Source organism: Oncorhynchus tshawytscha, unplaced genomic scaffold (genome assembly GCF_018296145.1).
Source record: "Oncorhynchus tshawytscha isolate Ot180627B unplaced genomic scaffold, Otsh_v2.0 Un_contig_8328_pilon_pilon, whole genome shotgun sequence".
NCBI classification, from domain to species: domain Eukaryota; kingdom Metazoa; phylum Chordata; class Actinopteri; order Salmoniformes; family Salmonidae; genus Oncorhynchus; species Oncorhynchus tshawytscha.
The window spans coordinates 84,410-156,498 of NW_024609459.1; the positions used below are offsets into that span (position 1 = coordinate 84,410).

Genomic DNA, 72,089 nt, shown 5'->3' on the forward strand with positions numbered 1-72,089 from the left:
GCGTTCTAGAGCTTTCTCCTTTAGTTAACACTATCAGCATTCTAGAGCTTTCTCCTTTAGTTAACACTCAGCATTCTAGAGCTTTCTCCTCTAACACTATCAGCGTTCTAGAGCTTTCTCCTTTAGTTAACACTATCAGCTTTCTCCTTTAGTTAACACATCAGCGTTCTAGAGCTTTCTCCTTTAGTTAACACTATCAGCTTTCTCCTTTAGTTAACACTATCAGCGTTCTAGAGCTTTCTCCTTTAGTTAACAATATCAGCGTTCTAGAGCTTTCTCCTTTAGTTAACAATATCAGCGTTCTAGAGCTTTCTCCTTTAGTTAACACTATCAGCTTGCTCCTTTAGTTAACACTATCAGCTTGCTCCTTTAGTTAACACTATCAGCTTGCTCCTTTAGTTAACACTATCAGCTTGCTCCTTTAGTTAACACTATCAGCTTGCTCCTTTAGTTAACACTATCAGCGTTGCCCTCTACTATGAGAATTGTGATCGAATATTCTGCACAGACCGGTGCAACAACCAATCAGAGCTGCAGTAGGCCTATATGCAAATAGCCATTGCCATATATGGATCTGTGCCATTAACTGAACAAATAACCACAGTAGCCTACTTGGCCACTGTTAAAACTGGAACTTAAAGCAGGTAGAGCCTTCACAGTAAACGGGTAGGACCTTCACAGTAAACGGGTAAGGACCTTCACAGTAAACGGGTAAGGGCCCTTCACAGTAAACGGGTAAGGGCCCTTCACAGTAAACGGGTAAGGGCCCTTCACAGTAAACGGGTAAGGGCCCTTCACAGTAAACGGGTAAGGGCCCTTCACAGTAAACGGGTAAGGGCCCTTCACAGTAAACGGGTAAGGGCCCTTCACAGTAAACGGGTAAGGGCCCTTCACAGTAAACGGGTAAGGGCCCTTCACAGTAAACGGGTAAGGGCCCTTCACAGTAAACGGGTAAGGGCCCTTCACAGTAAACGGGTAAGGGCCCTTCACAGTAAACGGGTAAGGGCCCTTCACAGTAAACGGGTAAGGGCCCTTCACAGTAAACGGGTAAGGGCCCTTCACAGTAAACGGGTAAGGGCCCTTCACAGTAAACGGGTAAGGGCCCTTCACAGTAAACGGGTAAGGGCCCTTCACAGCCGCCGTAAGTTGCACAGTATTTTCACAACATTGAAGTTTGAGCTCAGCTGACCTGAAATTTCTCAGTCCCGAAACAAATGAGGGAACATTGGTTAGAATGGTCCTAGATCTGTGTATATAACATGGGTATAATGGTTCCTAACCCCTGATCCTAGATCTGTGTATATAACATGGGTATAATGGTTCCTAACCCCTGATCCTAGATCTGTGTATATAACATGGGTATAATGGTTCCTAACCCCTGATCCTAGATCTGTGTATATAACATGGGTATAATGGTTCCTAACCCCTGATCCTAGATCTGTGTATATAACATGGGTATAATGGTTCCCAACCCCTGATCCTAGATCTGTGTATATAACATGGGTATAATGGTTCCTAACCCCTGATCCTAGATCTGTGTATATAACATGGGTATAATGGTTCCTAACCCCTGGTCCTAGATCTGTGTATATAACATGGGTATAATGGTTCCTAACCCCTGGTCCTAGATCTGTGTATATAACATGGGTATAATGGTTCCCAACCCCTGATCCTAGATCTGTGTATATAACATGGGTATAATGGTTCCTAACCCCTGATCCTAGATCTGTGTATATAACATGGGTATAATGGTTCCTAACCCCTGATCCTAGATCTGTGTATATAACATGGGTATAATGGTTCCTAACCCCTGATCCTAGATCTGTGTATATAACATGGGTATAATGGTTCCTAACCCCTGATCCTAGATCTGTGTATATAACATGGGTATAATGGTTCCTAACCCCTGATCCTAGATCTGTGTATATAACATGGGTATAATGGTTCCTAACCCCTGATCCTAGATCTGTTTAATAACATGGTATAATGGTTCCTAACCCCTGATCCTAGATCTGTGTATATAACATGGGTATAATGGTTCCCAACCCCTGATCCTAGATCTGTGTATATAACATGGGTATAATGGTTCCTAACCCCTGGTCCTAGATCTGTGTATATAACATGGGTATAATGGTTCCTAACCCCTGATCCTAGATCTGTGTATATAACATGGGTATAATGGTTCTTAGTTGATGTTCTCTCTAACCCCTGATCCTAGATCTGTGTATATAACATGGGTATAATGGTTCCTAGTTGATGTTCTCTCTAACCCCTGATCCTAGATCTGTGTATATAACATGGGTATAATGGTTCCTAACCCCTGATCCTAGATCTGTTTAATAACATGGTATAATGGTTTCTAACCCCTGATCCTAGATCTGTGTATATAACATGGGTATAATGGTTCCTAGTTGATGTTCTCTCTAACCCCTGATCTTGGATCTGTGTGTTCCAGCAGCAGCAGGTCTGAGCCGAGCCAGAGCCAGGGTGCTGTGTCAAAACCCCGGGACCTCCAGACCCAGAGGAGACCCAGTCCCGTCCAGTTCCCCAGCCCAGGCAGGGAGAGGAGGGACCGTGGGACCGGAGGAGTCCTCATCCAGCCTCCACCCCGGTCCAAGTGGGAGAGAGAGGAGGAGGAGGAGGAAGAGGAGCAGCACTCAGCGTCCAGGGAGAATGGGGCGTTGGCGGTTTCCTCCTCCGTGCCCAGAGACGCTCTGAGGAGAGAAGTCTCACCAGCACCGCCTAGTGGCCAAGGCAGGGACGTGCAGGGTAGTGTCTCTAAAACAGCCAACACAGAGGGGAGGAGAGGGAGGGAGGAGGGGACTAGAAGGAGGGAGGAAGGCAGAGGGCTTAAAAAGGGGCAGATGAACTTTAGAAAACCAGCTAAGACCGAATCCAGAGGAGTAAAGGAGGAAGGAAGAGGAGGGGTAGGGAGGGAGGAGAGTCGAGGGGCGGGGCCAGAGCCAAGGCGACAGCGTCTATGTTCTGACCTGGGTAGAGAGACGGACGAGGCAGCCTTCGTCCCCGACTACAGCGAAGGGGAGGGGTCAGACGGGGAGCGGGGCAGTGGCCTGAGCCACAGCCCCTCTCACAACACCCAGAGCCCCGCCTCCCAGAGCCCCGGCGGCTCCCCTAGCAACCACAGCGGCTCCACGGCGACGGACAAGAAGAAGAAGAAGAAACACAAGAAACATAAAAAACACAAGAAGCACAAGAAGCATTCTGCCGACGTTGAGCCTCCCGTCGAAGGAAGGAAGGAACACAAACACAAGAACAAGAAGAAGAAGCACAGGAAGAATAAAGAGGAAGAGGAAGGAGGGGAGGCAGAGGAGAAGACTGGGCAGGAGTCAGCCACCATCTGAGACCCTGCTAGCTCCGTTAGCATCTAGCTCATGGTTACAACCTGAGTTTTTCTAGTTCATGCTAGCTCTTTTAGCATCTAGCTAAAGACTACAACTGAGACTGCTAGCTCATGCTAGCTCCGTTAGCATCTAGCTAATGGTTACAACCAGAGTTTGCTAGTTTATGCTAACTCCGTTAGCATCTAGCTAATGGTTACAACCAGAGTTTGCTAGTTTATGCTAGCTCCGTTAGCATCTAGCTAATGGTTACAACCCGAGTTTGCTAGTTTATGCTAGCTCCGTTAGCATTTAGCTAAAGGTTAAAACTGGACAAAACCTTATTGGGGGATACTTTTGTCAAATTCTTTTAAATACTTAAGCTGAGCTGGATATAGTTTGTTTATCTATAATGGAACCACTGGAATAAGTGGAGCTCACCTCAGACATTTGTAAGTATTTTGTGTTTTCTGTTACTGTGATGCTGTCTCTCTGATGCAGGTTCTCTGTGAATGTGTTTTTGTACAAAGATGATTATATTCAATTACCCTGATCTATGACTATAAGGTGTCTGAAACTCTGAAGTGTCCCAAATTTAACCCTGTTCACTATATAGTACACTACGTTTGACCAGAGTCGTATGGGCCCTAGTCATTTAGAGCCCTAGTCCAATGGGCCCTAGTTTTGCAGGACTCTGGTCGAATGTTGTTCACTTTAAAGGGATTAGAGGTTAATTTGGGACACCTCCCTGATGTATAGTAGGTTATATCATCATGTTCATATGAACTGATCTGAAGCCGGGGCTAACTGATCTGAAGCCGGGGCTAACTGATCTGAAGCCGGGGCTAACTGATCTGAAGCCGGGGCTAACTGATCTGAAGCCGGGGCTAACTGATCTGAAGCCGGGGCTAACTGATCTGAAGCCGGGGCTAACTGATCTGAAGCCGGGGCTAACTGATCTGAAGCCGGGGCTAACTGATCTGAAGCCGGGGCTAACTGATCTGAAGCCGGGGCTAACTGAATGGTGACTAGTGGAAGTTACTGTTATTAAACTTTCTGACTGTTGTCTTTTCATTTATTGTTTGGTGAATAAAACCTGTCTAATGTTTATTATCAGAATGCCACAGTTCTTGTGTTTTATTGACTTTGACACATTTTTCACATGTTTAAATGGTTTATTTTCTAAACTCATAACACTTGTAAAACCTGCTATCTTATGTCCAGAACCCTTTTGATCAGCCATTCATTGGAGTTCAACACTTCTCTCATTAACGCAAAATCAATGTTCTGTGAAACACCATATGCACATTTAGCTGAGTCACCAGTCTGTAATGATAAGATGGTTAGTCACCCGTCCATAATGATAAGATGGTTAGTCACCAGTCTGTAATGATAAGCTGGTTAGTCACCAGTCCGTAATGATAAGATGGTTAGTCACCAATCTGTAATGATAAGATGGTTAGTCACCAGTCTGTAATGATAAGATGGTTAGTCACCAGTCTGTAATGATAAGATGGTTAGTCACCAGTCCGTAATGATAAGATGGTTAGTCACCAGTCTGTAATGATAAGCTGGTTAGTCACCAGTCCGTAATGATAAGATGGTTAGTCACCAGTCTGTAATGATAAGATGGTTAGTCACCAGTCCGTAATGATAAGATGGTTAGTCACCAATCCATAATGATAAGATGGTTAGTCACCAGTCTGTAATGATAAGATGGTTAGTCACCAGTCTGTAATGATAAGATGGTTAGTCACCAATCCATAATGATAAGATGGTTAGTCACCAGTCCGTAATGATAAGATGGTTAGTCACCAATCCATAATGATAAGATGGTTAGTCACCAGTCTGTAATGATAAGATGGTTAGTCACCAGTCTGTAATGATAAGCTGGTTAGTCACCAATCCATAATGATAAGATGGTTAGTCACCAATCCGTAATGATAAGCTGGTTAGTCACCAGTCCATAATGATAAGCTGGTTAGTCACCAGTCCATAATGATAAGCTGGTTAGTCACCAATCCGTAATGATAAACTAGTTAGTCACAATCCATAATGATAAGCTGGTTAGTCACCAGTCCATAATGATAAGCTGGTTAGTCACCAATCCATAATGATAAGATGGTTAGTCACCAATCCATAATGATAAGCTGGTTAGTCACCAATCCATAATGATAAGATGGTTAGTCACCAATCCATAATGATAAGATGGTTAGTCACCAATCCATAATGATAAGATGGTTAGTCACCAATCCGTAATGATAAACTGGTTAGTCACCAATCCATAATGATAAGATTGTTAGTCACCAATCTGTAATGATAAACTGGTTAGTCACCTATCCATAATGATAAGATTGTTAGTCACCAATTGATAAAGGAATTTATATGTTTAAGGTAATGACTAATGTATTCCAGCCTGAAACCGTACAACAGAGTGAAATGTATTAGAATTATAAGAGTATAATTCTCTAATGTGTGTGTATAGGAAGACTAAGACAGTATGTTACTATTTGACAATAAGCAGAAGTATAGTTGAGACATTCAAGGAGAAGAGGAACTGTCAACAGACGACTTGTGAAACTGATAACAGGAAGGAAGTCTCCCTTCCCAGGGAGGGGAGAAACCGTTAGGCTTGCGGTAGATTATGGAACATGTGGCAGAATAAGATAAGCAATATATGGGTAGAACATTGGGATAGAGTTAGAGAAGAGGGGCATTTATAAAGTGTATGTTATAACCAAATGTGAGGTATAAAAGACTATGTGCAATGTATTATTTTCAGAACTCAGAACCTTTTGCAGAATTCTGAGACTTTGTCTAATTCTTCTATTAGCCAGGGCCTTACAACCTCTGGGGAATTGGTCAAAGCTTATAGTGATTATTATCATCATTGGGATTAGATATTCTCATGACACCAATCCATAATGATAGGCTCACTGGTTAGTCATTCAGTTTAGTCACCAATCCATAATGATAGATAGGCTCACTGCTTAGTCATTCAGCTTAGTCACCAATCCATAATGATAGGCTCACCTGGTTAGTCATTCAGTTTAGTCACCAATCCATAATTTTAGGCTCACTGCTTAGTCATTCTGACATTTAGGGCACCATCCAATCAGATCAAACAACCTAAATAATGGTATAGATTACGTCAGACTAGTTGAGGTGTAGATTACACATAATTTAATTAATTAATTACACAGCAACTGTTGTGGAAATTCAATCAGAAGAAAGAGGCTGCAGATTCTTAAAACAACATTTATTATAAGAATTACAATTCTGGAGGGGTTAACAATCACTCACCAGTCCATAAGAGCCCCTGAACAGAGTTGGGTCTCAGGTTTAATAATTAATTTATTATAAGAATTACAATTCTGGAGAGGTTAACAATCACTCACCAGTCCATAAGAGCCCCTGAACAGAGTTGGGTCTCAGGTTTAATAAAAAGCTCTTTGTCTACGTAGCAGTCAGCAGAAGTGTGAAAGCATAAAAGGGTTTGTTTTGTGCACTCAAGCAGGAACAACAAGATTAGCTCAGAGCAGGTGGAGTTTCTGTCTCCAGGTCATATTGCTGTTGCTATACAAAAGTAATATTTCAGTTCTCCTCCAATCAGCTGGAAGACAGGATGTAGCTGCACCCTCAGTGTCTGGAAGACAGGATGCAGCCTTATCACAAGGTTACACCCAATCGGCTGTTGGCTTTAAACCCAGAGGCCTACCTGTTGGCTTTAAACCCAGAGGCCCACCTTTAAACCCAGAGGCCCACCTTTAAACCCAGAGGCCTACCTTTAAACCCAGAGGCCTACCTTTAAACCCAGAGGCCCACCTGTTGGCTTTAAACCCAGAGGCCTACCTGTTGGCTTTAAACCCAAACCCAGAGGCCTACCTTTAAACCCAGAGGCCTACCTTTAAACCCAGAGCCCACCTGTTGGCTTTAAACCCAGAGGCCCACCTGTTGGCTTTAAACCCAGAGGCCTACCTTTAAACCCAGAGGCCTACCTTTAAACCCAGAGGCCCACCTGTTGGCTTTAAACCCAGAGGCCCACCTGTTTCTAACTCAGGCCAACAGACACAGAGTGGAAAAGAGCTGATCCACCTATTCAATGCATAAACAGTATAGAACATAATCTTGTAATTTTGCACCGTAGATTACAGCATTATATCAGGCTAATCAAGGTGTAGATTACAGCATTATATCAGGCTAATTAAGGTGTAGATTACAGCATTATATCAGGCTAATCAAGGTGTAGATTACAGCATTATATCAGGCTAATCAAGGTGTAGATTACAGCATTATATCAGGCTAATAAAGGTGTAGATTACAGCATTATATCAGGCTAATCAAGGTGTAGATTACAGCATTATATCAGGCTAATCAAGGTGTAGATTACAGCATTATATCAGGCTAATCAAGGTGTAGATTACAGCATTATATATCAGATTACAGCATTATATCAGGCTAATCGGGGTGTAGATTACAGCATTATATCAGGCTAATCAAGGTGTAGATTACAGCATTATATCAGGCTAATCAAGGTGCAGATTACAGCATTATATCAGGCTAATCAAGGTGTAGATTAATCAAGGTGTAGATTACAGCATTATATCAGGCTAATCAAGGTGTAGATTAATCAAGGTGTAGATTACAGCATTATATCAGGCTAATCGGGGTGTAGATTTGTTAGTGGAATTTCTAAATTCCTGTATGTTTTGTAGCCAAAACCAGATTCTCACTCATTCTAATTCATTGATGAGTAGTAAGTACATTAATTATGCATGAAGTAGATTGAGACCAGTCTTAAAAGCCAAAAGTAACAGCGTTTATTTCAAGAGAGTACTCCCCCATACACATATTTCCACAGGTTATAAACTGAAAATGACGTCAGCGTTTTCTAAACGTTCTATCTATTTCACAAGTAGAGGGGCCCTCTAGCCTTCGCGTTATCAGCACGAAGTCAAGGCCAGTCAGTATAAATCGACATTCTAGACAGTCTGGAGATGGGCCGTTCCCGCCACCTGGAGATTTGTACACTGAATGAACTAAGGAACAGACCTTCACTGTCACTAAACTCCTGACTACATTATATACAATTGGGAATGGGAGCAAGAGAGAAAATTCACATGTACAGTACATTATAGCATTTGGACTAGTCAGTTCTGATTGGAATGTGTACATAATTAGTCATTTCAACCATAATTTCCTCTAACAAGATTACAGCATTATATCAGGCTAATCAAGGTGCAGATTACAGGATTATATCAGGCTAATCGGGGTGTAGATTACAGCATTATATCAGGCTAATCAAGGTGTAGATTACAGCATTATATCAGGCTAATCAAGGTGTAGATTACAGCATTATATCAGGCTAATCAAGGTGTAGATTACAGCATTATATCAGGCTAATCAAGGTGTAGATTACAGCATTATATCAGGCTAATCAAGGTGTAGATTACAGCATTATATCAGGCTAATCAAGGTGTAGATTACAGCATTATATCAGGCTAATCAAGGTGTAGATTACAGCATTAATCAAGGTGTAGATTACAGCATTATATCAGGCTAATCAAGGTGTAGATTACAGCATTATATCAGGCTAATCAAGGTGTAGATTACAGCATTATATCAGGCTAATAAAGGTGTAGATTACAGCATTATATCAGGCTAATCCAGGTGTAGATTACAGCATTATATCAGGCTAATAAAGGTGCAGATTACAGCATTATATCAGGCTAATCGGGGTGTAGATTACAGCATTATATCAGGCTAATCAAGGTGTAGATTACAGCATTATATCAGGCTAATCAAGGTGTAGATTAATCAAGGTGTAGATTACAGCATTATATCAGGCTAATAAAGATGCAGATTAAAGCATTATATCAGGCTAATCAGGGTGTAGATTACAGCATTATATCAGGCTAATCGGGGTGTAGATTACAGCATTATATCAGGCTAATCAAGGTGTAGATTACAGCATTATATCAGGCTAATCAAGGTGTAGATTACAGCATTATATCAGGCTAATAAAGGTGCAGATTACAGCATTATATCAGGCTAATCGGGGTGTAGATTACAGCATTATATCAGGCTAATAAAGGTGTAGATTACAGCATTATATCAGGCTAATCAAGGTGTAGATTACAGCATTATATCAGGCTAATCAAGGTGTAGATTAATCAAGGTGTAGATTACAGCATTATATCAGGCTAATAAAGGTGTAGATTACAGCATTATATCAGGCTAATCAAGGTGTAGATTACAGCATTATATCAGGCTAATCGGGGTGTAGATTACAGCATTATATCAGGCTAATCGGGGTGTAGATTACAGCATTATATCAGGCTAATCAAGGTGTAGATTACAGCATTATATCAGGCTAATCAAGGTGTAGATTACAGCATTATATCAGGCTAATAAAGGTGTAGATTACAGCATTATATCAGGCTAATCAAGGTGCAGATTACAGCATTATATCAGGCTAATCAAGGTGTAGATTAATCAAGGTGTAGATTACAGCATTATATCAGGCTAATCAAGGTGTAGATTAATCAAGGTGTAGATTACAGCATTATATCAGGCTAATTCATTATATCAGGCTAATCGGGGTGTAGATTACAGCATTATATCAGGCTAATCAAGGTGTAGATTACAGCATTATATCAGGCTAATCAAGGTGTAGATTACAGCATTATATCAGGCTAATCAAGGTGTAGATTACAGCATTATATCAGGCCAATCAAGGTGTAGATTACAGCATTATATCAGGCTAATCTGGGTGTAGATTACAGCATTATATCAGGCTAATCAAGGTGTAGATTACAGCATTATATCAGGCTAATCAAGGTGTAGATTAATCAAGGTGTAGATTACAGCATTATATCAGGCTAATCAAGGTGTAGATTACAGCATTATATCAGGCTAATAAAGGTGTAGATTACAGCATTATATCAGGCTAATCCAGGTGTAGATTACAGCATTATATCAGGCTAATAAAGGTGCAGATTACAGCATTATATCAGGCTAATCGGGGTGTAGATTACAGCATTATATCAGGCTAATCAAGGTGTAGATTACAGCATTATATCAGGCTAATCGGGGTGTAGATTACAGCATTATATCAGGCTAATCAAGGTGTAGATTACAGCATTATATCAGGCTAATCAAGGTGTAGATTACAGCATTATATCAGGCTAATCAAGGTGTAGATTACAGCATTATATCAGGCTAATCAAGGTGTAGATTATATCAGGTGTAGATTACAGCATTATATCAGGCTAATCAAGGTGTAGATTACAGCATTATATCAGGCTAATCAAGGTGTAGATTACAGCATTATATCAGGCTAATCAAGGTGTAGATTAATCAAGGTGTAGATTACAGCATTATATCAGGCTAATCAAGGTGTAGATTACAGCATTATATCAGGCTAATAAAGGTGTAGATTACAGCATTATATCAGGCTAATCCAGGTGTAGATTACAGCATTATATCAGGCTAATCAAGGTGTAGATTACAGCATTATATCAGGCTAATCAAGGTGTAGATTACAGCATTATATCAGGCTAATCAAGGTGTAGATTACAGCATTATATCAGGCTAATCAAGGTGTAGATTAATCAAGGTGTAGATTACAGCTTTATATCAGGCTAATAAAGATGCAGATTAAAGCATTATATCAGGCTAATCAGGGTGTAGATTACAGCATTATATCAGGCTAATCGGGGTGTAGATTACAGCATTATATCAGGCTAATCAAGGTGTAGATTACAGCATTATATCAGGCTAATCAAGGTGTAGATTACAGCATTATATCAGGCTAATAAAGGTGTAGATTAATCAAGGTGTAGATTACAGCATTATATCAGGCTAATCAAGGTGTAGATTAATCAAGGTGTAGATTACAGCATTATATCAGGCTAATAAAGGTGTAGATTACAGCATTATATCAGGCTAATCAAGGTGTAGATTACAGCATTATATCAGGCTAATCGGGGTGTAGATTACAGCATTATATCAGGCTAATAAAGGTGCAGATTACAGCATTATATCAGGCTAATCAGGGTGTAGATTACAGCATTATATCAGGCTAATCGGGTTGTAGATTACAGCATTATATCAGGCTAATCAAGGTGTAGATTACAGCATTATATCAGGCTAATCAAGGTGTAGATTACAGCATTATATCAGGCTAATCAGGTGTAGATTACAGCATTATATCAGGCTAATCAGGCTAATCAAGGTGTAGATTACAGCATTATATCAGGCTAATAAAGGTGTAGATTACAGCATTATATCAGGCTAATCAAGGTGTAGATTACAGCATTATATCAGGCTAATCAAGGTGTAGATTACAGCATTATATCAGGCTAATCAAGGTGTAGATTACAGCATTATATCAGGCTAATCGGGGTGTAGATTACAGCATTATATCAGGCTAATCAAGGTGTAGATTACAGCATTATATCAGGCTAATGGGGGTGTAGATTACAGCATTATATCAGGCTAATCAAGGTGCAGATTACAGGATTATATCAGGCTAATCGGGGTGTAGATTACAGCATTATATCAGGCTAATCAAGGTGCAGATTACAGCATTATATCAGGCTAATCAAGGTGTAGATTACAGCATTATATCAGGCTAATCAAGGTGTAGATTACAGCATTATATCAGGCTAATCGGGGTGTAGATTACAGCATTATATCAGGCTAATCAAGGTGTAGATTACAGCATTATATCAGGCTAATCAAGGTGTAGATTACAGATTATATCAAGGTGTAGATTACAGCATTATATCAGGCTAATCAAGGTGTAGATTACAGCATTATATCAGGCTAATAAAGGTGTAGATTACAGCATTATATCAGGCTAATAAAGGTGTAGATTACAGCATTATATCAGGCTAATCCAGGTGTAGATTACAGCATTATATCAGGCTAATCAAGGTGCAGATTACAGCATTATATCAGGCTAATCAAGGTGTAGATTACAGCATTATATCAGGCTAATCAAGGTGTAGATTAATCAAGGTGTAGATTACAGCATTATATCAGGCTAATAAAGATGCAGATTAAAGCATTATATCAGGCTAATCAGGGTGTAGATTACAGCATTATATCAGGCTAATCGGGGTGTAGATTACAGCATTATATCAGGCTAATCAAGGTGTAGATTACAGCATTATATCAGGCTAATCAAGGTGTAGATTACAGCATTATATCAGGCTAATAAAGGTGCAGATTACAGCATTATATCAGGCTAATCCAGGTGTAGATTACAGCATTATATCAGGCTAATCGGGGTGTAGATTACAGCATTATATCAGGCTAATAAAGGTGTAGATTACAGCATTATATCAGGCTAATCAAGGTGTAGATTACAACATTATATCAGGCTAATCAAGGTGTAGATTAATCAAGGTGTAGATTACAGCATTATATCAGGCTAATAAAGGTGTAGATTACAGCATTATATCAGGCTAATCAAGGTGTAGATTACAGCATTATATCAGGCTAATCGGGGTGTAGATTACAGCATTATATCAGGCTAATCAAGGTGTAGATTACAGCATTATATCAGGCTAATCAAGGTGTAGATTACAGCATTATATCAGGCTAATCAAGGTGTAGATTACAGCATTATATCAGGCTAATCAAGGTGTAGATTACAGCATTATATCAGGCTAATAAAGGTGTAGATTACAGCATTATATCAGGCTAATCAAGGTGTAGATTACAGCATTATATCAGGCTAATCAAGGTGCAGATTACAGCATTATATCAGGCTAATGGGGGTGTAGATTACAGCATTATATCAGGCTAATCAAGGTGTAGATTACAGCATTATATCAGGCTAATCAAGGTGTAGATTACAGCATTATATCAGGCTAATGGGGGTGTAGATTACAGCATTATATCAGGCTAATCAAGGTGTAGATTACAGCATTATATCAGGCTAATCAAGGTGTAGATTACAGCATTATATCAGGCTAATCAAGGTGTAGATTACAGCATTATTATATCAGATTACAGCATTATATCAGGCTAATCAAGGTGTAGATTACAGCATTATATCAGGCTAATCAAGGTGTAGATTACAGCATTATATCAGGCTAATAAAGGTGCAGATTACAGCATTATATCAGGCTAATCAGGGTGTAGATTACAGCATTATATCAGGCTAATCGGGGTGTAGATTACAGCATTATATCAGGCTAATCAAGGTGTAGATTACAGCATTATATCAGGCTAATCAAGGTGTAGATTACAGCATTATATCAGGCTAATAAAGGTGCAGATTACAGCATTATATCAGGCTAATCCAGGTGTAGATTACAGCATTATATCAGGCTAATCGGGGTGTAGATTACAGCATTATATCAGGCTAATAAAGGTGTAGATTACAGCATTATATCAGGCTAATCAAGGTGTAGATTACAGCATTATATCAGGCTAATCAAGGTGTAATAATCAAGGTGTAGATTACAGCATTAATCTAAAGGTGTAGATTACAGCATTATATCAGGCTAATCAAGGTGTAGATTACAGCATTATATCAGGCTAATCAAGGTGTAGATTACAGCATTATATCAGGCTAATCAGGTGTAGATTACAGCATTATATCAGGCTAATAAAGGTGTAGATTACAGCATTATATCAGGCTAATCAAGGTGTAGATTACAGCATTATATCAGGCTAATCAAGGTGTAGATTACAGCATTATATCAGGCTATCAGGCATTATATCAGGCTAAAGGTGTAGATTACAGCATTATATCAGGCTAATCAAGGTGTAGATTACAGCATTATATCAGGCTAATCAAGGTGTAGATTACAGCATTATATCAGGCTAATCAAGGTGTAGATTACAGCATTATATCAGGCTAAGGGTGTAGATTACAGCATTATATCAGGCTAATCAAGGTGTAGATTACAGCATTATATCAGGCTAATCAAGGTGTAGATTACAGCATTATATCAGGCTAATGGGGGTGTAGATTACAGCATTATATCAGGCTAATCAAGGTGTAGATTACAGCATTATATCAGGCTAATCAAGGTGTAGATTACAGCATTATATCAGGCTAATCAAGGTGTAGATTACAGCATTATATCAGGCTAATAAAGGTGTAGATTACAGCATTATATCAGGCTAATCAAGGTGTAGATTACAGCATTATATCAGGCTAATCAAGGTGTAGATTACAGCATTATATCAGGCTAATGGGGGTGTAGATTACAGCATTATATCAGGCTAATCAAGGTGTAGATTACAGCATTATATCAGGCTAATCAAGGTGTAGATTACAGCATTATATCAGGCTAATCAAGGTGCAGATTACAGCATTATATCAGGCTAATCAAGGTGTAGATTACAGCATTATATCAGGCTAATCAAGGTGTAGATTACAGCATTATATCAGGCTAATCGGGGTGTAGATTACAGCATTATATCAGGCTAATCAAGGTGTAGATTACAGCATTATATCAGGCTAATCAAGGTGTAGATTACAGCATTATATCAGGCTAATCAAGGTGTAGATTACAGCATTATATCAGGCTAATCAAGGTGTAGATTACAGCATTATATCAGGCTAATCAAGGTGTAGATTACAGCATTATATCAGGCTAATCAAGGTGTAGATTACAGCATTATATCAGGCTAATCAAGGTGTAGATTACAGCATTATATCAGGCTAATCAAGGTGTAGATTAATCAAGGTGTAGATTACAGCATTATATCAGGCTAATCAAGGTGTAGATTACAGCATTATATCAGGCTAATAAAGGTGTAGATTACAGCATTATATCAGGCTAATCCAGGTGTAGATTACAGCATTATATCAGGCTAATAAAGGTGCAGATTACAGCATTATATCAGGCTAATCGGGGTGTAGATTACAGCATTATATCAGGCTAATCAAGGTGTAGATTACAGCATTATATCAGGCTAATCAAGGTGTAGATTAATCAAGGTGTAGATTACAGCATTATATCAGGCTAATCAAGGTGTAGATTACAGCATTATATCAGGCTAATCAAGGTGTAGATTACAGCATTATATCAGGCTAATCAAGGTGTAGATTACAGCATTATATCAGGCTAATCAAGGTGTAGATTACAGCATTATATCAGGCTAATCAAGGTGTAGATTACAGCATTATATCAGGCTAATAAAGGTGTAGATTACAGCATTATATCAGGCTAATCAAGGTGTAGATTACAGCATTATATCAGGCTAATCGGGGTGTAGATTACAGCATTATATCAGGCTAATAAAGGTGTAGATTACAGCATTATATCAGGCTAATCAAGGTGTAGATTACAATATTATATCAGGCTAATCAAGGTGTAGATTAATCAAGGTGTAGATTACAGCATTATATCAGGCTAATAAAGGTGTAGATTACAGCATTATATCAGGCTAATCAAGGTGTAGATTACAGCATTATATCAGGCTAATCAAGGTGTAGATTACAGCATTATATCAGGCTAATCCAGGTGTAGATTACAGCATTATATCAGGCTAATCAAGGTGTAGATTACAGCATTATATCAGGCTAATCAAGGTGTAGATTACAGCATTATATCAGGCTAATAAAGGTGTAGATTACAGCATTATATCAGGCTAATCAAGGTGTAGATTACAGCATTATATCAGGCTAATCAAGGTGTAGATTACAGCATTATATCAGGCTAATCAAGGTGTAGATTACAGCATTATATCAGGCTAATCAAGGTGTAGATTACAGCATTATATCAGGCTAATCAAGGTGTAGATTACAGCATTATATCAGGCTAATCAAGGTGTAGATTACAGCATTATATCAGGCTAATCAAGGTGTAGATTACAGCATTATATCAGGCTAAGCATTATATCAGGGTGTAGATTACAGCATTATATCAGGCTAATCAAGGTGTAGATAATCAAGGTGTAGATACAGCATTATATCAGGCTAATCAAGGTGTAGATTACAGCATTATATCAGGCTAATCAAGGTGTAGATTACAGCATTATATCAAGGTGTAGATTAATCAAGGTGTAGATTACAGCATTATATCAGGCTAATCAAGGTGTAGATTACAGCATTATATCAGGCTAATAAAGGTGTAGATTACAGCATTATATCAGGCTAATCAAGGTGTAGATTACAGCATTATATCAGGCTAATCAAGGTGTAGATTACAGCATTATATCAGGCTAATCAGGGTGTAGATTACAGCATTATATCAGGCTAATCAAGGTGTAGATTAATCAAGGTGTAGATTACAGCATTATATCAGGCTAATCAAGGTGTAGATTACAGCATTATATCAGGCTAATCAAGGTGTAGATTACAGCATTATATCAGGCTAATCAAGGTGTAGATTACAGCATTATATCAGGCTAATCAAGGTGTAGATTAATCAAGGTGTAGATTACAGCATTATATCAGGCTAATCAAGGTGTAGATTACAGCATTATATCAGGCTAATCAAGGTGTAGATTAATCAAGGTGTAGATTACAGCATTATATCAGGCTAATCAAGGTGTAGATTACAGCATTATATCAGGCTAATAAAGGTGTAGATTACAGCATTATATCAGGCTAATCCAGGTGTAGATTACAGCATTATATCAGGCTAATAAAGGTGTAGATTACAGCATTATATCAGGCTAATCAAGGTGTAGATTACAGCATTATATCAGGCTAATCAAGGTGTAGATTACAGCATTATATCAGGCTAATCAAGGTGTCAGGCTAATCAAGGTGTAGATTACAGCATTATATCAGGCTAATCAAGGTGTAGATTACAGCATTATATCAGGCTAATAAAGGTGTAGATTACAGCATTATATCAGGCTAATCAAGGTGTAGATTACAGCATTATATCAGGCTAATCAAGGTGTAGATTACAGCATTATATCAGGCTAATCAAGGTGTAGATTACAGCATTATATCAGGCTAATCAGGTGTAGATTACAGCATTATATCAGGCTAATCAAGGTGTAGATTACAGCATTATATCAGGCTAATCAAGGTGTAGATTACAGCATTATATCAGGCTAATCAAGGTGTAGATTACAGCATTATATCAGGCTAATCAAGGTGTAGATTACAGCATTATATCAGGCTAATCAAGGTGTAGATTACAGCATTATATCAGGCTAATCAAGGTGTAGATTACAGCATTATATCAGGCTAATAAAGGTGTAGATTACAGCATTATATCAGGCTAATCAAGGTGTAGATTACAGCATTATATCAGGCTAATCAAGGTGTAGATTACAGCATTATATCAGGCTAATCAAGGTGTAGATTACAGCATTATATCAGGCTAATGGGGGTGTAGATTACAGCATTATATCAGGCTAATCAAGGTGTAGATTACAGCATTATATCAGGCTAAAGGTGTAGATTACAGCATTATATCAGGCTAATCAGGTGTAGATTACAGCATTATATCAGGCTAATCAAGGTGTAGATTACAGCATTATATCAGGCTAATAAAGGTGTAGATTACAGCATTATATCAGGCTAATCAAGGTGTAGATTACAGCATTATATCAGGCTAATCAAGGTGTAGATTACAGCATTATATCAGGCTAATCAAGGTGTAGATTACAGCATTATATCAGGCTAATCAAGGTGTAGATTACAGCATTATATCAGGCTAATCAAGGTGTAGATTACAGCATTATATCAGGCTAATCAAGGTGTAGATTACAGCATTATATCAGGCTAATCAAGGTGTAGATTACAGCATTATATCAGGCTAATCAAGGTGTAGATTACAGCATTATATCAGGCTAATCAAGGTGTAGATTACAGCATTATATCAGGCTAATCAAGGTGTAGCATTATATTAATCAAGGTGTAGATTACAGCATTATATCAGGCTAATAAAGGTGTAGATTACAGCATTATATGCTAATCAAGGTGTAGATTACAGCATTATATCAGGCTAATCAAGGTGTAGATTACAGCATTATATCAGGCTAATCAAGGTGTAGATTACAGCATATATCAGGCTATCAGATTACAGCATTATATCAGGCTAATCAAGGTGTAGATTACAGCATTATATCAGGCTAATAAAGGTGTAGATTACAGCATTATATCAGGCATTATATCAGGCTAATAAAGGTGTAGATTACAGCATTATATCAGGCTAATCAAGGTGTAGATTACAGCATTATATCAGGCTAATCAAGGTGTAGATTACAGCATTATATCAGGCTAATCAAGGTGTAGATTACAGCATTATATCAGGCTAATCAAGGTGTAGATTACAGCATTATATCAGGCTAATCAAGGTGTAGATTACAGCATTATATCAGGCTAATCAAGGTGTAGATTACAGCATTATATCAGGCTAATCAAGGTGTAGATTACAGCATTATATCAGGCTAATCAAGGTGTAGATTACAGCATTATATCAGGCTAATCAAGGTGTAGAGAATCAAGGTGTAGATTACAGCATTATATCAGGCTAATCAAGGTGTAGATTACAGCATTATATCAGGCTAATCAAGGTGTAGATTAATCAAGGTGTAGATTACAGCATTATATCAGGCTAATCAAGGTGTAGATTACAGCATTATATCAGGCTAATCAAGGTGTAGATTACAGCATTATATCAGGCTAATCAAGGTGTAGATTACAGCATTATATCAGGCTAATCTGGGTGTAGATTACAGCATTATATCAGGCTAATCAAGGTGTAGATTACAGCATTATATCAGGCTAATCAAGGTGTAGATTACAGCATTATATCAGGCTAATCAAGGTGTAGATTACAGCATTATATCAGGCTAATCAAGGTGTAGATTACAGCATTATATCAGGCTAATCAAGGTGTAGATTACAGCATTATATCAGGCTAATCAAGGTGTAGATTACAGCATTATATCAGGCTAATCAAGGTGTAGATTAAGGCTAATAAAGGTGTAGATTACAGCATTATATCAGGCTAATCAAGGTGTAGATTACAGCATTATATCAGGCTAATAAAGGTGTAGATTACAGCATTATATCAGGCTAATCAAGGTGTAGATTACAGCATTATATCAGGCTAATCAAGGTGTAGATTACAGCATTATATCAGGCTAATCAAGGTGTAGCATTATATTAATCAAGGTGTAGATTACAGCATTATATCAGGCTAATCAAGGTGTAGATTAATCAAGGTGTAGATTACAGCATTATATCAGGCTAATAAAGGTGTAGATTACAGCATTATATCAGGCTAATCAAGGTGTAGATTACAGCATTATATCAGGCTAATCAAGGTGTAGATTACAGCATTATATCAGGCTAATAAAGGTGTAGATTACAGCATTATATCAGGCTAATCAAGGTGTAGATTACAGCATTATATCAGGCTAATCTAAAGGTGTAGATTACAGCATTATATCAGGCTAATCAAGGTGTAGATTACAGCATTATATCAGGCTAATCAAGTGTAGATTACAGCATTATATCAGGCTAATCAAAGGTGTAGATTACAGCATTATATCAGGCTAATCGGGGTGTAGATTACAGCATTATATCAGGCTAATCAAGGTGTAGATTACAGCATTATATCAGGCTAATCAAGGTGTAGATTACAGCATTATATCAGGCTAATCAAGGTGTAGATTACAGCATTATATCAGGCTAATCAAGGTGTAGATTACAGCATTATATCAGGCTAATCAAGGTGTAGATTACAGCATTATATCAGGCTAATCAAGGTGTAGATTACAGCATTATATCAGGCTAATCAAGGTGTAGATTACAGCATTATATCAGGCTAATAAAGGTGTAGATTACAGCATTATATCAGGCTAATCAAGGTGTAGATTACAGCATTATATCAGGCTAATCAAGGTGTAGATTACAGCATTATATCAGGCTAATCAAGGTGTAGATTACAGCATTATATCAGGCTAATCAAGGTGTAGATTACAGCATTATATCAGGCTAATCAAGGTGTAGATTACAGCATTATATCAGGCTAATCAAGGTGTAGATTACAGCATTATATCAGGCTAATCAAGGTGTAGATTACAGCATTATATCAGGCTAATCAAGGTGTAGATTACAGCATTATATCAGGCTAATCAAGGTGTAGATTACAGCATTATATCAGGCTAATCAAGGTGTAGATTACAGCATTATATCAGGCTAATCAAGGCTAATAAAGGTGTAGATTACAGCATTATATCAGGCTAATCAAGGTGTAGATTACAGCATTATATCAGGCTAATCAAGGTGTAGATTACAGCATTATATCAGGCTAATCAAGGTGATTACAGCATTTAATCAAGGTGTAGATTACAGCATTATATCAGGCTAATGAAGGTGTAGATTACAGCATTATATCAGGCTAATCAAGGTGTAGATTACAGCATTATATCAGGCTAATCAAGGTGTAGATTACAGCATTATATCAGGCTAATCAAGGTGTAGATTACAGCATTATATCAGGCTAATGGGGGTGTAGATTACAGCATTATATCAGGCTAATCAAGGTGTAGATTACAGCACTATATCAGGCTAATAAAGGTGTAGATTACAGCATTATATCAGGCTAATCAGGGTGTAGATTACAGCATTATATCAGGCTAATCAAGGTGTAGATTACAGCATTATATCAGGCTAATCAAGGTGCCGATTACAGCATTATATCAGGCTAATCAAGGTGCCGATTACAGCATTATATCAGGCTAATCAAGGTGTAGATTACAGCATTATATCAGGCTAATCAAGGTGTAGATTACAGCATTATATCAGGCTAATCAAGGTGTAGATTACAGCATTATATCAGGCTAATCAAGGTGTAGATTACAGCATTATATCAGGCTAATCAAGGTGTAGATTAATCAAGGTGTAGATTACAGCATTATATCAGGCTAATCAAGGTGTAGATTACAGCATTATATCAGGCTAATCAAGGTGTAGATTAGCATTATATCAGGTGTAGATTACAGCATTATATCAGGCTAATCAAGGTGTAGATTACAGCATTATATCAGGCTAATCAAGGTGTAGATTACAGCATTATATCAGGCTAATCAAGGTGTAGATTACAGCATTATATCAGGCTAATCAAGGTGTAGATTACAGCATTATATCAGGCTAATCAAGGTGTAGATTACAGCATTATATCAGGCTAATCAAGGTAGATTACAGCATTATATCAGGCTAATCAAGGTGTAGATTACAGCATTATATCAGGCTAATCAAGGTGTAGATTACAGCATTATATCAGGCTAATCAAGGTGTAGATTACAGCATTATATCAGGCTAATCAAGGTGTAGATTACAGCATTATATCAGGCTAATCAAGGTGTAGATTACAGCATTATATCAGGCTAATCAAGGTGTAGATTACAGCATTATATCAGGCTAATCAAGGTGTACAGATTAATCAAGGTGTAGATTACAGCATTATATCAGGCTAATCAAGGTGTAGATTACAGCATTATATCAGGCTAATAAAGGTGTAGATTACAGCATTATATCAGGCTAATCAGGTGTGTAGATTACAGCATTATATCAGGCTAATAAAGGTGTAGATTACAGCATTATATCAGGCTAATAATGGGGTGTAGATTACAGCATTATATCAGGCTAATCAAGGTGTAGATTACAGCATTATATCAGGCTAATCAAGGGTAGATTAATCAAGGTGTAGATTACAGCATTATATCAGGCTAATCAAGGTGTAGATTAATCAAGGTGTAGATTACAGCATTATATCAGGCTAATAAAGGTGTAGATTACAGCATTATATCAGGCTAATCAAGGTGTAGATTACAGCATTATATCAGGCTAATCAAGGTGTAGATTACAGCATTATATCAGGCTAATAAAGGTGCAGATTACAGCATTATATCAGGCTAATCAAGGTGTAGATTACAGCATTATATCAGGCTAATAAAGGTGTAGATTACAGCATTATATCAGGCTAATCAAGGTGTAGATTACAGCATTATATCAGGCTAATCAAGGTGCAGATTACAGCATTATATCAGGCTAATAAAGGTGTAGATTACAGCATTATATCAGGCTAATCAAGGTGTAGATTACAGCATTATTATATCAGGCTAATCAAGGTGTAGATTACAGCATTATATCAGGCTAATCAAGGTGTAGATTACAGCATTATATCAGGCTAATCAAGGTGTAGATTACAGCATTATATCAGGCTAATCAAGGTGTAGATTACAGCATTATATCAGGCTAATCAAGGTGTAGATTACAGCATTATATCAGGCTAATCAAGGTGTAGATTACAGCATTATATCAGGCTAATCAAGGTGTAGATTACAGCATTATATCAGGCTAATAAAGGTGTAGATTACAGCATTATATCAGGCTAATCAAGGTGTAGATTACAGCATTATATCAGGCTAATCAAGGTGTAGATTACAGCATTATATCAGGCTAATAAAGGTGTAGATTACAGCATTATATCAGGCTAATCAAGGTGTAGATTACAGCATTATATCAGGCTAATCAAGGTGTAGATTACAGCATTATATCAGGCTAATTAAGGTGTAGATTACAGCATTATATCAGGCTAATCAAGGTGTAGATTACAGCATTATATCAGGCTAATCAAGGTGTAGATTACAGCATTATATCAGGCTAATAAAGGTGTAGATTACAGCATTATATCAGGCTAATCAAGGTGTAGATTACAGCATTATATCAGGCTAATAAAGGTGTAGATTACAGCATTATATCAGGCTAATCAAGGTGTAGATTACAGCATTATATCAGGCTAATCAAGGTGTAGATTACAGCATTATATCAGGCTAATCAAGGTGTAGATTACAGCATTATATCAGGCTAATAAAGGTGTAGATTACAGCATTATATCAGGCTAATCAAGGTGTAGATTACAGCATTATATCAGGCTAATCAAGGTGTAGATTACAGCATTATATCAGGCTAATCAAGGTGTAGATTACAGCACTATATCAGGCTAATCCAGGTGTAGATTACAGCATTATATCAGGCTAATCCAGGTGTAGATTACAGCATTATATCAGGCTAATAAAGGTGCAGATTACAGCATTATATCAGGCTAATAAAGGTGTAGATTATAGCATTATCTTCTCTGAATGTGTGAACTTGTGCTTTTTAAAATAGTAAAGTTTTGAAAAGCTCTTCTTGCAGTCAGAGCAGTGATAGGGTTTCTCTCCTGTGTGCTTTCTTCTGTGTGTCCCAAGATCGGCTCTATGTGCAAACTTCTGTCCACATTCAGAGCACTCGTATGGTTTCTCTCCAGTGTGAATCCGCATGTGTCCTTCTAGTGCCCTGGCAGAGGAGAGGCTAGCTCCACACTGGGAGCAGTAGTGAGTTTATCTTCTGTGTGTCTGACCTCATGTTCTTTCAGAGATCTGTTGTTTGTGAAACTCAGCTCGCACTTAGAGCAGTGGTATGGCTATTCTCCTGTGTGAATTTGCATGTGAATTTTCAGGTGATCCGACCGTCCAAATCTCCTCTGGCAAACATTGAGCTGTGTGGTTTCTCACCTGTGTGAATCCTCTGGTGTTTTCTGAGTAATTTAGAAGAGGAAAAGCTTCCAGTGTGAATCCGCATGTGTCCTTCTAGTGCCCTGGCAGAGGAGAGGCTAGCTCCACACTGGGAGCAGTAGTGAGGTTTTTCTACTGAGTGTATGATCTGGTGTGACTTCAGATTGAATCTCTGATTGAATCTCTTCCCACATTGATCACAGCTATAAGGTTTCTCTCCAGTATGAATTATCTGGTGTTGTCTAAGGTTTGCTGAAGAGGTAAACCTCTTCCCACAGTCAGAGCAGCAGTGAGATTTCTTCCTTGAGGGTCTCTGCTGTTGTTTCTCTTGGTGTTCTGATCTTGAGAGACTTTTCTCTGCCTCCTCATTATCATGATGTTGTTTAGCCTCCCCAGATGACAAATCCCTTCTTCTGAGAGAGTGACGGTTAGGACTGTCCCCTGTGAAGCAAAGACAGACAGTTATGGTTCCTTCATATCGAAGCCAGATTTAGGCCCAGCTTTTCACACTCTAGTAACCGAATTTAAGCATTTAAAATCTTCAATGTAAAATCGTATTAAATCTTCAAATGGTCAATGTATCCAAGGGTGTAGGGTTGTAATGATTCTACATCCTTAAATATATTGTATTTAGTGGTAATTAATGACATTCAGGGAGTGTCCCAAAATACATTTATATAAGAACATAAACCCACTTAGCTCCGGTGTTTTCCTGCAGTCGACCAGCCGCACAGACAACCTCTTCAGACCCAGCAGTAAGGTGTTACCAGGAGAGGTATGACCAGGGGGCTCCGGGAGGGGTAGGGGGGAGGAGGGTTGGAGGGAGAGTGTTTCCTGTCAATCCAAAAAGAGAGGAGGTGTGTTGTCATATTGGTGCACTGAGGGTAAAACACAATGGTCTAAAGAGGGTAAAACAACTAAATAAATGGTTGAAAACAAGTCTTCAACAATTAAACCTTTGTCCAGAAAACTTGATTTCCTCAGAGTTGTTCCTGATGTCCCATTATAGTATAGTCTGCTGTTATCATTGTTATTGTTAACCCATAAAATAAGAAAAAAATTGTTCATGAAATCTGAAAAGTACAATAATAAAAAAAGTATCATGGCCCCAAGACGGAGCAGGACCGTCGTAGCCATGTACCAGTGAGACACTGGAATCGGACCATGGTGAGGCCTGGCCGTGGCCCCAAGACGGAGCAGGACCATGGTGGAGCCTGGCCGTGGCCCCAAGACGGAGCAGGACCATCGTAGCCATGTACCAGTGAGACACTGGAGCCGGACCATGGTGAGGCCTGGCCGTGGCCCCAAGACGGAGCAGGACCATCGTAGCCATGTACCAGTGAGACACTGGAATCGGACCATGGTGAGGCCTGGCCGTGGCCCCAAGACGGAGCAGGACCATCGTAGCCATGTACCAGTGAGACACTGGAGCCGGCCAATGTACCAGTGAGACACTGAGCCCTTTGGGTAAAACACTGGCCGTGGCCCCAAGACAGAGCGGGACCATCGTAGCCATGTACCAGTGAGACACTGGAATCGGACCATGGTGAGGTTGGCCGTGGCATTATGGGAACTTGGTAGCCTATGTTGGTTACCATTGTTAGTGTACCATTATGGGAACTTGGTAGCCTATGTTGTGTTATCATTGTTAGTGTTGCATTATGGGAAAGCCTATGTTGGGTTATCATTGTTAGTGTTGCATTATGGGAACTTGGTAGCCTATGTTGCGTTATCATTGTTAGTGTTGCATTATGGGAACTTGGTAGCCTATGTTGTGTTATCATTGTTAGTGTTGCATTATGGGAACTTGGTAGCCTATGTTGTGTTATCATTGTTAGTGTTGCATTATGGGAACTTGGTAGCCTATGTTGTGTTATCATTGTTAGTGTTGCATTATGGGAACTTGGTAGCCTATGTTGCGTTATCATTGTTGGTGTTGCATTATGGGAACTTGGTAGCCTATGTTGCGTTATCATTGTTAGTGTTGCATTATGGGAACTTGGTAGCCTATACTCAGAAATGGATGGATGGCCATCTGCTTTTCAGGGCCTGTTTAAATCCCCACTTTTCCCAGACCACGTGCTGCCAGAGTCTGTTCAGGGCCTGTTTAAATCCCCACTTTTCCCAGACCACGTGCTGCCAGTCTGGAGATCACCAGTTATTTAATATAATCAATATCATTCCAATCTCATTTAAAAAGTAAACCGGGTAGTTGACCAAAAAAATAATATATATATTTGAGATTCTTCAAAATAGCCACCCTTTGCCTTGTTGATAGCTTTGCACACACTTGGCATTCTTTCAAACCCCAGTAGGAAGACTACTGTTAACACTGTGTTGGTTTGCCCCAGTAGGAAGACTACTGTTAACACAGTAGTTAATAACAGTAGTGTTATCAGTAGTTAACAGTAGTGTTATCAGTAGTTAACAGTAGTGTTATCAGTAGTTAACAGTAGTGTTATCAGTAGTTAACAGTAGTGTTATCAGTAGTTAACAGTAGTGTTATCTGCTCAGACCCCAACCAAGGAGCATCAAAAGTCGTGCTATAAACTCACAGACAACACAAAGATTCCTTGATGCCCTTCCAGACAACCTCTGTCTACCCAAGGATGTCAGAGGACAAAAATCAGTGAACCACCTAACTGAGGAACTCAATTTAACCTTGCTCAATACCCTAGATGCAGTTGCACCCCTAAAAACTAAAAACATTTCTCATAAGAAACTAGCTCCCTGGTATACAGAAAATACCCGAGCTCTGAAGCAAGCTTCCAGAATATTGGAATGGAAATGGCGCCACACCAAACTGGAAGTCTTCCGACTAACTTGGAAAGACCGATACTGCACGGTACTAGGAGCCCTTACTGCTGGAAGTCTTCCGACTAACTTGGAAAGACCGATACTGCACGGTACTAGGAGCCCTTACTGCTGGAAGTCTTCCGACTAACTTGGAAAGACCGATACTGCACGGTACTAGGAGCCCTTACTGCTGCTCGATCATCCAATTTTTCCAACTTAATTGAGGAAAATAAGAACAATCCGAAATACAGCTATAGTCAGAAGTCAAGGATCAAACATCAAACATTCAACTGATGTCTCTCCTGAGTTCTGCCCCCAACAACGAGCAGGCAGGATCTTATACACCTTATGGTGAGATCTCCACTGTCAAAACCTGCATTTGCAGCTTAAAAGAACAAGATATTCTTAAAACAAGGTTTCTGAGAACCTGTCTCAGCAGGATGCAAATCTGCTCTAGTTTCAGAGAAAAACAGACGCTGTCTCTCTGTGTCTCGCAATCACCCACAGTCCCTTTTCTCACCTTTTCTAGCAAATGCCGGGGTTGCTGGGGGTTTTGGCAGAGAGCAAAACACAGACAGAGGTCTCAATATTCAGCTATACAGTGGGCATAAGTACAAAGGCACAAGTACAAAGAAACAAATGAAAAACTAACCAGACTAATTATAGTATACTACAGTAGACCTATCCATTCAGACTAATTATAGTATACTACAGTAGACCTACCTAACCAGACTAATTATAGTATACTACAGTAGGTCTATCCATTCAGACTAATTATAGTATACTACATTACTATTGCTCTCTATTAGGGAGGAAATGCAAAACTGACCAGAGATCAGCGTCTATTCACCCTACACCTCTTCATCTGACCAGCTGTGTGTGTGCGCGCTTGCATGTGTCTGGGTGTAACAGTAAAGACCAATAGTGAGTTTTGGGGAACAATAATCATGTTTTTTAGTTTCTCAAAAACATTGTCACGTAGTTAATAGTCATAAACGGTCAAAATCGAAAAGTTACAATTCAGGCGAGAGCACCAGTCTCTGCCATACCGACACATTGACACACTGTGATCCATCGGCGGCTAAAGACATGAGAGCATAGAACATGGAGATAGCATATCGATGCAGCAGTAGGAATATAACTACCATCGTCAACTAAGTCAAATACATACGCATAAAAACCGGCAAATAAATCAGTAGAAAATATCCCGATGAAAATTCCGGTTCATTCAATGACATTCCTCTCTCTACTCAGCCTGTCTGATCACCAGATCATGATATTTTTGCTCTTTCACACCGAGGCTTGGTGATTGTGCAAAGCTGTCATCAAGGCAAAGGGTGGCTACTTGAAGAATCTCAAATATAAAATATTTTGTGGTTTGGTTACCACATGATTCAATATGAGTTATTTCATAGTTCTAATGTTTTCACTATTATTCTACAATGTAACAAAGAAAAACCCTTAAATGAGAAAACTTTTGACCCGTAGTGTAGTGTGTGTAGTGTACTACACTACCGGTCAAAAGTTGAGCCTGTTATGCGCAGCCTACCTTCCCGCCCATATATATAACTGGTCTTGGCAGTGGCCTAGTTCCGGCATCCGTTTGACTTTCGGAAAGTAAAGTGTGTTTAGTTTAGCCTGTTATTTATTTATATATATATATATATATATATGTGTATATATCAAAGTCAAACGGATATAACATATTTTGTGGTTTGTTTAACATGTTTTTGGTTACCACATGATTCAATATGAGTTATTTCATAGTTCTGATGTTTTTACTATTATTCTACAATGTAATAATGAAAAACCCTTAAATTAGTAGGTGTTCTAAAACTTTTGACGGGTAGGGTATATATATATATATACACACTAGTATATATACACACTAGTTTTTCTATATATATATGGGCGGGAAGGTAGACTACGCATAACAGGCCTAACTAAACACACTTTACTTTCCGAAAGTCAAACGGATGCCAGGAACTAGGTCACTGCCAAGACTAGTTAGTTAGATTATATATATATATATATATATATATATATATATATATATATAACCCACCTGATTCATTGTAAACACTTGTTTATTGTCGTTTGCAGAGTTCAGGAGAAGTGAACCAGATGAGATGTTTATCTCTAGTCTGTTGAATTGTAGATTAGAGAGGTAACGGACGGTTATATTTCAACATGTGATGCTCTGCCTAAAGTCATGAAACGAGAGACTAAACTCCGCCTTCACATCCGTTCCATTGAAAACATTTCCTTCCCGTTACCATGGCAGCAGCTCATAAAATGGCCGCAGAAAAAAAAGGCAGATTTTTTTTTTTCAAAATAAGAGTCGTCCTGCAATGACAAGCAAAGTTGGTCGATTTTTGAAGCACTCTATTGCAGTACATCTGTGCACAGCATTGCAACCACATAGGAAGAAAAACATACATAATTTGATGCATTTAAAAATATATACATTTTATTACACTGAACACAAATATGAATGCAACATGTAAAGTATTGGTCCCATGTTTGATATGCAAGAAAAACGATTTCTCTTATTCCTCTAAGATTTTGTGCAGAAATTTGTTTCCATCCCTGTTAGTGAGCTTCCATCCAGGTGTGGCATATCAAAAAAAGCTAATTAAACAACATAGGTGCACCTTGTGCTGGGGACAATAAAATGCTTCTCTAAAATGTGCAGTTTTGTCACACAACACAATGCCACAGATGTCTCAAGTTTTGAGGGAGCGTGCAATTGGCATGCAGCCTACAGGAATGTCCACCAAGTGCAGAACTAGGCCACTGCCAAGACCAGTTATATATCGGACAAGGACAGAGCTAGGCCACTGCCAAGACCAGTTATAAATCGGACAAGGACAGAACTAGGCCACTGCCAAGACCAGTTATATATCGGACAAGGACAGAACTAGGCCACTGCCAAGACCAGTTATATATCAGACAAGGAGAGAACTAGGCCACTGCCAAGAACAGTTATATATCGGACAAGGACAGAACTAGGCCACTGCCAAGACCAGTTATATATCAGACAAGGAGAGAACTAGGCCACTGCCAAGACCAGTTATATATCGGACAAGGACAGAACTAGGCCACTGCCAAGACCAGTTATATATCCGACAAGGACAGAACTAGGCCACTGCCAAGACCAGTTATATATTAGACAAGGACAGAACTAGGCCACTGCCAAGACCAGTTATATATCCGACAAGGACAGAACTAGGCCACTGCCAAGACCAGTTATATATCAGACAAGGACAGAACTAGGCCACTGCCAAGACCAGTTATATATCAGACAAGGACAGAACTAGGCCACTGCCAAGACCAGTTATATATCAGACAAGGACAGAACTAGGCCACTGCCAAGACCAGTTATATATCAGACAAGGACAGAACTAGGCCACTGCCAAGACCAGTTATACAGTGGGGCAAAAAAGTACTTAGTCAGCCACCAATTGTGCAAATTCTCCCACTTAAAAAGATGAGAGAGGCCTGTAATTTTCATCATAGGTACACTTCAACTATGACAGACAAAATGAGAGAGAAAAAAATCCAGAAAATCACATTGTAGGATTTTTAATGAATTTATTTGCAAATTATGGTGGAAAATAAGTATACATATTATAGCTCCCATTTCCCCTGTAGATACGGATGAGTTCCCATTTCCCCTGTAGATACGGATGAGTTCCCATTTCCCCCTGTAGATACGGATGAGTTCCCATTTCCCCCTGTAGATACGGATGAGTTCCCATTTCCCCCTGTAGATACGGATGAGTTCCCATTTCCCCTGTAGATACGGATGAGTTCCCATTTCCCCCTGTAGATACGGATGAGTTCCCATTTCCCCCTGTAGATACGGATGAGTTCCCATTTCCCCCTGTAGATACGGATGAGTTCCCATTTCCCCTGTAGATACGGATGAGTTCCCATTTCCCCCTGTAGATACGGATGAGTTCCCATTTCCCCCTGTAGATACGGATGAGTTCCCATTTCCCCCTGTAGATACGGATGAGTTCCCATTTCCCCCTGTAGACACGGATGAGCTCCCATTTCCCCTGTAGATACGGATGAGTTCCCATTTCCCCTGTAGATACGGATGAGTTCCCATTTCCCCCTGTAGATACGGAAGAGTTCCCATTTCCCCCTGTAGATACGGATGAGTTCCCATTTCCCCCTGTAGATACGGATGAGTTCCCATTTCCCCCTGTAGATACGGATGAGTTCCCATTTCCCCTGTAGATACAGATGAGTCCCATTTCCCCCTGTAGATACGGATGAGTTCCCATTTCCCCCTGTAGACACGGATGAGCTCCCATTTCCCCTGTAGATACGGATGAGTTCCCATTTCCCCTGTAGATACGGATGAGTTCCCATTTCCCCCTGTAGATACGGATGAGTTCCCATTTCCCCTGTAGATACGGATGAGTTCCCATTTCCCCTGTAGATACGGATGAGTTCCCATTTCCCCCTGTAGATACGGATGAGTTCCCATTTCCCCTGTAGATACGGATGAGTTCCCATTTCCCTGTAGATACGGATGAGTTCCGGATTTCCCCCTGTAGATACGGATGAGTTCCCATTTCCCCCTGTAGATACGGATGAGTTCCCATTTCCCCCTGTAGATACGGATGAGTTCCCATTTCCCCCTGTAGATACGGATGAGTTCTCATTTCCCCCTGTAGATACGGATGAGTTCCCATTTCCCCCTGTAGATACGGATGAGCTCCCATTTCCCCCTGTAGATACGGATGAGTTCCCATTTCCACCTGTAGATACGGATGAGCTCCCATTTCCCCTGTAGATACGGATGAGTTCCCATTTCCCCCTGTAGATACGGATGAGTTCCCATTTCCCCCTGTAGATACGGATGAGTTCTCATTTCCCCCTGTAGATACGGATGAGCTCCCATTTCCCCTGTAGATACGGATGAGTTCCCATTTCCCCTGTAGATACGGATGAGTTCCCATTTCCCCCTGTAGATACGGATGAGTTCCCATTTACCCCTGTAGATACGGATGAGCTCCCATTTCCCCCTGTAGATACGGATGAGCTCCCATTTCCCCCTGTAGATACGGATGAGCTCCCATTTCCCCCTGTAGATATAGATGAGCTCCCATTTCCCCTGTAGACGGATGAAGAGTAACGATTGACGGTTATTTTCATTTCATCAGTCATCTAAACCAATCATCCCTTTCCATAAAGTGGACCACTGAGCCCTTGTCATTGCTAACTGATCTGAAGTCGGGCTAACTGATCTGAAGCCGGGCTAACTGATCTGAAGTCAGGCTAACTTATCTGAAGTCAGGCTATCTGATCTGAAGTCAGGCTAACTTATCTGAAGTCAGGCTATCTGATCTGAAGTCAGGCTAACTGATCTATAGTCAGGCTAACTGATCTGAAGTCAGGCTAACTGAATGGTGACTAGTGGAAGTTACTGTTATTAAACTTTCTGACTGTTGTCTTTTCATTTATAGTTTGGTGAATAAAACCTGTCTAATGTTTATTATCAGAATACCACAGTTCTTGTGTTTTATTGACTTTGACACATTTTTGTTCCATAATGATAAGATGGTTAGTCACCAGTCCGTAATGATAAGATGGTTAGTCACCAATCCATAATGATAAGATGGTTAGTCACCAATCCATAATGATAAGCTGGTTAGTCACCAATCCATAACGATAAGATGGTTAGTCACCAATCCATAATGATAAGCTGGTTAGTCACCAATCCATAATGATAAGCTGGTTAGTCACCAATCCATAATGATAAGCTGGTTAGTCACCAGTCCATAATGATAAGCTGGTTAGTCACCAGTCCATAATGATAAGATGGTTAGTCACCAGTCCGTAATGATAAGATGGTTAGTCACCAATCCATAATGATAAGCTCACTGGTTAGTCACCAATTGATAAAGGAATTTATATGTTTAAGGTAATGACTAAAGTATTCCAGCCTGAAACAGTACAACAGAGTGAAATGTATTAGAATTATAAGAGTATAATTCTGTAATGTGTGTGTATAGGAAGACTAAGACAGTATGTCACTATTTGACAATAAGCAGAAGTTGAGACATTCAAGGAGAAGAGGAACTGTCAACAGACGACTTGTGAAACTGATAACAGGAAGGAAGTCTCCCTACCCAGGGAGGGGAGAAACCGTTAGGCTTGCGGTAGATTATGGAACATGTGGCAGAATAAGATAAGCAATATATGGGTAGAACATTGGGATAGAGTTAGAGAAGAGGGGCATTTATAAAGTGTATGTTATAACCAAATGTGAGGTATAAAAGACTATGTGCAATGTATTATTTTCAGAACTCAGAACCTTTTGCAGAATTCTGAGACTTTGTCTAATTCTTCTATTAGCCAGGGCCTTACAACCTCTGGGGAATTGGTCAAAGCGTATAGTGATTATTATCATCATTGGGATTAGATATTCTCGTGACACCAATCCATAAGGATAGACTCACTGGTTAGTCATTCTGACATTTAGGGCACCATTCAATCAGATCAAGTTTTAACGAGAGAAATAATAATCTCAAACAACCTAAATAATGGTATCAGACTAGTTCGAGGTGTAGATTACACATAACTTAATTCATTAATTACACAGCAACTGTTGTGGAAATTCAATCAGAAGGAAGAGCCTGCTGCAGATTCTTAAAACAACGTTTATTATAAGAATTACAATTCTGCAGGGGGTTAACAATCACTCAGTGGTGAGGAGATAAGAGCCCCTGAACAGAGTTGGGTCTCAGGTTTAATAAAAAGCTCTTTGTCCACGTAGCAGTCAGCAGAAGTGTGAAAGCATAAAAGGGTTTGTTTTGTGCACTCAAGCAGGAACAACAAGATTAGCTCAGAGCAGGTGGAGTTTCTGTCTCCAGGTCATATTGCTGTTGCTATACAAAAGTCATCTTTCAGTTCTCCTCCAATCAGCTGGAAGACAGGATGTAGCTGCACCCTCAGTGTCTGGAAGACAGGATGCAGCCTTATCACAAGGTTACACCCAATCGGCTGTTGGCTCAGAGGCCTACCTGTTGGCTTTAAACCCAGAGGTCTACCTGTTGGCTTTAAACCCAGAGGCCTACCTGTTGGCTTTAAACCCAGAGGCCTACCTGTTGGCTTTAAGCCCAGAGGCCTACCTGTTGGCTTTAAACCCAGAGGCCCACCTGTTGGCTTTAAACCCAGAGGCCTACCTGTTGGCTTTAAACCCAGAGGCCTACCTGTTGGCTTTAAACCCAGAGGCCTACCTGTTGGCTTTAAACCCAGAGGCCTACCTGTTGGCTTTAAACCCAGAGGCCTACCTGTTGGCTTTAAGCCCAGAGGCCTACCTGTTGGCTTTAAGCCCAGAGGCCTACCTGTTGGCTTTAAGCCCAGAGGCCTACCTGTTGGCTTTAAGCCCAGAGGCCTACCTGTTGGCTTTAAGCCCAGAGGCCTACCTGTTGGCTTTAGCCCAGCCCAGGCCTACCTGTTGGCTTTACCTGTTGGCAGGCCTAACCTGTTGGGCCCAGAGGCCTGTTGGCTTTAAGCCCAGAGGCCTAGCTATAAGCCCAGAGGCCTACCTGTTGGCTTTAAGCCCAGAGGCCTACCTGTTGGCTTTAAGCCCAGAGGCCTACCTGTTGGCTTTAAGCCCATAGCAGTATAGAACATAATCTTGTAACAACATATCAGGCTAATCTGGGTGTAGATTACAGCATTATATCAGGCTAATCGGGGTGTAGATTACAGCATTATATCAGGCTAATAAAGGTGCAGATTACAGCATTATATCAGGCTAATCAAGGTGTAGATTACAGCATTATATCAGGCTAATCAAGGTGCAGATTACAGCATTATATCAGGCTAATCAAGGTGTAGATTACAGAATTATATCAGGCTAATCAAGGTGCAGATTACAGCATTATATCAGGCTAATCAAGGTGTAGATTACAGCATTATATCAGGCTAATGGGGGTGTAGATTACAGCATTATATCAGGCTAATCAAGGTGTAGATTACAGCATTATATCAGGCTAATCAAGGTTTGAATCTAAAAAAGGCTGCATGAGATTATGGTAATGTCCTCGACAGCTCCAATGTGGTTACACCTCAGACATCACCTGAATAAAAACATTGTATCCAATGAAACGACTCTGCAGTTGTCGGATATCGCGGGTTAAGGCAGAATCTAACCTTAATGTTGTTTATCATTTGTATCCAACGACAAGTTGTGAGCATGTTGAGAAATGTGTCCGTTCTCCGGGATTCAATCAGATCCGTTTCCATCTGCATAGCGGTTGTTTTGGCGGAACTGCAATAGAGCTGTCCAATCCACAAGCGGCTCCTGGCATGATAAATAAAGCGGACATTGCCATTGGCTGCACAGAGTCAATCCCATGAGGCCGTGTTTCAAAGTTCAAATGATGTTATTGACTCTGTGCAGCCAATGGCAATGTCCGCTTTATTTATCATGCCAGGAGCCGCTTGTGGATTGGACAGCTCTATTGCACCTTGATAGAAATACTCATTTTGTTGAATGTTTATGTAAATGTCGTTTATATATATTTACACTTTCTCATTTGGGAACTTCTAATGTGGGTGTGGCTTTGTGACAATGATGAAAAATCTAAATCACAATTTATAAAAGCCCTTTTTACATCAGCAGAAGTCACAATGTCCTTTTACAGAAACCAAGCCGAAAACCCCAAACAGCAGGCATTGCAAACGTAGAAGCACGGTGGCTAGTGAAAAACTAGCCGGTCGACCTCTCCACATGAGGATTAATGGCCGTCGGTGATGAGACTGACCAGAGTGATGTAACAATGGAAACCAGAGTAGTTGGACAGAGGCTGTTGTATGAGGTGCAGTCATTGGTGTAGAGTGAGTAGAGGGGAGGGGAGAGTATCCTTGCTGCTCTCTGGTGCTGAGGGACAAAGAGTCACGTTTTAGCCTAAAATTAAAAACTATGGGTTTTGGTCAAATCCACAACACTGAGTGAAAGCCTGTGTGGTTTCAGTTGTGGGAATTGTCAAGGACAACCTAGAAGTGTTTCATGTTTCACAGTTGTTACATGATGCTCATTCTATAAAATGTGTTCCATCATTTACAAAATTACATATTTGATCCAGGCATATCTATCAGTGTGTGTTCTCTTGTGCACAGCCATTAGGCCTCACTCCTGTGTGTGGTAAGGTTTCTCTCAGGTGTGCATTCTCTTGTGCGAAACTAGAGTTCCTGAATTAGTGAATCTCTTCCCACATTCATCACAGCTGTAAGGCTTCTCTTCTGTATTGTGTCCGCTGGTGTGATTGCAGACTGCTCCTTTTACTGAAACTCTCGTCACACTAATCACAGCTGTGAGGTTTCTCTCCGGTGTGAATCCTCCTGTGGTACGTCAAAACCACGGCCTGAGGGAATTCCCGCAGTCGGTGCATATGAATGGTTTCTCTCCCGTGTGTGTCATCTGGTGGTACTTCAGATGCTGAGGGCAGCTGAAGCTGCGCTCAGAGGGTGCAGTGGTAGGGTGTCCCACTATGTTTGCGCTGAACGTGGCATCTCAGGTCCATAAAACACTTGAAGCTCTTGCTGCACTCTGCGCAGTAGTGAGGTTTCTCTCCTGTGTGTCTCTGCTGGTGTCTTGTAAGGTGACTCTTCAAAGTGTATCTCTTGTCACACTCTGAGCAGCTGTATGGCCTCTCTCCTGTGTGGACTCTCTGGTGAATCTTTAAGTAATCAGATCTAGAAAAACTGAGTCCACAGGCTGTGCAGCAGTATGGCTTCTTTTGGAGTGAGTTTGCAAGTCACCTGACGTGACAAAACTCATCCCACACTGATCACAGTGGTGCGGCTTCTCTCCTGTGTGCCTTCTCTTGTGAACTTTCAAGGCGCTGGCCTGGGCAAAACTCTTCCCACAGTCAGGGAAAGGGCATTGGTATGGCCTCTCTCCTGTGTGTCTTCGCTGGTGAATTCGCAAGGTTGCCATTGTGGCAAAGTTGTTCCCGCAGTCTGAGCAAGAGAACGGTTTCTCTCCCTTGTGACTATGCTCGTGTCCTTTGAGAGACTGTTGCCGAAGGAAGCTCTTGTCACAGTGGGAGCAGTGGTAAGGCTTCTCTCCAGTGTGTATAAGCTGGTGTTTCTTCAATGCATCTGGCGTTGTGCAGCTCGACTCACACTGGGAGCAGTGGTACATCTTCTTCTCTGAATGTGTGAACTTGTGATTTTTTAATGAGCCAAGTCTTGGAAAGCTCTTCTTGCAGTCAGAGCACTCATAGGGTTTCTCTCCTGTGTGTATTCTTCGGTGTGTCCCAAGACCGGTTCTATGTGCAAACCTCTGCCCACATTCAGAGCACTCGTACGGTTTCTCTCCAGTGTGAATCCGCATGTGTCCTTCCAGTGCCCTGGCAGAGGAGAGACTAGCACCGCATTGAGAGCAGCAGTGAGGTTTATCTTCTGTGTGTCTGACCTCATGTTCTTTCAGAGATCTGATGTTAGTGAAACTCAGCTCGCACTTAGAGCAGTGGTATGGCTTTTCTCCTGTGTGAATTTGCATGTGAATTTTCAGGTGATCGGACCTTCCAAATCTCCTCTGGCAAACATTGCAGCTGTGTGGTTTCTCACCTGTGTGAATTATCTGGTGTTTGTACAGGGCTGAATTAGTGGCAAAGCTTAATTTACAGTGGGAACAGTGGAAGGGTTTCTGTCCAGTGTGTGTTCGCTTATGCTGCTCTAGAGAATTAGATGATCCTAGCTTCTTGCCACACTGTGGACATTGGTATCCTTTCTCTCCAGTGTGCACTATGTTATGTCGCAAGAGTCCAGTCTTAACAGCAAACCTCTTCCCACACTCAGTACATTGGTGGGGCTTCTCTCCAGTATGTCTTAGCTGGTGACGTCTTAAAGAAGATAAAAATCTGAAGTTTTTCCCACAGTCAGTGCATTGGTAAGGTTTCTCCCCTGTGTGAATCCTCTGATGTATTCTGAGTAACTTAGCTGAGGAATAGCTTCCACCGCACTGCTCACAGTGGTGAGGCTTCTCTCCTGTGTGTATTTGTTTGTGTTCAGACAGTGCTGAGGCTTGTTTGAAACTCTTCCCACACTCAGAGCAATGGAACGGTCTCTCTCCAGTGTGAATCCGCTGGTGAGCTTTTAAGCGTTGCGATGTAACAAATCTCTTCCCGCAGTCAGAGCAGCAGTGGGGTTTTTCGCCGGTGTGTTTTATTCTCTCATGTAACCGTAAACCACTGCAGTCTTTAAATCTCTGCCCACATTCTGAGCACTGGTATGGTTTTTCTCCAGTGTGAATCCGCATGTGTCCTTCCAGTGCACTGGCAGAGGAGAGGCTAGCTCCACACTGGGAGCAGCAGTGAGGTTTCTCTCCAGTATGAATTCTCTGGTGTCCTCTAAGGTTTACTTTAGAGGTGTAACTCTTCCCACAGTCAGAGCAGCAGTGAGGTTTCTTCCTCGTGGGTCTCTGCTGGTGTTTGAGGTGTTCTGATCTGGAGAGACTTTTCTCTGCCTCCTCAGCATCAGCCTCCCAAGTTGACAAGCCCCTTCTACTGAGAGAGTGACAGTTAGGACTGTCCCCTGTGAAGCAAAGACAGACAGTTATGGTTCCTTCATATCGAAGCCAGATTTAGGCATTCTGACATTTCACACTCTTGTAACCGAATTTAAGAATTTAAAATCTTCAATGTAAAATTGTGTTAAATCTTCAAATTGTCAATGTATCCAAGGGTGTAGGAGTGTTGTAATGATAAATTAAATCTAGAATCGGCTTCCTACTTTGCAACAAAGCCTCTTTCACTCACGCCCCCAAACACACCCTCGTAAAACTGACTATCCTTCCGATCCTCGACTTCAGTGATGTCATTTACAAAATAGCTTCCAATACTCTACCCAGCAAACTGGATGCAGTCTATCATAGGTCTATCTGTTTTTCACCAAAGCCCCTTATACTACCCACCACTGCGACCTGTATGCTCTCGTTGGCTGGCCCTCGCTACATATTCGTCGCCAGACCCACTGGCTCCAGGTCATCTATAAGTCTTTATGCTAGGTAAAGCTCCGCCTTAGCTCACTGGTCACCGTAGCAACACCCACCCATAGCACACGCTCCAGCAGGTATATCGCACTGGTCATCCCCAAAGCCACTGTTTACAGACCTTTTTTTCTATTGGGTTATTGACTGTACACTTGTAAATTCCATGTGTAACTCTGTGTTGTTGTTTGTGTCGCACTGCTTTGCTTTATCTTGGCCAGGTCACAGTTGTAAATGAAAACTTGTTCTCAACTAGCTTACCTGGTTAAATAAAGATGAAATATATATATATATATATATATATTTTTTTTTATTCTACATCTTTAAACAGATTGTATTTAGTGGTAATTAATGACATTCAGGCAGTGTCCTATAATAAATGTTTGTAAGATCATAAACCCACTTAGCGCCGGTGTTTTCCTGCAGTCGACCAACCGCACAGACACCCTCTTCAGACCCAGCAGTAAGGTGTTACCAGGAGAGGTACGACCCGGGGACTCCGGGAGGGGTAGGGGGGAGGAGGGTTGGAGGGAGAGTGTTTCCTGTTAATCCAAAAAGAGAGGAGGAGTGTTGTCAAGTAATTTAAAATACTCAAATCATTCCAATCCCGTTTAAAAAGGCAAACGTTAATTAAACCTCTTTGGGATAGGGGGCAGCATTTTCACTTTTGGATAAATAGCGTACCCAATTTCAACTTTCTGCTACTCATGCCAAGAATATAAGATATGCACATTATTAGTAGATTTGGATAGAAAACACACTGACGTTTCTAAAACTGTTTGAATCATGTCTGTGAGTATAACATAACGTATGTAGCAGGCAAAACCCCGAGGACTAACCATTCAGAATGATTTATTTTTGAGGTCACTGTCTGTTCAATGGTTCTATTTGGGAAACGATATTTCTTAGGAGCTTGTTTGCAGTTCCTACCGCTTCCACTGGACGTCACCAGTCTTTGGAATTTGGTTGAGGTTATTCCTTTGTGCAATGAAGAAGTACGGCCATCTTGGACCAGGGTAACGTTGTGTGTACTGTTGGGAGTTGCGCAAGACTTGAAAAGTGACGTTGGTTTGTGATCCTCATGCATTGAAAACAGATAGATCAGTCTTCAATTTGATCGATTATTAACATTTAAAAATACCTAAAGTTGTATTACAAAAGTAGTTTGAAATGTTTTGGCAAATTTTACAGGTAACTTTTGAGATATTTTGTAGTGACGTTGTGCAAATTGGAAGCTGTTTTTTTCTGGATCAAACGCGCCAAATAAATTGACATTTTGGACATTTAACAACGGAATTAATTGAACAAAAGGACCATTTGTGATGTTTATGGGACATATTGGAGTGCCAACAAAAGAAGCTCGTCAAAGGTAAGGCATGATTTATATTTTATTTCTGTGTTGTGTGGCGCCTGCAGGGTCGAAATATGCTATTGTCTCTTTGTTTACTGTTGTGCTATCATCAGATAATAGCTGCTTATGCTTTCGCATAAGAACTTCTCCAGAGGAAGTTGACGCCAATTTTCCTCTCCGAGTGCAGAAATGCTAGTTTAGTTCCAACCTCTGAAAACCGACAAAATATGGATTAAATTCAGCGTGCACGTCACCTTCGTCTGTGTGCACAGCCAAGTGGAACTTGTGGTCTTCTTTTATTAAAAGATACAAACTGTCGGTTTGCATTTCAGGCCTGGCGGGAAGCAAACATCATTCTGCTGACCAAGACTAGTAAAAACACCCTTTACTGGCTCAAACAGCCAGAACATTCTCAGAACATTTGACAGACTAACACCTCTCGATATTTCTCCTCTCTATGCTTAAGAGCTTGAAACGGAGATATCTTTAGTTGTTCTCAAAACACGGTCTGGGCGTACTGCCAAATTGCAGATACTGATAGGTGATTTGTACAGTCAGCCACTTGCATGAACACAGAAATTGGTTTATAGAACAGCAGATGAATAGATCGCTGCAATTAGTTATAAGAAAAGCACAAACATTAAAATTCCCATTACATTATGCTACAGTAGGTAACTAACTAGACTGTCCAACAAATACAAGCAGCAGCAACTCCTATGTCAAGTTGCGTTTACAACTATAATATATTTTCTTTCACTGTTATGACATGAAGAGAGATAAAAAAAAAAAACCTTGATTCAGATATTCTGCCGACCAAATTAACCGTAACTGTGTCAGGAGCAGAAAAATATGCCCGGATCTCCAGTCGGTAGCTCGTTCAGGAAAATCCAAGGCTTGGCTGCGGCCTACTTTAGCAATCTTCCATTCAGCAATTCACGGCCATTATTACCGTTCGGGAAGAGCAACGAGATATTAAACTATGTAAACAATACTTAGTAAAGCGAAATTAAACAATAAATGAAACTGTGCTATCAATTAAATAACGTGTGTCACAACCTGACGGAGATCCGTGAAACTTGTTACCACGTTCGTGGCCGCCGACGTGTTTTTATTTATATTTTACATGTATCTAACTCACCTGATTCATTGTAGACACTCGTTTACGGTCGGTCGTTTGCAGAGTTCAGACCAAGTGAACCAGATGAGATGTTTATTCCTAGTCTGTTGAATTGTAGATTAGGGAGGTAACGGACGGTTATATTTCAACTCTGCCTAAAGTCCCGACTAGACTAGACTCCGCCTTCACATCCGTTCCACTGAAAACATTTCCTTCCCGTTACCATGGCAGCAGCTCATACAATGGAAAAGACGTTCCATTCTGCTGGTCGCAGATCATGAAATGGCCGCAGAAAAGGCGGATATGTTTTTCAAAATAAGAGTCGTCCTCCAATAACAAGCGAATTTATAGATTTTTGAAGCACTATCTTGCAGTACAACTGTACACAGCATTGCAACCACATAGGAAGAAAAAAACAAACATAATTTGATTCATTTTTTAATTATTTTCATTACACTGAACACAAATATTAATGCAACATGTTTAGTGTCGGTCGCATGTTTCATACGCACAAAAAGCGTATTTCTCTCGGTTGTTGTGCAGAAAGTTGTTTCCATCCCTGTTTGGAAGCATTTCTCCTTTGCCAAGATAATCCCTCCAGGTTTATCAAAAAGCTGATTAAACATGGTCATTCTGGGGGGGTATTTCTGTCTGTAATAAAGTAAGACGGCAGCCGATTACCCTGCAGACCTGACAATGTGTTGCAGCGGGGAGACGCAAACCCAACAAACGGTTATTGAGGAGGTGAGGATGGACTCAATTGATGCTGACATCCGGATCAGGTTGACTGGGAGTTTTTTCTAGCACTTTCTGCCGCAAGTAGTACATCCCCTGGATGACCGCTGGCACGTGGTCCTCCTGATAGAGGCCGGGACGTGGTCCTCCCGATAAAAGGTGGTGGGAGATGATGGCTCCCAAGAATTTGAATGATTCAGCCTTGCTAACAGCTAAGCCATCAATCTGGTTTTCTCTAGTCAACCACCATGTTACATGGGCTCATAGCCGTCGGTGAGTGAAATCCACAAATCCAATTGTATTTGTCACATGCGCCGAACACAACAGGTGTTCACCTTACAGTGAAATGCTTACTAACAAGCCCTTAACTATTAAGTAAAAAATAGATAAGTAAAAAAAGATATACATTAAAGAGCAGCACTAAAATAACACTAGCGAGGCTATATACAGGGGGGTGCGGGGACAGAGTCAATGTGCGGGGGCACCGGTTAGTCGAGGTAATTGAGGTAATATGTACATGTAGGTAGAGTTAAAGTGAATATGGATAGATTATAAACAGAGAGTAGCAGCAGGATAAGGGGGGGGGGTCAATGAAATTAGTCTTGGTGGCATTTTGACTAGATGTTCAGGAGTCTTATGGCTTGGGGGTAGAATCTGTTTAGAAGCCTCTTGAACCTAGACTTGGCGCTCCGGTACCACTTGCGGTGCGGTAGCAGAGAGAATAGTCTGACTCGGATGGATGGAGTCTGACAACTTATAGGGCCTTCCTCTTGTAACCAGTGTGAAATGGCTAGCTGGTTAGCGGTGTTGCGCGCGTTTCAATCGGTGACGTCACTCGCTCTGAGACTTTGAAGTAGTTGTTCCCCTTGCTCTACAGGGGACTGAGCACACACCCCTGAGGGGCTCCCGTGTTGTGGTGGATGTGTTGTTACCTACCCGTCAGGAAGTCCAGGACCCAATTGCAGAGGGAGGTGTTTAGTCCCAGGGTCTTTAGCTTAGTGATGAGCTTTGAGGGCACTATGGTGTTGAACGCCGAGCTGTAGTCAGTGAATAACATTCTCACATAGGTGTTCCTTTTGTCCAGGTGGGAAAGGGCAGTGTGGAGTGCAATAGAGATGGCATCATTTGTGGATTTGTTGGGGCGGTAAACAAATTGGAGTGGGTCTATGGTTTCTGGGATAATGGTGTTGATGTGAGTCATTACCAGCCTTTCAAAGCATTTCATGGCTACAGATGTGAGTGCTATTTGTGTGGATTTTTTTTTATAAGCTTCCGGGTTAGAGTCCCACTCCTTGAAAGCAGCAGCTCTACCCTTTAGCTCAGTGCGGATGTTGCCTGTAATCCATGGCTTCTGGTTGGGGTATGTACGTACAGTCACTGTGGGGCTTCTAGTTGGGATGTGCATCTCAAAGCATTCTTAGCATAAACGACTACACATTTAGCGTAGAGTGTAGAGCTCAAAATCAACCTGATACCCTAAAATAAACTATTTCAAAATAAGGTCTAAATCAATTACGGGCACAGTTGACCAACCCCCTCCCTTTCCCAGCACTCAAATCTTCTGCCATTTCTTCATGTTCTTCTTCAGATAGGTTCAGAGTTCAAAAGTGGATAGGCCATGATAATGTCCCAATGTCATCGTCTCCGCTGAGCCCCACCACAACTCCTACTAGGTCTTGCCCATTTGCCAACCAGTATACCAGCAATATGAGAAAAGTTTTGGAAACGGATCTCTCTCCATGCTCGCTTCACGTGGACTCCTTTGGCACTCCTGAGAGGAAAAGGCAGTTGATAACTTCAACTGGACGCTGTACAACGGTTGCTGGGGCTCGGACTCAGGTCTCTCGATAGAAGTGGCGCAGGACAGGGACACAGCGCCTTTTCTTCAGCCGGGTTTGAGTTTTTTGAGGTCCGTTTGGTCAAATGATCCCTTCCATCTAGATACACTCTGGAGTCACCTTTCCAAAAAGAGGACAGATCAGAACAGTTCATTTCTGATTCAGGAAATCCAGACAAGCTGACTGACTGTTAATGACAAATGTATTACTTAGGACCAATTTTCTTAAAACACGTCAAAGAAAACACCACATTCTGTTGATACCACGTTTTTTTCTAATTGGTTTATCCTCCCTTATATAGTGTCAACCTGGTAGCAGAGCCACGGGGGTCAGGAGGTTATCGCGATCATCCAGCAGACCCAATCTGGGGAGATTTGTATCGAAACAAATAACAAAAACACCCCTTAATTACATTCCTACATATCACATCTCACAGGGGTTTGAAAAAAATATTTGAAAGAATGCAGTCCAACGACTGTCTCTACCGGTCATCAGTCCATATGTGGATTGTAAAGGGGTTTTCCTATTAGAACGTTCCGTTTACATCTTAAAACAAACACTGGCTGCTATAACTTAAGAAAAACACAGGCGATAGTTGAAATTACAAATCAGAAAACTCACGATTTCAGTCAGTAACACAGACCCAATGCTAATGAAATGACAATTAAATCCTGCAAATAACCCTAACATAATGGTCTGTAGTCCACAATAATAAACAAGACAATTACCAGGTCATCAAAGTGTTCCTCCGCAGAGATTTCACACATGCGCAAAAAGGGGATTTTAGCGGTCAACTGGGTGAATCATCGATTTGGAAACACGTCTGGCGAGGTCAATAAAAACGGATCGTTTCTCTTCCTTTATTACATCACGTCGGCTTCTATTGCATCACGTCGGCTTCTATTGCATCACGTCGGCTTCTATTGCATCACGTCGGCTTCTATTGCATCACGTCGGCTTCTATTGCATCACGTCGGCTTCTATTGCATCACGTCGGCTTCTATTGCATCACGTCGGCTTCTATTACTTTATCGAATCAACTTCTCCCTTTATCGAATCAACTTCTCCCTTTATCGAATCAACTTCTCCCTTTATCGAATCAACTTCTCCCTTTATCGAATCAACTTCTCCCTTTATCGAATCAACTTCTCCCTTTATCGAATCAACTTCTCCCTTTATCGAATCAACTTCTCCCTTTATCGAATCAACTTCTCCCTTCATCGAATCAACTTCTCCCTTTATCGAATCAACTTCTCCCTTCATCGAATCAACTTCTCCCTTCATCGAATCAACTTCTCCCTTCATCGAATCAACTTCTCCCTTTATCCCTACGAATCAGCTCGACTTATCGAAACTTATCTACATTTTTTATTTTTTTTATTCTTATTATACACATTTCTATACTTTATCACAAACTTCAGATGAACGCGTATTTCCAAACTCACACAACTCTCATATCACAAACACAGGGAATAACACCTGAACAATAGTAACCCAGCGCCTGTTACCTGTTACCTCATTTATCAAACATTTGATCAAAACATTACACGTTATAATTTGAACTTCACCAAGCCGAGTTCTCTCTCTCTCTCTCTCGCAAGATCACCCACACACACTAGTCCTTCACTCCACATTAACCTCACCAGTCCTACTGTGATCAACTCAGTACCACGGATCTGGACTTAGGCTAATTAACAACCATGCCCAAGGATACCGCATTTAAGAACACTTATCAATGGAGTCCTGCTAGTTTACATCAGCTGTGGCCCTCTGAAGGAAGACCTCGCTCTGAGCGAAACCTCAACAGGGGCATTTATTTTTATAACTTCATCACTTATTGGACAGATAGTACTGAGGTAGGCTTGGACCATGTCGGAGATCTGGCATCCACCCGCGCACGCTACCTCTCAGATCTTAGGCGGATCCAACTGCTCAATAATGAGTATGGTTTTCCCTGAGATCCCAATTTCGGATTCCCTGTGCACAGTTTACCCAGATCTTCAGGAGCGGTCAACAAGTGTGAAGTTTCAGATCACCTCCTCGTCACCAAAAATATAAATGATTCCCACAGTTTACCCAGATCTTCAGGAGCGGTCAACAGGTGTGAAGTTCCAGATCACCTCCTCGTCACCAAAAATATAAATGATTCCCACAGTTTACCCAGATCTTCAGGAGCGGTCAACAGGTGTGAAGTTTCAGATCACCTCCTCGTCACCAAAAATATAAATGGACATTCATACCGAGAGAGATTAAGTAATTTCTTCAAACAATCATCTTTATTTAATATTGATTAATTATTGCAATAATGAAAGACTAGTCAAGCCCAACACTCTTGACTGTTGGGCAGAGCAGCCAAAACTTTACAGGCAATGCTTTTTCCACCCCTCCCCTGCAGATTGGGTCACCATAAGCCACTTTGGGTTTATCCTGTGGTCATCTGCACTGGGGGAGTTGTTCTACTCCCCCAGGTTCACCTCATCTGGGCTACATCTAACCACATCTTATCTATTGGATTTTAGGCTCCTCTCACTCCTCTCTCTCTCCTCACACAGATATTTAAAAAGAACATACAGTGGGGCAAAAAAAGTATTTAGTCAGCCACCAGTTGTGCAAGTTCTCCCACTTAAAGATGAGAGAGGCCTGTAATTTTCATCATAGGTAGTGGTAGGGTGTCCCGCTGTGTTTGCGCTGAACGTGGAATCTCAAGTCCAGTGAACACTTGAAGCAGTAGTGAGATTTCTCTCCTTTGTGTCTTTGCTGGTGTCCAGTCAGTTGACCCTTAGTGGTAAAACTCTTCTTACAATAAAAACAGTGGTAAGGCTTCTCTCATGTGTGTGTTTTTTTTTAGGTTGCCTGAGAGAATAAAACTCTTCCCACAGTCAGAGCAGTGGTGAAGTTTCTCTGTGTGTCAGCTGGTGTCTAGTAAGGTGACCCTTCAAGGTGTAACTCCTGTCACACTCTTAGCAGCTGTACGGCCTCCCTCCTGTGTGGACTCTCTGGTGAATCTTTAAGGAATCAGATCTTGAAAAACTAAGTCCACACTGTGCAGCAGTAAGGCTTCTATTTGGAGTGAGTTTGCTGGTGAGATTGAAAGTCACCCGACGTGACAAAACTCATCCCACACTGATCACAGTGGTGCGGCTTCTCTCCTGTGTGCCTTCTCTTGTGGACTTTAAAAGCAAAGGCGTGGGCAAAACTCTTCCCACAGTCAGGGAAAGGACATTGGTATGGCCTCTCTCCTGTGTGTCTTCGCTGGTGAATTCGCAAGGTTGCCGTTGTGGCAAAGTTGTTCCCGCAGTCTGAGCAAGAGTATGGTTTCTCTCCCTTGTGAAGACGCTCGTGTCCTTTGAGAGACTGTTGCCAAAGGAAGCTCTTGTCACAGTGGGAGCAGTGGTAAGGCTTCTCTCCAGTGTGAATAAGCTGGTGTTTCTTCAATGCACCTGGCGTTGTGCACCTCGACTCACACTGAGAGCAATGGTACATCTTCTCTGAATGTGTGAACTTGTGACTATTTAAAGAATCACGTCTTGAAAAGCTCTTCTTGCAGTCAGAGCACTGATAGGGTTTCTCTCCTGTGTGTATTCTTCGGTGTGTCCCAAGACTGGTTCTATGTGCAAACTTCTGCCCACATTCAGAGCACTCGTACGGTTTCTCTCCAGTGTGAATCCGCATGTGACCTTCCAGGGCCCTGGCAGAGGAGAGACTAGCACCGCACTGGGAGCAGCAGTGAGGTTTATCTTCTGTGTGTCTGACCTCATGTTCTTTCAGAGATCTGTTGTTAGCGAAACTCAGCTCGCACTTAGAGCAGTGGTATGGCTTTTCTCCCGTGTGAATTTGCATATGATTTTTCAGGTGATCCGACCGTCCAAAACTCCTCTGGCAAACATTGCAGCTGTGTGGCTTCTCGCCTGTGTGAACTCTCTGGTGTTTGTACAGGCCTGAACTAGTGGCAAAGCTCAACTTACAGTGGGAGCAGTGGAAGGGTTTCTGTCCAGTGTGTGTTCGCTTATGCTGCTCTAGAGAATTAGATGATCCTAGCTTCTTGCCACACTGTGGGCATTGGTAGCCTTTCTCTCCAGTGTGCACTTTCTTATGTTGCAAGAGTCCAGTCTTAACAGCAAACCTCTTCCCACACTCAGTACATTGGTGGGGCTTCTCTCCAGTATGTCTTACCTGGTGGCATTTTAAGGAAGACAAAAATCTGTAGCTTTTCCCACAGTCAGTGCATTGGTAAGGTTTCTCCCCTGTGTGAATCCTCTGATGTATTCGGAGTAATTTAGCAGAGGAATAGCTTCCACCGCACTGCTCACAGTGGTGAGGCTTCTCTCCTGTGTGTATTAGTTTGTGTTCAGACAGTGCCGAGGCTTCTGTGAAACTCTTCCCACACTCAGAGCAGTGGAACGGTCTCTCTCCAGTGTGAATCCGCCAGTGAGCTTTTAAGCTTTGTGATGTAGCAAATCTCTTCCCGCAGTCAGAGCAACAGTGTGGTTTTTCGCCGGTGTGTTTTATTCTCTCATGTATCCGTAAACCACTGGAGTCTTTAAATCTCTGCCCACATTCTGAGCACTGGTATGGTTTTTCTCCAGTGTGAATCCGCATGTGTCCTTCCAGTGCACTGGCAGAGGAGAGGCTAGCTCCACACTGGGAGCAGCAGTGAGGTTTCTCTCCAGTATGAATTCTCTGGTGTCCTCTAAGGTTTACTTTAGAGGTGTAACTCTTCCCACAGTCAGAGCAGCAGTGAGGTTTCTTCCTCGTGGGTCTCAGCTGTTGTTTCTTGAGGTGTTCTGATCTTGAGACACTTTTCTCTGCCTCGTCAGCTTCATGATGTTTTGCCTGCCCAGATGACAAGCCCCTTCTACTGAGAGAGTGACGGTTAGGACTGTCCCCTGTGAAGCAAAGACAGACAGTTATGGTTCCTTCATATCGAAGCCAGATTTAGGCATTCTGACATTTCACACTCTTGTAACCGAATTTAAGTATTTAAAATCTTCAATGTAAAATCGTATTAAATCTTCAAATTGTCAATGTATCCAAGGGTGTAGGAGTGTTGTAATGATAAATTAAATCTAGAATCGGCTTCCTACTTTGCAACAAAGCCTCCTTCACTCACGCCCCCAAACATACCCTCGTAAAACTGACTATCCTACCGATCCTCAACGTCATTTACAAAATAGCTTCCAATACTCGACTCAGCAAACTGGATGCAGTCTATCACAGTGCTATCCGTTTTGTCACCAAAACCCCTTATACCACCCACCACTGCGACCTGTATGCTCTAGTCGGCTGGCCCTCGCTACATATTCATCGCCAGACCCACTGGCTCCAGGTCATCTATAAGTCTAGGCTAGGTAAAGCTCCGCCTTAGCTCACTGGTCACCATAGCAACACTCATACCACAGCACGCGCTCCAGCAGGTATATCGCACTGGTAATCGCCAAAGCCAATAACTCATTTGGCCGCCTTTCCTTCCAGTTCTCTGCTGACAATGACTGAAACGAATTGCAAAAATCGAAGCTAGAGACTTATATTTCTCAAACAAACTTTAAACATCAGCTATCCGAGCAGCTAACATAGCCCATCTGTAAACCCAATCTACCTACCTCATCCCCATATTGTTTATATTTACCTTTCTGCTCTTTTGCATACCAGTATTTCTACTTGCACATCATCATCTGCTCATCTATCCCTCCAGTGTTAATTTGCTAAATTGTAATTACTTCGCTACTATTGGCCTATTTATTGCCTTACCTCCTAACGCCATTTGCACCCACTGTATATAGACTTTTTTCCTATTGTGTTTTTGACACTTGTTTATTCCATGTGTGTTGTTGTTTGTGTCGCACTGCTTTGCTTTATCTTGGCCATGTCGCAGTTGTAAACTAGCCTACCTGGTTCAATAAATATATATATTTTTTTAAGAATTCTACATCTTTTAAACAGATTGTATTTAGTGGTAATTAATGACATCCAGGGAGTGTCCCAAAATACATTTATATAACAGCATGAACCCACTTAGCTCCGGCGTTTTCCTGTAGTCGACCAGCCGCACAGACAGCCTCTTCAGACCCAGCAGTAAGGTGTTACCAGGAGAGGTATGACCCGGGGACTCCGGGAGGGGTAGGGGGGAGGAGGGTTGGAGGGAGAGTGTTTCCTGTTACCCCAAAAAGAGAGGAGGAGTGTTGTCATATTGGTACAAAACAATATTGATCTAAAACAAGTCTTCAAATAGTAAACCTTTGTCCAGAAAACTGTTTCTCTGAGTTGTTCCTGATGTCCTATTTATAGTCTAGTGTTGCATTATGGGAACTGTGTATCCATGTATAGTCTAGTGTTGCATTATGGGAACTGTGTCTCCACGTAGTCTAGTGTTGCATTATGGGAACTGTGTCTCCATGTATAGTCTAGTGTTGCATTATGGGAACTGTGTCTCCATGTATAGTCTAGTGTTGCATTATGGGAACTGTGTCTCCATGTATAGTCTAGTGTTGCATTATGGGAACTGTGTCTCCACGTATAGTCTGGGGTTTTTCTATTACAGCAGCAGTGTGTCGCCAGTGATCATGTTGATGTTGTGTTATCATTGTTAGTGTTGCATTATGGGAACTGTGTCTCCATGTATAGCTCTTACACACCGAGGACTTGAGAAGAGCACAATCAACAACATCTGCATCATCATCATAGTTGCTTTGAGAAGGTGTTAACCCATGTCAGTAATTTAAAATACTCAATCCAATCCCGTTTAAAAAGACGCATATAAAGGACCCCTCCTCCAGAGGAAGTTGAGGTTAGCTGAACTATTAAAGGACCCCTCCTCCAGAGGAAGTTGAGGTTAGCTGAAATATTAAAGGACCCCTCCTCCAGAGGAAGTTGAGGTTAGCTGAAATATTAAAGGACCCCTCCTCCAGAGGAAGTTGATGAGGTTAGCTGAAATATTAAAGGACCCCTCCCCCAGAGGAAGTTGATGAGGTTAGCTGAAATATTAAAGGACCCCTCCTCCAGAGGAAGTTGAGGTTAGCTGAAATATTAAAGGACCCCTCCTCCAGAGGAAGTTGAGGTTAGCTGAAATATTAAAGGACCCCTCCCCCAGAGGAAGTTGATGAGGTTAGCTGAAATCTTAAAGGACCCCTCCTGTTTTCAATGAGGACACTCTCAGTTAGATAGCAAATGTTCAGTTTTTCCAAAAAGATTCTTTGTGTATTAGAAATCGCTCCGTTTTGTACATTACATTTGGCTACCAAAAAAACCTGAAAATTCAGTCATTAAAACACCAAACTTTTTTCCAAATTAACTCCATAATATCGACTGAAACATGGCAAACGTTGTTTAGAATCAATCCTCAAGGTGTTTTTCACATATCTCTTCGATGATATCGTTCGTGGAAGCCTGGTTACTTCTCTCTATCAAATAGAAAAATAGTTGCACCTGGCGTTTGCGCACCAATTTCGACGCAGGACACCAGGCGGACACCTGGCAAATGTAGTCTCTTATGGTCAATCTTCCAATGATATGCCTACAAATATGTCACAATGCTGCCGACACCTTGGGGATACGGCAGAAAGTCTAAGCTCATTCCTGTCGCATTCACAGCCATATAAGGAGACAATGGAAAACAGCGCCTCAGAAATTTTGCTCATTTCCTGTTTGAAGGTTCATCTTGGTTTCGCCTGTAGCATGAGTTCTGTGGCACTCACAGACAATATCTTTGCAGATTTTGAAACGTCAGTGTTTTCTTTCCAAAGCTGTCAATTATATGCATCATCAAGCATCTTTTCGTGACAAAAAATTGCGCTTAAAACGGGAAAGTTTTTTTATCCAATTATGAAATAGCGCCCCCATAGTTACAACAGGTTAACTATTCACAACTGTGGATAATTGGTTCCAAAAGATGTTTCAAGCATAATAGTACCTGTAACTATTCTGGCTAGCTACCATTGACCTGTTTTTCCCGATAGCCTAATTATCTGTAGGTTAGGTAGCTAGTAGTAGCTAGCTCCAAATGTAGCTAGCTTGTAACTAAAATAACAGCTGGAACAAACTAGCAGTAATGTTTACAAGTATCCCCACTAGCTGGCTACTAGACGACCAACGAATTCATGAAGTATTCAGACGCCTTGACTTGTCCACATTTTGTTAGTCACAGCCTTATTCTAAAATGGATTAAATTAAAATGTTTTCCTCATCTACACACATAATGACAAAGCAAAAAACAGGTTTTTAGAAATGTTTGCAAAAGTATTAAAACATTTAAACAAATATACCTTATTTAAATAAGTATTCAGACCCTTTGTTATGGGACTCGAAATTGAGCTCAAGTGCATCCTGTTCCCATCGATCATCCCTGAGATATTTCTACAACTTGATTAGAGTCCACTTGTGGTAAATTCAATTGAATGGACATGATTTGGAAAGGCACACACCTGTCTATATAAAAAAAGGTCCCACTGTTGACAGTGCATGTCAGAGCATAAACCAAGCCACTAGGTCAAAGGAATTGTCCGTAGAGTTCCGAGACAGGACAGGATTGTGTCGAAGGCACAGATCTGGCGAGGGTACCAAAACATGTCTGCAGCATTGAAGGTCCCCAAGAACACAGTGGCCTCCATCATTCTGCAGCATTGAAGGTCCCCAAGGACACAGTGGCCTCCATCATTCTGCAGCATTGAAGGTCCCCAAGGACACAGTGGCCTCCATCATTCTGCAGCATTGAAGGTCCCCAAGGACACAGTGGTCTCCATCATTCTGCAGCATTGAAGGTCCCCCAAGAACACAGTGACCTCCATCATTCTGCAGCATTGAAGGTCCCCCAAGAACACAGTGGCCACCATCATTCTGTAGCATTAAAGGTCCCCAAGAACACAGTGACCTCCATCATTCTGCAGCATTGAAGGTCCCCCAAGAACACAGTGGTCTCCATCATTCTTAAATGGAAGAAGTTTGTAACCACCTTGGATGTCAAGCGTCACAGCTGAAAGAAACCTGGTACAATTCCCTACGGTGAAGCATGGTGGTGGCGGCATCATCCTGTGGGGATGGTTCTTCAGCGGCAGGGAGACTAGTCAGGATCAAGGGAAAGATGAAACGGAGCAAAGGACAGAGAGATCCTTGAAGAAAACCCACTCTAGAGTGCTCAGGACCAAATTGTTAACAGCTGTGCATTACAGGGTGCAAAACAGCTGGGAAGAGACTTTGATGTACTGAAACCATGGCACATAGTGAACTGATATATATATATATATAACGTTGTTAGTCGCAAGAATTTTGTTTAAGAATTTAAATAAAGTGGAAGTGTTGAATCAAGTGTTTTTGTTGTATCAGTTCACTATGTGCCATGGAATGAAAATGAAAATGTAGGCAAAAAGGCGAACTCAGTTCCTTCATTCATTAAATCAGATGGCTAAGTCAACACAAAACCCACTGATATCTCCAAGTAGTTGGGAGGAGCTGGCAACATGTGCAAACTTGGACATGATAGCAACAAATTCTGAAACTACACAAAAATGAATAACTGACCAAATTATGAAAGCATTGTAATTTTAAATTCAGTAAAGTGAGAGGTGAAGCAACTATTGTTTTATCAACAACGACAAGCCACCTGGGTCTGAAAACTTGGATGGAAAATGAAAATTTAATGAGGATCATAGCGGATGATAGTGCCACTCCTATTAGCCATCCCTTCAATCTAAACAGAGGAAAGTGTTCACCCTCAGGTCTGGAGGTAAACGTCATGAGAACAGCAAAGCATCCACTACAGGCTCAAACAGCCGACCAATCAGCCTGCTACCAACCCTTAGTAAACTTTGATTTAAAAAAGGGAGGGGCATTCAGGGAGGGGCATTCAACAGGGAGTTACAGGGAGGGGCATTCAACATGTACAGCACTGACACAAGTGACTGATGATTGGCTGAAACAAATTGACGATAAGAAGCTTGTGGGAGCTGTTATATTAGACTTCAGTGCAGCTTTTGCCATTATCAATCATAATCTGCTGCTGGGAAAAGGCTGTTATGGCTTCCCTGCTATATTGTGGATCGAGAGTTCTGTCTAACAGAACACAGAGAGTGTTCTTTAATGGAATTCTCTCGCCAACATAATCCAGGTAGAATTCGGAATTCCCCAGGGCAGTTGTCTAGGCCCCTTTGAAAAGAAACGGTCTTTACTAATGACCTGCCACTGGCTCTGAGTAAAGACTGTGTGTCTATGTATGACAACACTACACACGTCCTCTACCAACGGGAATTGAAATCGCTGCTACACTTTTTTTCCCACTTTTGGATAAATAGCGTGCCCAATTTCAACTTCCTGCTACTCATGCCAAGAATATAAGATATGCATATCATTCATAGATTTGGATAGGAAGCACTCTGAAGTTTCTAAAACTGTTTGAATCATGTCTGTGGGTATTACAGAACTTATGTAGCAGGCAAAACCCCAAGGACTAACTGTTCAGAATTATTTTTTCCCCCTCTCTCTGTTCCCTGAGTTGTCCCTGAGTTGTCATTGCCAAGGGATATTTCTTAGGAACCTGTTTTCAGTTCCTACCGCTTCCACTGGATGTCACCAGTCTCTGGATTTTGGTTGAGGTTATTCCTTTGTGCATGAAGAAGTAGGCCAACTAGGAACTGGGTACATGGTTGAGAGTTGCGTAAGACGTGAAAAGTATCGCTGGTTTGTTTTCATTCCTGTATTGAACACAGAAAGACCCGTCTACAATTTGATCGATTATTAACGTTTAAAAAATACCGAAAGTTGTATTACAAAAGTAGTTTGAAATATTTTGGCAAAGTTCATAGGCAACTTTTGAAATATTTTGTAGTGACGTTGCGTTTTTTGTAAGCTGTTTTTTTTGTATCAAACACGCTTTATAAATGGGCATTTTGGATATATATGGAAGGAATTAATAGAACAAAGGGACCAATTGTGATGTTTATGGGACATATTAAAGAAGAAGTCAATAATGCATGTTTTATATTTTATATAATATTCTATTTTTATGTTTGGAAAAATAACGTTCCCAAAGTAAAAGCCTATTTTTCAGGACCAGATGATAGAATATATATAATATAATAATATATATAATATAATTACAGCTTAGGATAGAAAACACTCCAAAGTTTCCAAAACTGTAAAAATATTGTCTGTGAGAATAACAGAACTGATATTGCAGGTGAAAAGCAAAAGCCTGAGAAAAATCCAATCAGGAAGTGACTCTTATTTTGAAACCCCTGTTTTCCTATGCATCCCTATTGCTCTATTGCCCATTGAAAGGGATATTAACCAGATTCCTTTTTCTATGGCTTCCCTAAGGTGTCAGCCTTTAGACATAGTTTCAGGCTTTTATTTTGAAGAATGAGCGTGAACGACCACATTGCGTAAGTGGACAGGTGGGGGCTCTCAGAGTGAGGGCTCTCAGAGAGAGGCGGCCATTGTTACTCCCGGTCCTAGTGAAAAGCCAACTGTCCCGGTTGATATATTATCGAATAGATATTTGAAAAACACCCTGAGGATTGATGATAAAAAACATTTGACATGTTTCTGTCGACATTATGGATATAATTTGGAATTTTTGTCTGCGTTGTCATGACCGCTCTTTCCGGTGGATTCCTGGGCATAACGCACCAAACTAACGGAGGTATTTGGATATAAAAAATATCTTTATGGAACAAAAGGAACATTTGTTGTCTAACTGGGAGTCTCGTGAGTGAAAACATCCGAAGATCATCAAAGGTAAACTATTAATTTGATTGCTTTTCTGATTTTCGTGACCAAGTTACCTGATGCTAGGTGTACTTATTGTTTTGTTGTCGATAAACTTATACAAACGCTTGTATTTGCTTTCAATTTTTTTTTTTTTTGCTTTCGCTGTTAAGCATAATTTCAAAATCTGAGATGACAGGGTGATTAACAAAAGGCTAAGCTGTGTTTCGCTATATTTCACTTGTGATTTCATGAATATGAATGAATATGAATATTTTCTAGTAATATTATTTGACTGTTGCGCTATGCTATTCAGCGTTGCTGATGACAAATATACCGGATCCGGTATAGCGCAATCAACAAGGTAGGTCATACAGACCCTGGTTATGTTGCATCTGGACTGCTGTCCAGTCATGTGGTCAGGTGCCACAAAGAGGAACTTACAGTTACAATTGACTCAGAACAGCACGGCTGGCCCTTAAATGTACACAGAGAGCTAACAATGATATGCATGTCAATTTCTCCTGGCTCAAAGTAGAGGAGAGATGCATCACTGCTTGTATTTGTGAGAGGTGTTGACAAGCTGAATGCACCGAGCTGTCTGTTTGAACTACTGGCACACATCTCAGACACCCATGCACACTAGAGGTCGACGACTATGATTTTTCAACGCCGATACCGATTATTGGAGGACCCAAAAAGTCAGATACCGATTAATCGGCCGATTATGATTTATTTATTTGTAATAATGACAACACTGAATGAACACTTATTTTAACTTAATATAATACATCAATAAAATCTATTTAGCCTCAAATAAATAATGAAACATGTTCAATTTGGTTTAAATAATGCAAAAACAAAGTGTTGGAGAAGAAAGTAAAAGTGCAATATGTGCCATGTAAAAAAGCTAACGTTTGAGTTCCTTGCTCAGAACATGAGAACATATGAAAGCTGGTGGTTCCTTTTAACATGAGACTTCAATATTCCAAGGTAAGAGGTTTTAGTGTGTAGTTAATATAGTATTTATAGAACTATTTCTCTCTATACCATTTGTATTTCATATACATTTGACTATTGGATGTTCTTATAGGCACTTTAGTATTGCCAGTGTAACAGTATAGCTTCCGTCCCTCTCCTCGCTCCTACCTGGGCTCGAACCAGGAACACACATAGGACTATTCGGAATCGAATAGTCAATTGTAACTTCGCTGTGCATCAAGCATTGAGCTGTTTATGACTAACATCGCTCAGTCAGACTGCTCTATCAAATAAAAAATCATAGACTTAATTATAACATAATAACACACTGAAATACGAGCCATAGGTCATTAATAATGAATAATCGATTCCTGAAACTATAATTTCGAGAAAAAAGCGTTTATTCTTTCAGTGAAATACGGAAACGTTACGTATTTTATCGAACGGGTGGCATCCCTAAGTCTAAATATTGCTGTTACATTGTACAACCTTCAATGTTATGACACTCTTGACCCAAACTGCTACAGACCTATATCTATCCTACCCTGTCTTTCTAAGGTCTTCGAAATCCAAGTTAACAGATTACCGACCATTTTGAATCTCACTGTACCTTCTCCGCTAATGCAATCTGGTTTCAGAGCTGGTCATGGGTGCACCTCAGCCACGCTCAAGGTCCTAAACGACATCATAACCGCCATCGATAAGAGACATTACCGTGCAGCCGTATTCATCTACCAGGCCAAGGCTTTCGACTCTGTCATTCACCACATTCTTATTTGCAGACTCGACAGCCTTGGTTTCTCAAATGATTGCCATGCCTGGTTTCCCAACAACTTCTCTGATAGAGTTCAGTGTGTCAAATCGGAGGGCCTGTTCTCTGGACCTCTGGCAGTCTCTATGGGGGTGCCACAGGGTTCAATTCTCGGGCTGACTCTCTTCTCTGTATACATCAATGATGTCGCTCTTGCTGCTGGTGATTCTTTGATCCACCTCTACGCAGACGACACCATTCTGTATACTTCTGGCCCTTCTTTGGACACTGTGTTAAATAACCTCCAGACGAGCTTCAATTCCATAAAACTCTCCTTCCGTGGCCTCCAACTGCTCTTAAACACAAGTAAAACTAAATGCATGCTATTCAATCGATCACTGCCCGAAACCTGCTCGCCCGTCCAGCATCACTACTCTGGACGGTTCTGACTTAGAATACGTGGACAACTACAAATAAGTGGGTGTCTGGTTAGACTGTAAACTCTCCTTCCTGACTCACATTAAGCATCTCCAATCCAAAATTAAATCTAGAATCGGCTTCCTATATCACAACAAAGCATCCTTCACTCATGCTGCCAAACATACCCTCGTAAAATTGACCATCCTACCGATCCTCGACTTTGGTTATGTCATCTATAAAATAGTCAACACACTACTCAACAAACTGGATGCAGTCTATCACAGTGCGATCCGTTTTGTCACCAAAGCCCCATACACTACCCACCATTGCGACCTGTACGCTCTCATTGGTTGGCCCTCGCTTCATACTCTTTGGTCGTCTTTCCTTCCAGTTCTCTGCTGCCAATGACTGGAACGAACTGCAAAATCTCTGAAGCTGGAGACTCACATCTCCCTCACTAGCTTTAAGCACCAGCTGTCAGAGCAGCTCACAGATCACTGCACCTGTACACAGCCCATCTGTAAACAGCCTATCTATCTACCTCATCCCCATACTGTGTTTATTTATCTTGCTCCTTTGCACCCCAGTATCTCTACCTACACATCCATCTTCTGCCTATCTACCATTCCAGTGTTTAATTGCTATATTGTAATTACTTCGCCACCATGGCCTATTTATTTCCTTAACTTACCTCATTTCCACTCACTGTATATAGACTTTGTTTTCTTTTGTTCTACTGTATTATTGACTGTGTTTTGTTTATTCCATGTGTAACTCTGTGTTGTTGTATGTGTCACATTGCTATGCTTTATCTTGGCCGGATCGCAGTTGTGAGATGAGAACTTGTTCTCAACTAGCCTACCTGGTTAAATAAACGTGAAAAAAAAAAAAAATAGTGTACCTATGATGAAAATTACAGGCCTCTCATCTTTTTAAGTGGGAGAACTTGCACAATTGGTGGCTGACTAAATACTTTTTTGCCCCACTGTATAGTACAATACAGTAGGTCTACCTAACCAGAGTAATTATAGTATACTACAGTAGACCTAACTAACCAGACTAATTATAGTATACTACAGTAGACCTATCTAACCAGACTAATTATAATATACTACAGTAGACCTAACTAACCAGACTAATTATAATATACTACAGTAGACCTAACTAACCAGACTAATTATAGTATACTACAGTAGACCTATCCATTCAGACTAATTATAGTATACTACAGTAGACCTAACTAACCAGACTAATTATAGTATACTACAGTAAGTCTATCCATTCAGACTAAATATAATATACTACAGTAGACCTATCCATTCAGACTAATTATAGTATACTACAGTAGACCTAACTAACCAGACTAATTATAGTATACTACAGTAGACCTATCCATTCAGACTAATTATAGTATACTACAGTAGACCTATCTAACCAGACTAATTATAATATACTACAGTAGGTCTAAATAACCAGACTAATTGTAATATACTACAGTAGACCTATCTAACCAGACTAATTATAATATACTACAGTAGGTCTATCCATACAGACTAATTATAGTATACTACAGTAGACCTATCCATTCAGATTAATTATAATATACTACAGTAGACCTAACTAACCAGACTAATTATAGTATACTACAGTAGGCCTAACTAACCAGACTAATTATAGTATACTACAGTAGACATATCCATTCAGACTAATTATAATATACACCAGTAGGTCTAACTAAGCAGACTGTCCGACAAATACAAGAAGAAGCAATTCCTATGTCAAGTCGCGTTTACAACAATTATATATTTTATTTAAATGTTATGAAGAGAAGAGAGATGAAAAACATTGATTCTGATATTCTGTCAACCAATATGCCCGGATCTGCAGACCAAATTAACTTAAAATGTTGGCCGCAGCAAAACCTTGGATTTTCCTAAACGAGCTACCGACTGGAGAGCCTGTCTGCTCCTGACATATGCCCGGATCTCCAGTCGGTAGCTCGTTCAGGAAAATCCAAGGCTTTGCTGCGGCCTACTTTAGCAATCTTCCATTCAGCAATTCACGGCCATTATTACCGTTCGGGAAGAGCAACGAGATATTAAACTATGTAAACAATACTTAGTAAAGCGAAATTAATTAAACAATAAATGAAACTGTGTTATAAATTAAATAAATTTGTCACCATCTGACCGAGCTCCGTGAAACGTGTTACCTCGTTCGTGGCCGCCGACGTGTTTTTATTTATATTTTACATGTATCTAACTCACCTGATTCATTGTAGACACTCGTTTACGGTCGGTCGTTTGCAGAGTTCAGACCAAGTGAACCAGATGAGATGTTTATTCCTAGTCTGTTGAATTGTAGATTAGGGAGGTAGAGTTTATTCTAACCTGTGACTGTGGGAGCATGACTATGGCTCCATTTCCATTATTAGCAGCATCTAGGCTGTCCACTTTGAAGAGCTGAGACAGAATGGCTATATAAGGAATGGAACGTATAGGACCAGGCCCCCCGCTACCATTATAACATATACAGCAGTCAGATGTGGGAGTTAATTAACAAGCAAGAACTGAGATGGAAAGATGATGGTGGAGAAAGGTCAAGGGAAGCTATTTTCATATAGAGGGAGGGGACTCTATACGTTATGCAAAGACAGAATCCTATAAAGGCAGGACTCTGTAATATGAGAATTTAGTATTTTTCATGGAAGAGCTCGGCTCTGTTAAGTTCGTAATAAAGTCGATATTGAATTCACAAGTTCTAGTAAGAGTGGTATATTTCTGAGTCCACCACATGACTCTCTGCCTAAAGTCCCGAAAGAAAAGACTAGACTCCGCCTTCACATCCGTTCCACTGAAAACATTTCCTTCCCGTTACCATGGCAGCAGCTCATACAATGGAAAAGACGTTCCATTCTGCTGGTCGCAGATCACGAAATGGCCGCAGAAAAGGCGGATATGATTTTCAAAATAAGAGTCGTCCTGCAATAACAAGTGAATTTATAGATTTTTGAAGCACTATATTGCAGTACAACCGTGCACAGCATTGCAACCGCATAGGGAGGAAAAAAACACAGATCTTTTGATGCATTTTTAAATGGTATTTTATTACACTGAACACAAATGTTAATGCAACATGTAAAGTGTTAGTCCCATGTTTCATACGAACAAAATGCTTATTTATTTACTTCCCTGTTAGGGAGCATTTATCTTTTGCCAAAATAATCCATCCAGGTGTTTTTTTTTTATCAAAAAGCTGATTACACAACATGGTCATTACACAGCTGCACCTTGTGCCCGAGGACAATAAAAGGCTGCTCTAAAATGTGTAGTTTTGTCACACAACATGATGCCACAGATGTATCAAGTTTTGAGGGAGCCTGCAATTGGCATGCTGCCTGCAGGAATGTCCACCAGAGCTGCGGCTTGATAATTTAATGTTAATTTCTCTACCATAACCTGCCTCCAACATCATTTTAGTGTATTTGGCAGTACGTCCAACCGGCCTCACAACCACAGACCATCCAAGGATATATGGTATATTCTAGAATTCATCCATGATGTCATAATGACAGTTTAACCTGGTTTCTAGGATATATAGTATATTCTAGAATTCCTCCATGATGTCATAATGACAGTTTAACCAGGTTTCTAGGATATATGGTATATTCTAGAATTCATCCATGATGTCATAATGACAGTTTAACCAGGTTTCTAGGATATATGGTATATTCTAGAATTCATCCATGATGTCATAATGACAGTTTAACCAGGTTTCTAGGATATATGGTATATTCTAGAATTCATCCTCACCGCTGCTCCCTCCCCTCAGACTGACTTTTAGATGCCATCAAGTCCAGTAATAATTTATAAAAAATAAAATAATAAAAGTTGTCAAGTAATACAACAAATTATCTATTACCAGTGTGATCATATAACTCAAATTTCAAAATATAATGTCAAAATGGTCTGAGAAGAACAACATTGGCAGGACAATTCAAGCAGAGCAGTGTCAATGTATTGGGTCCATAGCCCACTGCACAAACCTCATTGATACAGAACTGTTTTTAATTGGTTAATGTTGCGTAGTCTTACTTTTTTTAAAGTCATGTTTAAAAACAAAATCTGAGTGGTAGGTCTTAGCTTGCATTTTGACTCGGGAAAGAGAGGTTGGTGACCACTGTACTAAGTAAATGACCTTGATAACAGCATTTTCAGGATGTTAAATGTAACAACAATATTTTTTTCTCCAAAAAGCAATCTATTAGTATGGTTTTTGAACACTATAAATTTGCTTGCATCATGATCAGAGCTCTATAATAATAGATAATGGCATGTTTATAGGCTGAGCAGAGCTCTCTAATAATAGATCATGTCATGTTTATAGGCTGAGCAGAGCTCTATAATAATAGATAATGTCATGTATTTAATCTGAGCAGAGCTCCATATTAATAGATAGTTTATTCATAGGTTTCATTGGATCCATAGTTAAAAAGGGATAGCCCCTTTTTTGCAATTTTAGCCTAAAATGACATTCCCAAATCCACCTGTAGCTCAGGACCTGAAGCAAGGATATGCATATTCTTGGTACCAGTTGAAAGGAAAGACTATGAAGTTTGTGGAAATGTGAATTGAATGTAGGAGAATATAACACAATAGATCTGGTAGAGGAAAATACAAAACAAAAAAAAATCTTTGAAATGCAACAGAAAGGTCCCACATCACTCTGGTCATAGTTCTAGCCATCACTCGGGATGTAGTTCCAGCCATCACTCTGGATGTAGTTCAGAAGGTTGTGCAATGTAACAGCAATATTTAGACTTATGGATGCCACCCGTTCGATAAAATACGGAACGGTTCCGTATTTCACTTAAAGAAATGATAGTTTCCGGATTTGACCATATTAATGACCTAAGGCTCGTATTTCTGTGTCTTTATTATATTATAATTAAGTCTATGATTTGATATTTGATAGAGCAGTCTGACTGAGCGGTGGTAGGCAGCACATTCATTCAAACCAGCACTTTCCTGCGTTTGTCAGCAGTTTATGACTTCAAGCCTATCAACTCCCGATATTAGGCTGGCAATAATATAGTGCCTATAAGAACATCCAATAGTCAAAGGTATATGAAATACAAATGGTATAGAGGGAAATAGTTCTATAAATACTATATTAACTACAACCTAAAACCTCTTACCTTGGAATATTGAAGTCTCATGTTAAAAGGAACCACCAGCTTTCATATGTTCTCATGTTCCTAGCAAGGAACTTAAACGTTAGCTTTTTTACATGGCACATATTGCACTTTTACTTTCTTCTCCAACACTGTGTTTTTGCATTATTTAAACCAAATTGAACATGTTTCATTATTTATTTGAGACCAAATAGATGTTTATTTATGTATTAAGTTAAGTGTTCATTCAGTATTGTTGTAATTGTCATTATTACAAATATATTTAAAAATCGGTATCAGCTTTTTTTGGTCCTCCAATATTCGGTATCAGCATGAAAAATTCATAATAGGTCGACCTCTAGTTTAGATCCCTGTAACATGGATGTCATACAGGGTTGTAGCACAATACGTTCAGAAGAGGGCGCTTCCACTACACCGAATCACTACATGTCCAGACTTGTAAAAATGTCACTTCTTTAATGCATTTATTCCATTCCTCGTACCTAATGTTTTGTCCTGTGTAATTGCGTGTCTTGTTTGCTAAAAAAAATCCATAGTTTTTAATCAAACACATTTTATGTGATGTCTTTCCATTGTTGTCCAATGAAGTAAAGGACTCCAAGCGTGCTCTACCACTCAATATTTTATAAATATCCATTCTTTAACACCTACTGTGTACCTGTCCTGATTGTTAATCAGTTGGCAGTTGGAATCCATCATTTTTTATTATTATTATTTTTTTAAATTCTATGTATCCGTTGCAAACCAAATCTGCAGTGCAATGGCTGCTCCTTCTCCGTTAAGAAACAACGACCCCTCGGGCAGAGGTCGCATTTAAATAGTACTTTTATTCAAAGCTACGGCTTTCAGAAAACAAAGAAAGGCACGCAATTACACAGGACAAACACAGGTACAAGGAATTAAAATACCTGACATTTTTACAAGTACGGATTTAAAGTGACTCGATGTTGTGGCGGAACCTCATTCTGGACTCATTAAGATAGAACCCTGTACGGAAGAGAGAACCCTGTACGGGAGATAGAACCCTGTACGGGAGATAGAACCCTGTACGGGAGATAGAACCCTGTACGGGAGATAGAACCCTGTACGGGAGATAGAAATATGAATGAATAGAAAGGGCATCTGTATTGAAGTCAATGAAGGCATCATGTAGGGTTTCCCACACTCTGTCCTCAGAACCCCAAGGGGAAGCACATTTTGTTTTCTCTCCCCTCCTAGCACTGCACAGCTCATTCAAATCATCTAATCATCAAACGTTGAATCAGCTGTGTAGTGTTAAGGACCCCTTGTTGTACCGAGTTTGGGAAACTCTGGCAGAATGGGTGGAGTGGCAGCCATTTTGAGTGGACCCATGCCAGGAAGTAAAAGTAGGAAGTGTACCCTTCAATATGTGCTGTGATTGGTTGAGTAAACTCAACTGACATTACAAAAAATGACATTCCATTGCATGAGCCACATCAGTTAAATGAACATTCTACATTACCATGGAAATCCAGCATCAGTTAAATGAACATTCCAAAACACCATGGAAATTATTGCATCACAATACAAGGCAGACATTGTGAGTGTACCTATGTGTTTACCAGTCAACTGCCAGGGTTGGACCTTCCATGCCAGTTCTATTCATTCTTATTTCTATGGTATGGTATTACAGTGATCTAAACTAGAGACAGAGTTGGAGCCAACAACCTACAGGAGGGTGGCTCTCCAGGAACAGGGTTGGAGAGCACTGTTTCACAGCATCGTTTTAACAATTCCTACAGTACTAAACAACATATTCAAGTGTAAAACTTCAGTAGAATGGCCCTTTAAAACCACACATGGATTTAACAATTGCATAGTTTGTGTCCTAGTTAAGACAGTACTCACTCATGGTGTTAATCAGATCTCCCGTCTCCTCCTCCTCTCCTTCCTCCACGGTGACAGTCATCTCCCCCTCTTCTCCTTCTTCCTCAACTCCAAACACGTCTTCCTCTTCTTTTCACCGTGACAGTCATCTCCTCCTCTTTCACTCTTTCAATTGCATCCTCTTCTTTCACTGTAACATCTTCTTCTTTCACAGTCACATCCTCACCCTCTACTTCTCTTTTAACAGTCTCCTCTTCTTTACCAGGGGTGAAGTAGCTTAGTGAGCTCATGGTTGGGAATGTTAGCCTAGCACTAGGCTAATGCTATTCAGATAGTTACTAGCAACGTAAAGGGGATAACTACCTATACGACAAAAGTGTAATTACAACAAAGTGGCTATTTTACATCGAAAGTGTATACAGAGCTTAAATGTTTCGGCTGTGTTGGCTAGCAAGCTACCGAAGTGGCTGACAAGCTGCTGTTGTTGAGGAAGCGTCCCGTCCACTAGATTATACGTCACGCTGGCAGCGTCGCCTGAAAGATGTTCATCTGCTGACTGGAGTAGACAACGCAGTTAAGGACAATATGTATTTTAATTTTTATGTAAGTTAATAAAAACATTTAAAAAATGAATTTAATTAAATAATGTTATATTGAGATGTATAAAGAGAAGCATGTGTTGATTGATTAGTTCAGAATTTTAATGAGTGAGAATTTAAAACAAACTTCACACAAACTAAACATCTACATTAAAAGCAATTTCTGATTCATTCAGTCAAACAGACAGATAATATCAAAATACGCATCTAGGTCTATAAAATAAATAAATTATACAGCACCAATCAAAAGTTTGGACACATCTACTCATTCAAGGTTTTTTAAATTTATTTTTTACAATTTTCTACATTGTAGAATAATAGTGAAGACATCAAAACTATGCAATAACACATGAGGAAGTAACCAAAAAAGTGTTAAACAGATCAAAATATATTTATATTTTAGACTTTTCAAAGTAGCCACCCTTTGCCTTGATGACAGCTTTGCACACTCTAGGTATTCTCTCAACCAGCTTCATGAGGTACCTGGAATGCATTTTAATTAACAGGTGTGCCTTGTTTGAAGCTCATTTGTGGAATTTCTTTCCTTCATAATCAGTTTGAGCCAATCGGTTGTGTTGTGACAAGCCAGGGGTTGGAAACAGAAGATATTTGGTAAAAAATCAAGTCCATATTACGGCAAGAACATCTCAAATAAGCAATGAGAAAAGACAGTCCATCATTACTTTAAGACATGAAGCTCAGTCAATCTGGAAAATTTCAAGAACTTTGAAACTTCAAGTGCAGCCGCAAAAACCATCAAGCGCTATGATGGAACTGGCTCTCATGAGGACCACCACAGGAAAGGAAGACCCAGAGTTACCTCTGCTGCAGAGAATAAGCTCATTAGAGGTACCAGCCTCTGAAATTGCAGCCCAAATAAATGCTTCACAGATTTCAAATAACAGACACATCTCAACATCAACTGTTCAGAGGAGACTGTGTGAACCAGGCCTTCATGGTCGAATTGCTGCAAAGAAACCACTAATAAAGGACACCAATAAGAAGAAGAGACTTGCTTGGGCCAAGAAACACTGGACATTAGACCGGTGGAAATCTGTCTTTTGGTCTGATGAGTCCAAATGTGAGGTTTTTGGTTGCACCTGCTGTGTCTTTGTGAGACGCAGAGTAGGTGAACGGACGATCTCTGCATGTGTGGCTCCTACAGTGAAGCTTGGAGGTGTGATGGTGCTTTGCTGGTGACTCTGTCAGTGATTTATTTAGTGGGACTATCATTTGTTTTTCAACAGGACATTGACCCAAAACACACCTTCAGGCTGTGTAAGGGCTATTTGACCAAGAAGGAGAGTGATGGAGCGCTGCATCAGATGACCTGGCCTCCACAATCACCTGACCTCAACCCAATTGAGACGGTTTGGGATGAGTTGGACAGCAGAGTGAAGGAAAAGCAGCCAACAAGTGCTCAGCATATGTGGGAAAGCCTTCAAGACTGTTGAAAAATCATTACAGGTGAAGCTGGTTGAGAGAATGCCAAGAGTGTGTAAAGCTGTCATCAGGGCAAAGGGGGGCTATTTTGAAGAATCTAAAATATATTTTGATTTGTTTAACACTTGTTTTGTTATTACATGACTCCATGTGTGTTATTTCATAGTTTTGATATCTTCATTATTATTCTACAATGTAGAAAATAGCAAAAATTAAATAAAAACCCTTTAATGAGTAGGTGTGTCCAAACTTTTGACTGGTACTGTAGGTGTATTGTTTGTTAAACTTTGCAATCAATGTTTTCTTCTTGGCATACATTTTAAAGTGGAAACGTGAGTCTCAGCATCACTCCGTTACAGTGAAATGGCCCATAAACAAAAACACATTCTCAGGTCAAAAACACAAGTCAGAACACAGCCTCTCTATTCTCTCATGTGATTTCAGGTCCTCTGACTGGGAAAATGTCTTTCCACACTGAGAGCAGTGGTATGTCTTCTCCTCCTGTGTATGTATTCTTTCATGCTTATTCAGATGCCTTAACCGGTTAAATCTCTTTCCACACTGGGAGCAGTGGTAGGTCTTATCCCCGCCTGTGTGTGTCCTGTCATGTCTATTCAGGCCTCCTAACTGGGTAAAACTCTTTCCACACAGGGAGCATTGGTATGGCTTTGCTCCTGTGTGGGTATTCTCGTGAGTTTTCATGGTCACCAACCACCTAAAACTCTTTTCACAATAGGAACAGTGGTAAGGCTTCTCACCTGTGTGTATTCTCTCGTGCATTTTCAGGGACCCTGACTTGGTAAAACTCTTTCCACACTGGGAGCAGTGGAAAGTCTTCCTCCCTTCTGTGTGTATTTTCTCGTGTGTTTTCCAGTTCCCTATCCAGGTAAAACGCTTTCCACATTGGGAGCAGTGGTAAGGCTTCTCTCCTGTGTGTATTATCTCGTGCGCTTTCAGGTTGCCTAACTTAGTAAAACTCTTTCCACAGAGGGAACAGTGGTGTTTTCCTGCTGGTTTGGGCGCCTCTGTGTCTGGTTCCCCTGAAGGACTCTTCCCGCTGTCAGAGTGAGAGTCTGGTCTCTCTCCTGCCAAAACAAACAGAGTATTTAGTTAATCAGAGACCTGAATGAAAGCTCCACATGATAATACTGTCTTCCTATTTGGTTGAATCAAGACTGGTTCCCTCAGTAACATTGCTGTTAAAAATAAACTTGGTGAGATTTTAAAGGCAAATAATATAGAGCTTCAAATTGAATCTTGCACTTATGGAATGTCATGTTTATAGGCTGAGCAGAGATCTCTAATAATAGATAATGTCATGTTTATAGGCTGAGCAGAGCTCTATAATAATAGATAATGTCATGTTTACAGGCTGAGCAGAGCTCTATAATAATAGATAATGTCATGTTTACAGGCTGAGCAGAGCTCTATAATAATAGATAATGTCATGTTTATAAGTTGAGCAGAGCTCTGTAATAATAGATAATGTCATGTTTATAGGCTGAGCAGAGCTCTCTAATAATAGATAATGTCATGTTTATAAGTTGAGCAGAGCTCTGTAATAATAGATAATGTCATGTTTATAGGCTGAGCAGAGCTCTATAATAATAGATAATGTCATGTTTATAGGCTGAGCAGAGCTCTATAATAATAGATAATGTCATGTTTATAGGCTGAGCAGAGCTCTATAATAATAGATAATGTCATGTTTATAGGCTGAGCAGAGCTCTCTAATAATAGATAATGTCATGTTTATAGGCTGAGCAGAGCTCTATAATAATAGATAATGTCATGTTTATAGGCTGAGCAGAGCTCTATAATAATAGATAATGTCATGTTTATAGGCTGAGCAGAGCTCTATAATAATAGATAATGTCATGTTTATATATGATTTATAATAATGGAGCTCTAAATGCATCATTGTTAACACTGGTGCTCCCAACTTAAAGTGAAGACAACATAAAATATAACCAGGAACAAATATTAGTTTTAAATCCATTGAGATACAGCCTATAGGGCCTAGTTTTAAATCCATTGAGATATAGCCTATAGTGCCTAGTTTTAAATCCATTGAGATATAGCCTATAGTGCCTAGTTTTAAATCCATTGAGATATAGCCTATAGTGCCTAGTTTTAAATCCATTGAGATATAGCCTATAGTGCCTAGTTTTAAATCCATTGAGATATAGCCTATAGGGCCTAGTTTTAAATCCATTGAGATATAGCCTATAGTGCCTAGTTTTAAATCCATTGAGATATAGCCAATAGGGCCTAGTTTTAAATCCATTGAGATACAGCCTATAGTGCCTAGTTTAAAATCCATTGAGATATAGCCTATAGTGCATAGTTTTAGAGCAAATAAATCCCAGAACAACAGCAAAGGACCTTGTGAAAATGCTGGAGTGAACAGGTACAAAAGTATCTATATCCACAGTAAAACAAGTCCTATATCGACATAACCTGAAAGGCCGCTCAGCAAGGAAGAAGCCACTGCTCCAAAACTGCCATAAAAAAGCCAGACTACGGTTTTCAACTGCACATGGGGACAAAGATCGTACTTTTTGGAGAAATGTCCTCGGGTCTGATGAAACTGTTTGGCCATAATAACCATCGTTATGTTTGGAGGAAAAAGGGGGAGGCTTGCTGAAGAACACCATCCCAACCGTGAAGCACAGGGGTGGCAGCATCATGTTGTGGGGGTGATTTGCTGCAGGAGGGGCTGGTGCACTTCGCAAAATGGCTTAAGGACAACAAAGTCAAGGTATTATCGTGGCCATCACAAAGCTCTGACCTCAATCCTATAGAAAATGTGTGGGCAGAACTGAAAAAGCTTGTGCGAGCAAGGAGGCCTTACAAACCCGACTCAGTTACACCAGCTCTGTCAGGAGGAATGGGCCAAAATTCACCCAACTTTTTGTGGGAAGCTTGTGGAAGGCTACCCGAAACGTTTGACCCAAGTTAAACAATTTAAAGGCAATGCTACCAAATACGAATTGATGGCTACCTCAGCATTCTGGTTACTACATGATTCCATATGTGTTATTTCATAGTTTTGATGTCTTCACTATTATTCTACAATGTAGAAAATAGTACAAATAAAGAAAAACCCTTGAATGAGTAGGTGTGTCCAAACTTTTGACTGGTACTGTATATGATGTATATGATGTGGTACCAAACATCAGGTGGTTACCATAGTAACATACTATACAATGTGGTATCATATATATAGGACATTTCAATCAGATCAGTCTGCCTTACAATATCACTGAAAAACGTAGGACCTAATAAAACCATAGATTTTATAAACAAATTATTTAGATCTTCAAATCATATTTTAGAAAAATATATTTAGAGATGTTTAAAAAATTGTGAAAAATATATATATCGAGCATTTTATCCATTAACATTTTGTTGGTTGAGTCCCCACTCTGTAGCTTTAACAATTCCTACAGCACAACATTATTCAAGTGTAGAATACCCTTTAAAAAACATTAGTTCAACAACTGCAGACTTCGTGCCCTTATTTTTTAAGACTTACTGGTGTTAATCAGATCTCCGGTCTTCTCTTCTTGTTCCTCCTCCCCCAATGTAACGGTAATCTCACCCTCCTCCTCTTTCACTCCAAAAACTGCATCCACCTCTTTCCCTTCCCCTTCTTTCACAGTAACATCCCCCTCTTTCTCCTCTTCTTTTACTGTAACATCCTCCTCCTCTTTCACTCTGAACTCGTCTTTCTCTTCTTTCACTGCAACATCCTCCTCTTCTACTTTTGTTACTGTAACATCCTCCTCTTCCTTCTCCTCTTTTACGACAACATTCAGCCACAGACCCTCTTTCTCCGTCCAGCAGACCTCCTCTTCTTTATCAGGAGGAGAGCAGCTCAGTGAACACATGGTCAGAGATGTTATCAAGCTAACTAGTTAGCATTAACGACTAGCCTGGAGCTACTGCTATCTTAACGGGTAGATGACCAGACGGGTAGATGACTACGGTAACTAACAACGTAGGCATGAATATTAAATTAAATGGGATAACAAGTAGATACGACAGAAGTGTGTTTAAAACATAGCTAGTAATACACCGGAGCAGTCTAAATAGCTTTAATGTTTCGGCTTTGTTGTCTAGAAAGCTACCGAGGTGTCTGACCAGCTGTTGTTGTTGAAGGAACGTCCCGTCCACTAGATTATACGTCACACTGGCAGCGTCGCCTGAAAGACGCTCATCGCCATCTGCTGACTGGAGTTGGCAACGCAGTTGAGGGAAACGTTATTTCATTATAAAATACAATTCTATAGATACGTACAAATAGAAGCATGTGTTGATTGATTAGTGCAGATTTTTAATGAGTGAAATTTTGAATCAAACTCAACATCTACACATGTTGGCTTGGCCCCTAAGACCCTCACAAACTTTTACAGATGCACAATTGAGAACTTCCTTTCGGGCTGTATCAAACCTGGTTCGGAAACAGCACCGCCCACAACTGCAGGGCTCTCTCAGAGGGTGGTGCGGTCTTCCCAATGCATAACCGGGGGCAAACTACCTGCCCTCCAGGACACCTACAACACCCGATGTCACAGGAAGGCCAAAAAGATCATCAAGGACATCAACAACCGAGCCACGGATGATTCTCCCCGCTATCATCCAGAAGGCACGGTCAGTAAAGGTACATCAAAGCTGGGTCCGAGAGACTGAAAAACAGCTCCTATCTCAAGGCCATCAGACTGTTAAATAGCCATCACCAGCCGGCTACCTCCCGGTAACTCTTTTCAAATCAAATCAAATTGTATTTGTCACTTGCACGAAATACAACAGGTGTAGACGTTACAGTGAAATGCTTACTTACAAGCCCTTAACCAACGATGCAAATTTAAGAAAATACCTAAAAAATCAAAAGTAAGAAAAAAAGTAAGAGATAAGAAAAACAAATGATTAAAGAGCAGCAGTAAATAACAATGGCAGAGCTACCAGTACAGAGTCAATGGCAGAGCTACCAGCACAGAGTCAATGGCAGAGCTACCAGTACAGAGTCAATGGCAGAGCTACCAGCACAGAGTCAATGGCAGAGCTACCAGTACAGAGTCAATGGCAGAGCTACCAGTACAGAGTCAATGGCAGAGCTACCAGTACAGAGTCAATGGCAGAGCTACCAGCACAGAGTCAATGGCAGAGCTACCAGTACAGAGTCCAGTACAGAGTCAATGGCAGAGCTACCAGTACAGAGTCAATGGCAGAGCTACCAGTACAGAGTCAATGGCAGAGCTACAGAGTCAACAGAGTCAATGGCAGAGGCAGAGCTACCAGTACAGAGTCAATGGCAGAGCTACCAGTACAGAGTCAATGGCAGAGCTACAGAGTCAATGGCAGAGCTACCAGTACAGAGTCAATGGCAGAGCTACCAGTACAGAGTCAATGGCAGAGCTACCAGTACAGAGTCAATGGCAGGCAGAGCTA

General features: G+C 40.5%; 5 protein-coding genes and 1 long non-coding RNA gene across 7 annotated transcripts in view; 1 reads left to right on the top strand and 5 right to left on the bottom strand.

Annotated features, from left to right (window-relative positions):
* LOC112230163 (E3 ubiquitin-protein ligase RBBP6) overlaps window positions 1–4,457 on the top strand; it is a 12,764-nt gene extending 8,307 nt beyond the window's left edge. The window contains exon 4 of one of the 2 annotated variants that reach the window (XM_042315408.1): window positions 2,459–4,457. In XM_042315408.1, coding sequence (XP_042171342.1) covers window positions 2,459–3,362 — 904 coding nt within the window. In that variant the 3' untranslated portion in view covers window positions 3,363–4,457. Of the gene's footprint in view, window positions 1–2,455 lie in introns of both variants that reach the window. The other variant, XM_042315407.1, reaches the window with a different exon arrangement.
* A 19,222-nt stretch (window positions 4,458–23,679) lies between these two features.
* On the bottom strand, window positions 23,680–28,823 carry LOC121844913 (zinc finger protein 16-like). The gene is made up of 3 exons (XM_042315415.1): window positions 28,705–28,823; window positions 24,539–24,677; window positions 23,680–24,284 (listed from the first exon to the last, which is right to left on the bottom strand). Exons 1-3 carry the CDS (start codon window positions 28,711–28,713, stop codon window positions 23,785–23,787), a joined length of 648 nt encoding a protein of 215 aa, XP_042171349.1. The 5' UTR covers window positions 28,714–28,823; the 3' UTR covers window positions 23,680–23,784.
* Window positions 28,824–33,301: 4,478 nt separating this feature from the next.
* Window positions 33,302–34,302, bottom strand: LOC112220684. Its single transcript, XR_006082213.1, has 2 exons — window positions 34,211–34,302; window positions 33,302–34,087 (listed from the first exon to the last, which is right to left on the bottom strand). It is a non-coding gene; the product is annotated as an uncharacterized LOC112220684 (long non-coding RNA).
* A 1,238-nt stretch (window positions 34,303–35,540) lies between these two features.
* Window positions 35,541–41,441, bottom strand: LOC112230168 (zinc finger protein 883). Its single transcript, XM_024396358.2, has 3 exons — window positions 41,154–41,441; window positions 39,068–39,206; window positions 35,541–38,210 (listed from the first exon to the last, which is right to left on the bottom strand). Exons 1-3 carry the CDS (start codon window positions 41,160–41,162, stop codon window positions 36,352–36,354), a joined length of 2,007 nt encoding a protein of 668 aa, XP_024252126.2. The 5' UTR covers window positions 41,163–41,441; the 3' UTR covers window positions 35,541–36,351.
* A 4,548-nt stretch (window positions 41,442–45,989) lies between these two features.
* Window positions 45,990–59,952, bottom strand: LOC112220595 (zinc finger protein 883). The gene is made up of 3 exons (XM_024382440.2): window positions 59,819–59,952; window positions 49,718–49,856; window positions 45,990–48,591 (listed from the first exon to the last, which is right to left on the bottom strand). Exons 1-3 carry the CDS (start codon window positions 59,825–59,827, stop codon window positions 46,766–46,768), a joined length of 1,974 nt encoding a protein of 657 aa, XP_024238208.2. The 5' UTR covers window positions 59,828–59,952; the 3' UTR covers window positions 45,990–46,765.
* A 6,926-nt stretch (window positions 59,953–66,878) lies between these two features.
* Window positions 66,879–71,445, bottom strand: LOC112220596 (zinc finger protein 239). The gene is made up of 2 exons (XM_042315414.1): window positions 70,174–71,445; window positions 66,879–67,720 (listed from the first exon to the last, which is right to left on the bottom strand). The coding sequence occupies exons 1-2, from the start codon at window positions 70,526–70,528 to the stop codon at window positions 67,029–67,031; spliced, it is 1,047 nt and encodes a 348-aa protein (XP_042171348.1). The 5' UTR covers window positions 70,529–71,445; the 3' UTR covers window positions 66,879–67,028.
* Window positions 71,446–72,089: the final 644 nt, after the last annotated feature.

What these genes read in the sequence shown, in the direction of transcription:
- LOC112220595 (XM_024382440.2), bottom strand. An exon ending in CAGGAAAACGCCGGAGCTAA is followed by an intron (nt 48,592 to 49,717) that starts GTGGGTTCATGC and finishes TTTGCTTCACAG; the next exon opens with GGGACAGTCCTAACCGTCAC.
- LOC112230168 (XM_024396358.2), bottom strand. An exon ending in CAGGAAAACACCGGCGCTAA is followed by an intron (nt 38,211 to 39,067) that starts GTGGGTTTATGA and finishes TTTGCTTCACAG; the next exon opens with GGGACAGTCCTAACTGTCAC.
- LOC121844913 (XM_042315415.1), bottom strand. An exon ending in CAGGAAAACACCGGAGCTAA is followed by an intron (nt 24,285 to 24,538) that starts GTGGGTTTATGT and finishes TTTGCTTCACAG; the next exon opens with GGGACAGTCCTAACCGTCAC.
- LOC112220596 (XM_042315414.1), bottom strand. Translation starts at nt 70,528, where the DNA reads ATGTGTTCACTGAGCTGCTCTCCTCCTGATAAAGAAGAGGAGGTCTGC. An exon ending in CGGAGATCTGATTAACACCA is followed by an intron (nt 67,721 to 70,173) that starts GTAAGTCTTAAA and finishes TTGTTTTGGCAG; the next exon opens with GAGAGAGACCAGACTCTCAC.